Source organism: Myotis yumanensis, unplaced genomic scaffold (assembly GCF_028538775.1).
Source record: "Myotis yumanensis isolate MYYU_CA2020_CCGP unplaced genomic scaffold, mMyoYum1.0.hap1 SCAF_3, whole genome shotgun sequence".
In the NCBI taxonomy this organism is placed as follows: domain Eukaryota; kingdom Metazoa; phylum Chordata; class Mammalia; order Chiroptera; family Vespertilionidae; genus Myotis; species Myotis yumanensis.
In genome coordinates, this window is record NW_027223754.1 from 116,128,251 (window position 1) to 116,196,858 (window position 68,608).

General features: G+C 42.9%; 2 protein-coding genes and 2 non-coding genes across 5 annotated transcripts; all 4 read right to left on the minus strand.

Moving 5' to 3' along the window:
- Window positions 1–35,880: 35,880 nt before the first annotated feature.
- RASL11A (RAS like family 11 member A) lies at window positions 35,881–45,936 on the minus strand. Its single transcript, XM_070409427.1, has 4 exons — window positions 37,974–45,936; window positions 37,526–37,582; window positions 37,341–37,420; window positions 35,881–36,408 (listed from the first exon to the last, which is right to left on the minus strand). Exons 1-4 carry the CDS (start codon window positions 38,095–38,097, stop codon window positions 35,941–35,943), a joined length of 729 nt encoding a protein of 242 aa, XP_070265528.1. The 5' UTR covers window positions 38,098–45,936; the 3' UTR covers window positions 35,881–35,940.
- An 84-nt stretch (window positions 45,937–46,020) lies between these two features.
- RPL21 (ribosomal protein L21) lies at window positions 46,021–50,806 on the minus strand. Of its 2 annotated transcripts, none has more exons than XM_070409429.1 (6): window positions 50,787–50,806; window positions 48,542–48,620; window positions 47,744–47,805; window positions 47,119–47,231; window positions 46,579–46,729; window positions 46,021–46,379 (listed from the first exon to the last, which is right to left on the minus strand). In XM_070409429.1, the coding sequence occupies exons 2-6, from the start codon at window positions 48,606–48,608 to the stop codon at window positions 46,290–46,292; spliced, it is 483 nt and encodes a 160-aa protein (XP_070265530.1). In that variant the 5' UTR covers window positions 48,609–48,620; window positions 50,787–50,806; the 3' UTR covers window positions 46,021–46,289. The 2 variants fall into 2 exon arrangements, with proteins under 2 accessions (XP_070265530.1, XP_070265529.1); XM_070409428.1 differs by lacking the exon at window positions 50,787–50,806 and adding an exon at window positions 50,744–50,767.
- Window positions 46,964–47,085, minus strand: LOC139007901 (small nucleolar RNA SNORA27). The gene has a single exon (XR_011471032.1). It is a non-coding gene; the product is annotated as a small nucleolar RNA SNORA27 (small nucleolar RNA).
- Window positions 47,340–47,410, minus strand: LOC139007845 (small nucleolar RNA SNORD102). Its single transcript, XR_011470990.1, has one exon. It is a non-coding gene; the product is annotated as a small nucleolar RNA SNORD102 (small nucleolar RNA).
- Window positions 50,807–68,608: the final 17,802 nt, after the last annotated feature.

A 68,608-nucleotide genomic window follows, 5' to 3' on the forward strand; every position in this document is an offset into this window, starting at 1 on the left:
ATGAGTTCCAGCTACCTGCTTGCTAACAGCCTATTTTACGGATGAGTGTGTCAGCAAATGCCTCAGTAGACAAGACTAGTGCTGTTCCCCAATACTCCCACCCCCCCCCCCCCCCCCCCGCAACCTCTGGGCACAGGATAGGAGTGTATGTCTGAATGTGTTTGGGTGGGTGGGGCCATGTGATTAGTTCCAGCAATTGAGTAGTAAGTAGAAATTATGTATCTTGTGGGTATCTTCTGGGTGAGCATTTAATTGCTAGTATGAACTCTCAGAGATTTCTTTTTCCTTATGTAGCAATTGGCAACAGGCAAGATAGAAGCTGCTCTGACAGCCTGAGTGCCTGAGTGGCCTCAATAACTAGAGCTCCCTGTCAATTTGCAACAGACATGTAATAAGAGGAAGAAATGAACATTTGTTCAGGCTATTTGTTGTCACAGCAAAACCTAGCCTATCCTGACTGGTACAATGCTCCTGATGGCATCTACATTTTGGTTTCTCTTTTTAGACTAAATCAAAGCCAAAGCTTTAAGAAAACCAAAGGTAATTATGCCACAGATTAGCTTCTCAAAGATCTAGCATTCAGGATCTGAGCAAGCCAAGGGTCACACCAGAAAACCCAGGTCCAGTCAGATGGCCTTCAATTCTGTGAAATGAGAAAGAGCCCCCAAGACAAAGGGAGAAATCATCAAAAGCCCCTACATTGACCCATCAACCCAAGGTTCTCTAAGGCACTTGCAGCCACCAACTATCCACAGTGTGAATTCTAAGCTCCATCACAACTCAGGGATGCAAGCTGAGGTTCAGTGAGCTGAGCTTGTGCGCTTCTGCCAAATGAGGCCTCTCCCCATCCCCACAGACACTGTTCTTTAGAGAGGAGCAAGGGCAGGAGCACCAGGTATCTCATATAGCTGGCTCTTCTCACAGCCCAGAGCCTCAGTACATGAGAAAAAATAGACTGGGCCGTGGACTGCTGGTATAGGGACTTGGTATCAGGTTCCTGGGAATGAAAGATTGTCCTGAATGTAGCTGGATGATCTGCCGTCATTTTCTGGAGGCTAATTATAAGCCTGAAACCAGAACATCACCCATTTTGGAATCTCCTCAGAGAATAGCAAAATACTGACAAGATTAGCTTTCAGTGTAACTTTGGGCAAATGGTCCAACATGCCATGGCCTAGATTCCTCAGCCATAAAATAAGAATATCAAATGGCTGGTTGGAAATTGGGCCACAATAACATTCTGAAAGATGCTATATAAACAAGGAGCTTAGGAATCATGGTGTCTCAGGAGACTCACAAGGTCACTCTTCATTCCCCTACCTTCAGACAAGCACGTTTGTCTAGTCTGCACGGAGGAGGGCTGTTCTCATTGTACAGTGCTTCTGAGCAGACTTCCCACTGTTGTTAGTTTACTGTGATAGTCAACAGCTTGGTAAGAAATTCTTCCCCATATCGTCTTAGCTTCCACATCCAGCATCCCCTGGCAACCCCTTCCATTGTCCTTGGGCATCCCTGGTACCTCGTTGGACTCGCTGTGCTGGTGTCCCTCCTGTCGCTGCCAGAGGTAAGGGCCATGCCTCTGAGGTAGGAGGTCAACATCTCCACTGGTGAGAAGAGACAATCCCAAGATCTCTGACAGGAAAGAAGAATGAGGAAGGACAGAAGGCAACTCTGGTTCTCAGGTCTATGATCCCTCAGGTATAGACCTCCAAGGATCCAAACTTACTAAAAGCTATAAAAGGAGTTCTAAAAGGCCTCTGTCTCATGGAGGCAGTCAAGGCACTAGGCCAGGAGGTGTCCATGGGGAGGACCTCAGGACAAACAAGTGGCAGCTATATGTCAGAAGCCAGACTGTCAGGTGCATGTTGTGAAATGTGCTTTAATGTGCCCAAGGTTCCACTCCAGATGCCCCTAGGACAGTGATGGCGAACCTTTTGAGCTCGGCGTGCCAGCATTTTGAAGAACCCTAACTTAACTCTGGTGCCGTGTCACATATAGAAATTTTTTGACATTTGCAACCATAGTAAAACAAAGACTTATATTTTTGATATTTATTTTATATATTTAAATGCCATTTAACAAAGAAAAAAACAACCAAAAAAATGAGTTCGCGTGTCACCTCTGACACGGGTGTCATAGGTTCGCCATCACTGCCCTAGGATAAGCATCTCTCCACTCTTCACTCGGAAGGGGGCTTTCGATGGATATTTGGAGCAGCCCTAGATCACAACATTTCTTTTGTGAGAATATCAGCTGTTCTTCCTACTCATCTTGCTGTCCCAGAGGTTTCCTTGTCCTTCTCTAATCTCTTCATTCAATCAACAAATAGTCACTGAGCCCCTATAACATGCTGAGCATTGAGGATCTAGCTGTGAGCACAATCCACCTGGTGCCTGTCCTCAGGGAGTTTACATTCTGTAAAGATCCGATGCCCTGTTCCCGAGACTGGACTCCTACTAGCTCCTCGCTGCCCCCTCCCCAGGTTCTACTCTGCCCTCCTGTTGGGACACTAGCTTGCTTACCAGGATGAGGTTAAGGAGGTATGTGGTCCAGAGGGTAGCAAATGGTTAGGTAACTATGGACGCTGGGCTACTTCTGGGCCAGGAATTGCTCATTTCAAGGCTGGCCTGACTCAGAACACTCATATTAACAAGGGAAGACAACTGGGGTTCTATTAAACTGGCCAGATGCCCACTCACAGGCCTTCAGCAATGAGTCAGAGTTAATTCCCAGACTTAATGAAATAACAAGAGAGTAATAATGAAATAAGAAATAAAATGAAAATAATGAAATTCTCATCTTAATGAAGCCCTTGACACAATGGCCATGAATGGTCAAATAAGGGCTGGTCTTTCTGCACACCACTAAGCCCTCACCTACTGAAGCTACTGACGTGGGTAGGTCATGACCATCTTGCTGTCACTCTAACCCCTTAGCTTGGTATCATCCAGCAAAGACAGGGTGAGAGTCAAATAGGTGACATAGGATGAAACAAGGCAGTGATGCTTACCAGGCAGGTAATTGACAGGTTACCCACACAGCTGTTTGCCTCTCAGCCTTGTCTCCCTTCTATCCAACTTTTTTGATTTGTTATTGCTATTGTTTTTGTTAATCCTCACCCGAGGATATTTTTCCCATTGATTTTTAGAGAAAGTAGAAAGGGGACACATAAATTGGTTGTCTCCCACACGTACCCTGACCAGGGCCAGGGATCAGATCGTACCTGCAACCCAGATACGTGCCCTTGACCAGGAATCAAACCCGAGACCATTCTGTTGGCAGGCCAGCACTCTAATCACTGAGCACACCGGTCAGGGCTCTATCCACCTTTTGACCTTGCCACTGCTGCCCTGGGTGTTTTCTAGAAGGGAGGAAGAGGAAAATTTTACTTTCTATGGGCACTCCTATGAAGTGTTTAGAAAAAGATGAAATTTAAAACTTGCCTACATGAGGGTTTGGAATGGACTCTTGATGCTAACGAGCCATGTTTTCCCAGCTGTTGCCTTTGGCCACAGCCCTCTGTGAGTGTAGCATGGGGCAGAGGGGACAGTGAACTGGCAGAAGCCTTGGGGAGTCCCAGCTCAATTAGGAATATCTACACTAATAAAAGAGAAACATGGTAATTAGCGTACGACCGCTACCCTTCCCATTGGCTAATCAGCATATCCTTATGCAAATTAACTGTCAACCAAGATGGCGGCCGGCAGCCATGCACTGAAGCAAACAGGGAGGCTTGCCCGGCCTCTCAGCTGCAACTCTAAGCAACTATGTTGCAAATATAGAAGCTAAACAAAACTCCAGAAACGGCTTTCAGTCAGCCAGGCTTCAGCCAGCCGGACCGCAACATTGTATCAAATACAGAAGGGAAACAAAAGCCAGAAACCTGCTTTCAGCAGCGAGACCTCAGAGCTAAAGCTGGCCCAGACTAAAAAAGAAAAAAAGTTGGGAGCTTCAGTCCCTGCCAGCCGGAAAACGGCCCTCAGCCCCTCAGCCAGCCTGGCCAGGCACCCCAGTGGGGACCCCCACCCTGATCCAGGACACCCTTCAGGGCAAACCAGCCGGCCCCCACCCGTGCACCAGGCCTCTATTCTATATAGTAAAAGGGTAATATGCCTCCCAGCACCGGGATCAGCGTGACAGGGGGCAGCGCCCAAACCCCCTGATCGCCCTGCGGCTCTGTGTGTGACAGGGTGTGGCGCCCCACCCCCCCCAACCCCCCCACGGGCCCTGCTCTGTGTGTGACAGGGTAGAGCCATAACCTCCCCATCAGCCCTGCCCCAAGTGTGACAGTGGCGGCGCCCCAACCCCCTGATTGGCCCTGCTCTGTGGGTGATAGAGGGTGGCGCCCAACCCCCCTCCACGAGCCTTGCTCTGTGTGTGACAGGGTAGAGCCATAACCTCCCCATTGGCCCTGCCCTGAGTGTGACAGGGTGCAGCTCCCCAACCCTTTGATCCGCCCTGTTCTGTGTGTGACAGGGGGCGGTGCTCCAACTCCCCTATGGGCCCTACTCTGTGAGTGACAGGGGGGAGCTTCTCAACCCCCCGATGGGCCCTGCTCTGTGCATGACAGGGGGGAGCTTCTCAACCCCCTGATGGGCCCTGCTCTGTGCATGACAGGGGGGAGCTCCCCAACCCCCTGATCGACCCTGCTCTGTGTGTGACAGGGTACGGAGCCCCAACCCCCCTGAAGGGCCCTGCTCTGTGCGTGACAGGGGGTGGCGCCGCAACCTCCCCATCGACCCTGCCTTGAGTGTGACAGGGGGCGGTGCCCCAACCCCCTAATCGGCCCTACCCTGAGCGTGACTGAGGGTGGCATCACAACCTTACGATCCGCCCTGCTCTGTGCATGACAGGGCGGCGCCCCAACTCCCCAATCGGCCCTGCTCTGAGCCTGACCAGGGGCTGCACCTAGGGATTGGGCGTGCCCTCTGCCACCTGGGAGCAGGCCTAAGCCTGCAGGTCATTATCTCCCAAGGGGTCCCAGACTGTGAGAGGGCACAGGCCGGGCTGGGGGACACCCCCCCCACCCTGCCCAGTGCACAAATTGTGCACCGGGCCTCTAGTGTATTATATAATGTCCATTTGGTGTATCCCCAGAAATATCCCCTAAGACGTCATGACACAATTACTTACTAGAAGAGGAAAAGTACTGGGGTAAACAAAGTGTCTGAAGAGGAATCCTGATAGTTTTTCTTTCCTCTATTTGTTTCTTAGGGGGAGAAAATCTAAAAAAAGAAGCCATTACTAAACCCGGAACAGCCATGTTTCAGAACACCCACATCCTGCACACCAAGCCTGATTGGCTAGTGATGGTATTAAACTCCTGCTAGCTAGTGCTGGACGAAATGCCAGGCTCAAATATCAGAGGATTTCTCTCGGAACCTCTTGAATCACATCTGCTGTTGTGTTTGCTGTTACCTGGAGGGTAGCTCAGCGTTTCTTCAGGTCCTAAACCAATCCCGCCCCCACTCTGCTCGAGGCAGCTGATGGCATGTGTGCTAGGGCACGCTGTGGTTTGTATTTCAGGTTCAATGAACACCTAATCGAAGGCGTACACAATTGCATTCCACCCTGGAAAATCTACCTGCTGGTTTTACCACAAGCCCAGAGTTCTCAAAAACAGGTGACGCTTTGCACAATAGCAGTGGCGATGTCATGACAACAAGTCTCCTGACTTGAATATCACTTAAACATCGCTTGCTCACAGCTCTGTGACGGCGGAGAGACCATTGTTGCTTCCCCCCCACCTTCAGCTTAGTCACCCCAGTGATTCCTAATGCGTAACTACCCTCATCTCAAAGAAAATAGCGAAGGAGCCTGGCATGTATTGTGGTGGTGTTCGCCTCTCTTCTGGCTTCTTTTCTCTTCAGTCTAATGAGTTGCTACAATTCTTTTCCTCCCACTCAAAATGTTCACACTCATGTTCCTTTCATAGTTTCCGGCAGAAACCATATTTACTTTCTAAAACAACATTTCTCCTTTTTTTTTTTTTTTTTTTTTTGCCCTAAAGCCTGAGCATTTAATGAAGTCAGAAGTGGTTCTAGATTTAGAAACAGATTTCTGGTTTTCATGAACACCAAAGGCTGTTTTTCACTAAAACTTAAGGAGATTCTGAGACATAGTTTTAATTTTGCTTTTTTTTAACTATTGGTGTTTTTCTGTTACATCCATTAAAACAGGAGTAACCAGAGGCAGCTGAGTCGGTACAGGGGTGAAGCAAAGTAAACCAGAGAACAGCTGTGCCAAATAGCCATTAGCACCGAAGAGCCACTAAAAAGTGTAGCCACGGACATTATTAATTTTTTTAAAAAAATCACACTAGGTAACCTGCTCTCGCTTTTGTAGGTATATAGGTCCATGTATATGTACATGTGTTTAAAATGCAGGGGGAGAGGATGGGGCCTTGCACAGGGAGCCGTTGACAGTGTAGCTGGTACAGGAAGGACAGTCAGTTCCACTTTACTTCTATGTCACTGTATCTATTACATATGTGTACACATACATCCATAAGTAAGTATGTATATAAAAGATAAGAGTAATTTCAAATTGTGTAACTCTTCTAGAAAGTTCATATGGTAGTAGTATCACTCAGAGAGGCTGAGAATGGCTCTTCCTCATTAGCTTATGGACTCCAAGGGCTTGTCTTCCCTTGCTGCGATGATTCTCAACCTGGGATGCACATTAGACTCACTGGGGAACTCTCACATTTCAATGCTGCGGCCACGTGTTGGACCAGGGAAGTCAGATCTCTTCGGGGAGGCTGGCTCCCACAATGTCAAGGACCACTGCTCTAGTCTCTAAACCCCTCCATGGGAGGGTCTGTGTCTGGTTTGTCTTTTTGCCCTCAAAGCTCTTAAGTTGGTGACTTTCGTTAATACAGTGAAACCTCCTTTCTCGAACTTAATTTGTTCCAGGGGGCTGTTCGAGAAGTGATTTGTTCAAAAACTGAATCAGCCCTGGCTGGTTTGGCTCAATGGATAGAGCGTCAGCCTGCGGACTGAAGGGTCCCCGGTTCGATTCCAGTCAAGGGCACATGCCTGGGTTTCGGGCTCGATCCCCATTAGGGGCCATGCAGGAGGCAGCCAATCAATGATCCTCTCTCATCATTGATGTTTCTCTCTCTCTCCCTTCCTCTCTAATATCAATAACATATATTTTTTTAAAAAACTGAATCAGTTTTTCCCATTATAAATAATGTAAGTTAAATTTCGTTCCAGACTCCCAAATGATTCCTGGTTTTAACCTTTCTTCTACACAGAGGGAGAAAAAAAAAAACGAAATTGAATGTGTCAGAACTGTCCAAAAAAGTACACAGATTCACAGTACCCAACAGACAGTATCAGCCTCCTGCTGATGTCTTTGGGGCCAGTTGACTCTTGGACATGCATCTTTTTGTGTACACACACACACTGAGTTCGTCCTCTACCCCTGAGAATTCCTTAGTGTTGAGGAAAGTGAAATCCCTCAACCAGTTGTGCCCTTGTTGATGTTCACACGAAGTCTGTAAAATGAATTCTCAATCACCACCGAGCAGAAGGCCACCCTGAGACTTTTCCCAATAGAGACTGGCCTTTCTTTGGAACTCATTAACAACCCCTAGTGAAAAGAGAACTTTGAAAATTTGAAGTTTTTCAAATATATTTTGGATTAGATTTCTTTTGTTTTTTTTTATTTTTATTTTTTGCTGATGGTGTCAAAGGCTTCTTCTTCCCTGGGAACAGCTGGTATTACTGATTCCAGTGACCTTATTTAAAATTTTGTAGCTTTAAATGTTCGACCAGGCCTGTTAAAAGGAGTGCAGGGGGTCCATTTTTATCAGGCGGCAAAGCTGAAATTACCAATGCTTGATGTGGCCCTCTGAGCAGCCCATGTGGTTATCATAATCATCTAGCGGTCAATTTCTTGATGACAAGATTTCAGAGGCAGAATATCTGTTATATGAGTAAATTATAATCCTATATAATAAAGGGCTAATATGCAAATTGTCCCCTCAGGAGTTTGACTGGGGGACCGAGTTTGAGTGAGGGAGTGAGGGAAGAAGGAGGCAGGAGGCCAGGAAGTGGGGAACCTGGTTGGCCCTGATCACTGGCCAGGCCTGGGGACCTTACCCATGCACGAATTTCATGCACTGGGCCTCTAGTTTCATAATAAAGATCTCTGTGATTATTAATAAGATGCTTTAAAAATAATCTGCAAGCCCTAGCCGGTTAGCTAACTAGTTAGAGAGTAAGCCCACAGACTGAAGGGTCATGGGTTCAATTCCGGTCAAGGGCATGTACCTCCATAGCAGGCTTGATCGATCCCCAGCCCTGATCGAGGTGCATGAGGGAGGCATCCAATCAAATATTTAATTAACTCACCCCAATGCCTTGGCAGGGCAAGACCAAATTATTTCTTGGACCTTATATGGGCCAGACGTTCCCCACCCCTGCTTTAGACCCAACTTTTAGTGCACAGGAAATTCAATAGCTATGGTATAAAGGAAACAGTCAGACATGCTGGACATTCTACAGAACAAACTAGCCCAATCTCTTCAGAAAATCAATGTAATAATGGAAAGCAGATCAAGGGCAGCCTGGCCAGGAGCAGAGGGGGGGCCTGCAGAGGGGCACAAAGAAGCTTTTCAGGGTGACAGAAATATTTATCTCGATTGGGGTGATGGTTACATAGGTATATATATTTGTCAAAATTTGTGAACAGTACAGTTAAAATGACTACATTTTAATATATTTAAATTGCATCTCAATACAGGTGATTTTTAAAACAAAATACCAGTGTCACACAAAAAAAGTGTCACACACACACACACACACACACACACACACAACTGGTTCATATTTAAATAGACTAAAGAGCTAGTATAACCAGAAATGATGAGAGAAACTTGGTGAGATCTGGGCTTGAAAAAAAATGAGCAACTAAAAAAGACATCTTGGGGATAACTGGGAGAATTTAAACATGGACTGGATATTAGATCATATTGAGGAATTTTTAAAATTTTCTTATGGTTATGTAGAATAATGTTCTTATTGTAAGAAGATGCCTGCTAAAATATTTGAGAAGGAAGTGTCATGATGTCTGTAACTTAATTCGTATACTCTGTTCCCCCTTTTCCCAGTAGGTAACATTGTTTTAAGTATATATAAGCACTAATGGCTATGTATAATAAGAACTTATTAAAATAACTTCTTTGCCTTGAAAAAAAGTATGAATATGGAGAAAGATAAAGCAGCCTGGCTGGTGTGACTCAGTGGTTGAGCATAGACCTATCAACCAGGAGGTCATGATTCGATTCCTGATCAGGGCACATGCCTGGGTTGTGGGCTCAACCCCTAGTAGGGGGTGTGCAGGAGGCAGCTGATCAATGATTCTCTCTCATCATTGACGTTTCTCTCTCTCTCTTTCTCTCTCCTTCTCCCTTCCTCTCTGAAATCAATAAAATACATTTTAAAAAAAGAAAGATAAAGCAAATATAGCAAAAAGTTAACAACAGTTGAATCTAGATAGAGAAAGAACAAATATTCTGTACTTTTGACATTTTTAATAATGAAAATAATTGAAATTAGTGAATGCTGATTAAGTGGTGAGATGCGTCCTATGGTTTGGAGTCAGTCTTCAGAAATTTTGGCCTCTTCGTGAGATATTTTTTATATTAAGGAACCACCCCTTTTCAGTGTATGATACTGGATATATGTCATTAAACATTTAAGTCCCGTAGAATGTACAACAGCAAGAGTGAACCCTAATATAAAGTATAGGTTTTGGTTGATAACGACCCTGTGATGTAGGTTCACCAGTTGTCACAAAAGCACCACTCTGCGCCGGACATTTGTAGTGGGAGGCTGTGTGTGTCGGGGGCAGGGAGCTTATGGGAATTCTGTGTACTTCCTGCTCAACTTTGCCATGAACTTATAACTGCTCTAAAAAGTTCTTTTGTTTAAATTACCAAAGATAAACAGTATCTTTAGCCCAAAATTGGCTTGGAGACTTGTCCTAAATTGGTGTTATCATGTCATCATGCAAACCTCCAAAAGGCACTGTAAAATGCAGCTTGATGTGAGTGACAAATGGCAAAAGACAGAACCTCCTGCCCAGTCTGTGTTTAATGGCAAATGACAACCTGGAGTGGTAAGAAGGGAAATAATTTTCTTAAGGAAAAATCTCGGGTGGGGTGGCTGACTTGACGGTTAGAGTTATTGCTATGTGGTCTTGCAATTCAGTTCTCATTCATTACAAAATTCCTTTCCATTTTGTCTCTTTTTCTCTCTGCAGGATGTTTAAAAGTGTTCCAGTAGCAACGAAGAATTCCTTAAATAATTCAAACGGGATCCACTGACGCCACTTTGCGATTTCATTCCACAGTCACGTGAGTCTGTCTTCAGTGCTTCTGGAAGGACACCATTCAGGGACAAGGCTTAGGCTCAGTAAGTTCCGGAGAGGAACACCCACATGCCCGGAGTTATCAGGGAGATAAAATGCAGAGAGGCCCTAGTATTGGCCATCGATGTAGAGATTTGAATTTTGACTCTAGTACTCACTTCCCTGGCATTTTCCCAAACTAGTCCTTTGAGTAAATGGTTAGTAACGCCAGGCAAATGGTAGGTGCTAGTAAGATGCTGCCCAGGCTGGGGTGACCTCACAAGATTCAGTAAACCTTGGTAACCAAGAGCCAAAAGAGGAGAATCCTTTCTATCTGAAGTCATTTTTTAAAAGAAACAATGTAATCTTGTGGTCAATCATCAATATTTTGTATATGTTCTTTCAAGCTATTTTTTATTTTAAGCTAATAGAACAAAACTCTCACAAATAATTTAATATATATTTCAACTACTATCTAGATTTTCTTTGCCTAGACCTGGCTTCCCCAGATGGATGAATAGAACTCACCTTTCTGGCTCGCCCAGAATCTCCCAGAGGCCATTGCTTGTCCCCTGCTCTTGGTAATTTCCTGACTAGGTGATCACACTGTAGCCAAAATGACCATCTGGGAATACACAGATGATCGTGTCACAGGCACATAGAAGCAGGTGAGTGGCTTCCCATTGTGTTCTGACAGCAGAGCCCTGTGAGAAGGAGGTGGGGATGGGTGTTTGGTGAGCCAGCTAAGAGCATCTGCCTCAACAGGACAGAAGGCAGAGATAGACACAAGTCTCTTGGCTTAGTATTGCAAAAGCTTAGTGCATTGAAACCCTTTAGAAGATTCTATACAGAGGTAGAATGTTATATATGAAGCATATATGTTGCATATTTACAATGGGGAGAGGATTGGGAAATAAAAAGATCTTTGTGGAAGTTGGAATGTAGTGAGAACTGGGCTTCCCTTGCTCCTAGAGAAAGAGTCCCTCCAGCTAGGACGAGGGGGAGCAGGAGTAGTGCTGCTGGGAAGTGGCCGGACCCCTGAGGGGAAATGCCAAGAGGCCCAAGCCTCTTCCGGAAGGCGGCATTCCCCAGCTGGGCCAGACACCGCAGAGGCCTGGCCGGCCAGCTGTCCTCAGTGATGACCATCTCAGCAGTAACCAACGAGGACAGGCCATCAGTGACCAGACGGCCCTACCCACGACTCCCTTTCACCTCCCGTGCTTGTTGGCAAAACAACACAATGCCTGGCACAGGGTTGGTATTCATTAGGTTCTGCTTTAAATGAAGGAGCAAGAAAGAAACATTTTGCAACAATGACTTTTTACAATAGTCACTTTCTATCAAATTATCTTCAATTTCTTTCTCTCATCTGATACTAATAAATATGAACTGTTCCACTGACCAACCTTGCTGGTTTTCAGATCCTGGGCTATGGCTGCAACAGTCTTAGGTATGACTGAGAAGGATGATTGCAGAGTGTAAAGAAGACCTGGACTTAGGGGGTCTCTGAGAACTTCCCGTTGCAGTGACAGAAATGAAGCCCGGGAGAATGTTAAAATCTCAGGCCAGGGTGAATAACTTATATTGTGGGTAGTGCTTTGGCCTGACCTCCGTGTAAAGGCGGCTCATATTAAGGTTACAGAGGAGATATCCCAGAGGAGTGTTTTTGGGGGAGACGGAAAGAAACTCCCCATGGTGTAAATTAGGAAGCGGAGGTAAGCAATGAAGGTAGACTCGGGGAGAAAGACTAGAGGGAGGGTGTCCCCACCAACTAGTCAGGCTCTGGAGAGAGAAGGACAGTCTAACCCACGTGGTGGACCTGGTCCCGGGGCCAAAGCCGGGCTGGATAGGATTTCCAGCCTGGTGCTAGGTCTTTTTTGTCTGAGACGACGGGCAAATCAGAAATCCGGAGGGGTGATCCCATTGTCACTTACCAGAGATGAAACGAGCCGGTGCTGAGTGCAGGGTCTGTAATGGGAAGGAGAGGTCCTGATCTGGCTGGTTCAGGAGGGCCTGTAAGGGAGGGAGGCCTAATCGAGGCTGACAATCATGTCACCTGAGTGACATGAGGATTCAGAGGTAAGCCCAGGTCAAGCTGCAGCTGCCTACTGCTCTCTGAGTAGCAAATGGGGTGACTGAAGCCAGGGCCATGGCTCCCCATTCCTGTGGAACCCTCCCGGGTTTTGGCACCAAATGCTAGGGTCGCCAAAGGAGGAATGCACAATGCCAAAGGAGCAAAGAATTATGAATTGGAGAATCGAAGATGGCGGCATAGGTAAACACCGAAGACTGCTGCCGCAAACAACCACTTCAAAAATACAACTAAAAGACGGAACGGACATCAACTAGAACCACAGGAAGGCTGGCTGAGGAGAGACTCTTCAACTAGAAGGAAAAACAACAGCATTCCGAGGCTCAGAGGAGGCGCGGTGTGGAAAATTTAAAGGTACGGTGGTGCACGCGCAAAGCGGGCTGGTGGCTGAGGGCGCGGTTGTTGTTTTCAATCAGGAGGGAGTCTCAGGCTCTGGGCTACAGATCCGGGCGAGTCTCTAGGGACTCAGACTCAAACGGGAGAGGCGGGACTGTCTGGCTACGGTCCCTCCGAGGTTTGCAGCCGTTGCTGGGACAGAGAGGCGGAGCCTCTGGGGACGGACTGAGAGCAGCCATAGCTGCTCCCTCCACCCGCCCTGTTGAGCCCGCCCCGCCCAAGCCCTGCGCAGAGCCATTTGCCGGATCGCCTCAGGCAAAGGCTAGATTAGCACCTCCCCAGAGGACAGAAGTTTTCCCACAGCTGATTCTCACAGCCAGTCTGCCTGGTGGTCAAATCCCTCTAGTATTAACTACAACAATTAAGGCTTAACTAGAACAAGACTGCGCACAAAGACCACAAGGGGGTGCACCAAGAAAGCATAAAAGATGCGGAGACAAAAAAGCATGACAGAAATGGAGGATATGGAGCTAAAAATCGCAATTTTGAGGGCTTGCAATAAACTTGAGCAGAGCCTCACGAAAACTAATGAGACCCTCGATGCTATGATAAAGAAACTAGAAAGTAAGCATACACGGACTGAAATAAAGAATATTATACCCAATAGCAGACCAGAGGAGCACAAGAATCAAACCAAAGATTTGAAATACGAAGAAGCAAAAACCACCCAACTGGAAAAGCAAAATGAAAAAAGAATCCGAAAGTGTGAAGATAGTGTAAGGAGCCTCTGGGACAGCTTCAAGCGGACTAATATCAGAGTCATTGGAGTGCCAGAAGATGAGAGACAGCAAGATATTGAAAACCTATTTGAAGAAATAATGGCAGAAAACTTCCCCCACCTGGTGAAAGAAATGGACTTACAGGTCCAAGAAGTGCAGAGAACCCCAAACAAAAGGAATCCAAAGAGGACCACACCAAGACACATCATCATTAAAATGCCAAGAGCAAAAGACAAAGAGAGAATCTTAAAAGCAGCAAGAGAAAGAGACTCAATTACCTATAAGGGAATACCCATACGACTGTCAGCTGATTTCTCAACAGAAACTTTGCAGGCCAGAAGGGAATAGCAAGAAATATTCCAAGTGATGAATACCAAGAACCTACAACCAAGATTACTTTATCCAGCAAAGCTATCATTCAGAATTGAAGGTCAGATAAAGAGCTTCACAGATAAGGAAAAGCTAAAGGAGTTCATCACCACTAAACCAGTATTATACGAAATACTGAAAGGTATCCTTTAAGAAGAGGAAGAGGAAAAAGGTAAAGATACAAATGTGAACGACAAACATGCATCTATCAACAAGTGAATCTAAGAATCAAGTGAATAAATAATCTGATGTACAGAATGAACTGGTGATTATAATGAATCAGGGTCATAGAAAGGGAATGGACTGACTATTCTTGGGGGGGAAAGGGGAATGGGAGATGTGGGAAGAGACTGGACAAAAATCGTGCACCTATGGATGAGGACAGTGGGTGGGGAGTGAGGGCGGAGGGTGGGGCGGGAACTGGAAGGAGGGGAGTTAAGGGGGGCGTGGAAAAAAGAGGAACAAATGTAATCTGAACAATAAAGATTTAATAAAAAAAAAAAAGATCCTTGCTCCCCCCCCCCAAAAAAAAAAAAAAGAATTATGAATTTATTAGGTCATCTAGAAACCCAAATGGGCTGAGCCCCCAAATGGCACCAGCACCCAAGGACAGAGAGTCAGAGATTTTAAAGGACTCAAGGCGGGCTTTTTCTAGATGGAGAATTCTCTGGGCAGGTCCTGAGGGGAAAGATAATAGCCTTAGCAAGTGGAATGTGGTCTTAGCAAGTGCTAAGCAAAAGGGAATGTCTGTTGCGAAGTGGTCTAAAGGTCAGTTCCCAGGGGAGGGGTGTCCATTCAATTATTTGATCAGACGTAACAGTGTGGGCAGTGTTCCTCTCAGCCACCTGCCGAGGTGAACAATCACCACACTCCTTCCACCACTTCCGGTCACTCTAGGCTGGGGAAGACCCAGCAATGCCCCTGAGAAACTGTAGGCTTCTTTAAAGGCCAAACCTAAGCTCTCAAGAATGGAGGCGCCTTCCTGAGGTAGAGACAGCCAGTTACCGCCCAATGCCCGTTCTTTTTTTTCCCTTCAAAATAAAACTGCAACATCACTAGGGCTGTCAATGCACCCAGAGTAAAGGCTACATTTCCCAGCTTCCTACACTGCTATGTGTGGCCGTGTGACTAATGGGATAGAAATGCAAGTGCTGGGTAGGCCTTCTGGAAAGGTTAGTGAATGAAAGCTCGGTCACTGGGGAGGCCCTTCCTGCTGCCTGGAGCTTAGGGGGCTGGAGCGCCAGCAGTTGTCCTGGACCTCAAGGAGGCCTTGAGGATGAGAACTACACACTCGCTAAAACGACAGAAAGATGCCAGGTTCCTGGGTCTCCGGTGGCCATGGAACTACCATTTCAGCCCAAGGTAGTCTATCCTAGACTTAAAAAAAAAATAGACTTCCTTCTCACCGACTTTTCTGAATATGAGTTATATCCACTCTGCCTTCCAGTGTGTTGTATTTACTAAGTTTATTCTCCCTTTGTAAAGGGCACCAAATCTGTTAATGCTGGCTCTGCATGCACACTGAGAAGAGGACATTTCAAAGGACTTGTTTGTGGTGTCGACCTTAAAAATAAAACAATTATCTTTCACCAGCAAAAATTGGTTTATTGGGAATAGCAGAAGACTGCAATTCAGGACAAGCATGATATAGCAAAAACTACAGGAAAGTCCAGCAAACAAAGGAGAGGAACATTTCTTTATAGAGAAAGAGGAGGAAGTTGGGAGGGAGCGCTCTGAGGGAAAGTTCACTGAAGGAAAGCGAGAGAGGTCGGTGGCGGCAATGACTCCTCACTAGTTGAGTTTTGACAGTCCCCATTGGCCGCCTTGGTGCTGGCCAAGGAGAAACCGCCCTTCCTCCCGCTGGGGTAGTAAGACAGTCGGGAATGCAAGGTATGCCACTCCGTGTTGGAGCCTGTAACTGAGGCTTTTCCTGCTGGAGTCTGTAATTAATGTTGAGTGACAGTGTGTGAGAACTTCTCCTTCCGGCCTCCTGACTCCGTTTTAAGTGAAGTGTCTTTATTCAGTTTCACAGGATATAATTATAGACTAAAAGCTGATGAAAGATTCACCTTAAATCCTTTTGATCCCTGGGATAAAAGGGAGAGATAAAGAGCGAGGCTTTCATATAAACCTAAATGACACAGACAAGACGCTCTCTCCCCAATGACCCTGTATAGGATGCAGCTCAGCAGTCCACATGGTGATGAAAACTGGGGCGGGGCGGCGGGGTGGGGGGGGGGGGGTTTGATATCATACCAGCAGTCTATGGTGGAAAGTGCCAGGAGATGAGGAAGGTGGGGAAGCATTCTCTCCCTCTCTCTCTCTCTCTCTCTCTCACACACACACACACACACACACACTTTTGGGTTCCTGCTTCTGTAGTGTGCTAATGGCTTTGGTACCTGTCAGCAGTTTGTGTTACCCTTCACATGATTGTCAGCTCCGCACAGAAACCTTTCTCTTCGGAAATGCTCGGCATTCTCTGTAACTAGATATCACTTAGGAGCGAGGAGCTTTAACACTGGTTACAATCTCTTTTTCTTTCAAGCAATGTTTGTTGTACATTTCGGGTAATACTTTTATTTACCTGTTTTTGCTACTATTTCCCCAGTCATGATTAGCACCATTGAAATTCTTCCTTTGTGCAACTATATAGCCCAAAGAGGGAATTACACTTCACACTTAGAACTAAGGCACCCAGTGTTCCTCTCTGGAAGAAAGATACTGTGTAATAAATTTCCACCTAGTTAAACACACACACACACACACACACACACACACACACACACACACAACAGCTGCTACTCTTCCCCCCAGAGATTAATACTTGTAAAAGCCTTATATTGGAGATTCTTTTAAAGGATTCACCATCCAATAAGGTGGCAACTCAGAACTAGAAACGATGCATGGGTGGCATGGAGTGTGGTCTCCATTTGAGGCCCAGGACAAATTAACCTGCACAACCTCCGTGACAGAGCTGGACACCCCCACTTCTCCCATCTGCAACGCATGAGCCACCAGCTGCTCCCTCCTGCTTCTTTCATGAGAAGTTGGGATCTTTTCGGTAAGCACATTCCTAGGTCCAAACGAGTGTCCAAACTTCTTGAAAAAGACTGATGTAAATCAACCTTCTCAAGAAAGACCTACTGGCCATCTCCTCAGCAGTTTGCAATTTGAAACCACTATTGTAATTATTACTTTTTCACAATTGTTTTGCTACTATAACTTCTTTGACCATAAATAGCAATAACTCCCCAGTAGAAACTCCCAAGTACTTCAGCATCACAAAAGAAAACCACACGAAGCAGGAGTTTTTCTCATGGAAAGCCTTTAAATTCCATTAAAAGCGGTCACTCAAAAAGAAACCCCTTTTAGTAACGAAATGCCAGTTTCAAGCTTCTTCGAAAAGTTAATTTTTTTAAATTTATTTTATTTTTTTTATCACCATTTATCCCCTCTATGCCTTCTTCCACCTCCACCTCCTCCCTGCAGTCACCACACTGTTGTCCATGTCCATGAGTTCTCTTTTTTTTCTTTTTTGCTCAATCACCCTCAACCCCCACCCCCACCCCCACCACCACCAGAGCTGCCTACCTGCTCTCTATGAGTCTGTCTCCATTTTGCTTGGCAGTTCAGTTTGTTCATTAAATTGTACATATGAGTAAAATCACATGGTACTTGTCTTTCTCTCACTGGTTATTTCACTTAGCAAAATGTTCTCCAGGTCCATCCAGGCTGTCACAAAGGGTAAGATTTTCTTCCTTTTTATGGCAGAGCAGTATTCCATTGAGTAAGTGCACCACAGTTTTGTTATCCACTCATCTACTTATGGACACTTGGGCTGCTTCCATAGCTTGGCTATTGTAAATAACGCTGCAATGAACATAGGGGTGCATATATTCTTTCAAATTAGTGTTTCGGGTTTCTTCAGATAAATTTCCAGAAGTGAAATCACTGGTTCATAAGGCAGCTCTATTTTTAGTTTTTTGAGGAAACTCCATACTGCCTTCCATAGTGGCTGCACCAGTCTGCATTCCCACCAGCAGTGCACGAGGGTTCCTTTTTCTCCACATCCTCGCCAGCACTTGTTGTTTGTTGACTTATTGATGACAGCCATTCTGACAGGTGTGACGTGATATCTCATTGTGGTTTTAATTTGTATTTCTCTGATTATTAGTGATGTTGAGCATTTTTTCATATGTGTATAGGCCATCTGCATGTCCACTTTGGACAAGTGTCTATTCAGGTCTTTGTCCATTTTTTAATTGGACTGTTCATTTTTTGGTGTTGAGTTTTATATGTTTTTTATACATTTTGGCTATTAACCCCTTATCAGATGTATCATTGATGAATATGTTCTCCCATTCAGTGGGTTGTATTTTCATTTTGTTGATCATTTCCTGTGCTGAGCCAAAACTCTCTAGTTTGATGTAGTCCCGCTTGTTTATTTTGTTTTCCTGAAAAGTTAATGTTAAATACAAAGCAACATCTGGGCTAGCAGAGGTTTCTCATTCAAAAAATTTCCAAAAACACACTATACCAAGATGTAACAACAGCAACTCCATGTGCCAAACATGTCAATCATTTCACTCCTGAGGATTCACTTATGTTCTAGTTTCAACCTAAGAATCCCTCTTTAAAACCACCTTTAGAAAAAAAATATGCCATTTCCAAGTTCGAGGTTCATTTCAATCTGCCACTTGGACGGGTAGAAAAGGTTATACGGGCAGACACACGGACAGCAATGCCACAAGAATGCACGCCCTGTGAAGGCAGCGCTGCTGTCACTTTTGTAACTTCAGTCAGATGTCAGTCTTTTCTTTTACATCTTCTGTGTTGTGATGGCTAATGCTATGTGTCAATTTGGCTGGGCTATGGTGCCCAGTTGTTTGGTCAAACACCAGTCTGGATGTTGCTGTGAAAGTATTTTTTAAGGGTGATTGACATTTAAATCAGTAGACTTTGAGTAAAGCAGAGGATCTTCCATCATGTGCGTGGGCCTCATGCAATCAGTTGAAGGCCTTCAGAGAAAAACTGAGGTTCTCCAAAGAAGGAATTTTTCTCAAGGCTACCATATGAAAGTCCTGCCTGAGTTCCCAGCCTTCTGACTCAAGACTACAACATCAACTCTTACCTGAATCTCTAGATTGCTGGCTTGCCCTACAAATGTTGAATTTGAACATGTTTGTCTCCACAATCACATGAGCCAATTCCTTAAAATAAATACCTCTCTGTCACACTTACATGCTTTCTCTCTCTCTCTCTCTCTCTCACACATGCATGCATGCATTATATAATTATATGTATATATATTATATATGTATATATTATATATGTATATATTATATATATATATCTCCTATTGATTGTGTTTCTCTGGAAAACCCTAATACATGTGCTGTGTGTCATACTTAAAAAGCCTTCTCATCCTAACTGGTGTTGCTAAGCAGTTAGAGCATCAGCCTGTGCACCAAAGGGTTGCGGGTTTGATTCCTGGTCAAGGTCATGTACCTAGGTTGCAGTTTCCATCCCCTGGTCAGGGCATGTGCGGGAAGCAACCAATTAATGTGTCCCTTTCACATTGATGTTTCCCTCTCTCTCTCTTCCCCCCCTCCCTCTCTCCCTTCCACTCTCTCTAAAAATCAACAGAAAAAATATCTCAGGTGAGGATTAACAACAACAACAAAAGACTTTCTTCATTCTAAGATTATTAAAACAATTTTCTCTCATATATTCTTTTCACACTTTTTATGGCTTATTTTGTAATGTTTAATATTTTATCTGTTTTTTGTTTTGGTGTGAGGTTGAATAGGATATAATTTAATTTTATTTCCAGATAAGGAAACACCAGTTTGATTTGTGATATAATAAGACTGATTTTATTACACAGTTTGTAAACTGTCTCTGAGAGCCACAATAAAAGAAAAGTTCAAAAACACCTTAGAGAATGCTGACATCTTTGGGAAAAGTGTATTATTTCTTGGGAACCACTTTGAAGGCCACAGCTCACTCCGATTTAAGAGTCCTAGAGTGTTTACTTCAAAAAGGAAGCCAGTAGAGTTGATACTCTAATATCAATTATATTACCAAATTAAATTATTTGAGGTGCTCCTGGCACAGGCATCGATCTGGAGCTAAGGCAGGCACTTTGCCACTAGTCCTTTTTTGTAATTTTCCTTTAATTTTTATTTTTTTCAATTACAGTTTATATTCAATATTATCTTGTATTAGTTTCAGGTATACAGCATATATTAGATAATCATATATAGTTAGATAATCATATATTTTACAAAGTGTTCTTCCTAACATTTCCAGTACCCACCTGGCACCATATTATTGACTATATTCCCTCTGCTGTACTTCACATCCCTTGACTATTCTGTAACTACGAAGCTGTACTTCTCAGTCCCTTCACCTTTTTCACCCAGCTTCCCAAGCCCTCTCCCCTTTGGCAACCGTCAGTCTATTCTCTGTATCTATGAGTCTGTTTCCATTTTGTTTATTCATTTACATTGTTCTTTAGATTCCACATATAAGTGAAATCATATGGTATTTGTCTTTCTCTGGTGACTTATTTCATCAGCATAATATTCTCTAGATTCTTCCATGCTGTTGCAAACGGTAAGATTTTGTTCTTTCCTGTGGCCAAGTAGTATTCCATCATATAGGCACCACTGCTTTTCTTATTCACTCTTCTATTGATAGGTACTTGGGTTGCTTCCATAGCTTGGCTATTGTAAATAATGCTGCAGTGAATATAGGGGTGCATATATTCTTTCAAATTACTGTTTTGGGTTTCTTCAGGCATATATCCAGAAGTGGAATTGCTGGGTCATACTTTTTAACTTTTTGAGAAAGCTCCATCCAGTTTTTCATAGTGGCTGCACAAATCTGCATTCCCACCAACAGTGCACAAGGGCACCCTTTACTCCACATCCTCACTAATGCTTGTGTTTGTGGGATTTATTGATGGCCATTATGAAGGGTGTGAGGTGATATCTCATGGTGGTTTTAATTTGCATTTCTCTGATGATTAGTGACGTTGAGCATCTTTTCATAATGTCTATTGGCCGCCTGTCACCAGCCTCTAATTTCACTGTGTGCTCCATTACTTTCTTATTGCACCGGGACAGTGACACTTGGCTCCAACCAGCTTGGAACTAATGCACAATGTTTCATCCTGCCCTTTATTGAATCCTAACATGCACATGAAATGTCCCTTGGCAAAGGAGGAATTGTAATCCAATTGGAAGATTACCTACTAGGTCAGATCCCCCATGGTGCTAATTCAGGAGGTATAACTATTCCTTCAGTGAATTTAGTTTGTTTGAAAGGCTGTTTGAACATTATGAACACTTGAACATTTTGGAACTGCTTTCCTAGCAGAGTAAGAGGAGGAACCCAATTCTCACAGAAAAACACATTCACCGTGTTTGCAATAAGATCCTTGGTTTGAATTCAGTCAAAATTTAGCCTCAGCTGGGGGGTGTGTTTGTGTGTGTCTGTGTGTGTGTCTGTGTGTGTGTGTGTGTGTGTGTTTTCACTAAACTACTTGACATTGTCAAATGAATCCATATTCCAGAGGGGAAGACTCAAATAAAAATCAAGCATGGCCAGAATGCAACACATTTGAAATAACTGGAAACTAGAGTTTCCCTTGAGGTGCAGTACGGGAAGGGGAGAAGATGAAAACAGAGTGGATAAAGATGGGAGGAAGTGAAGATTTCACCTTATGCCTTTTCATACTTTTAAAAAATTTCTGACCCATATAAAAATACATATCTGCAAATATAAAAGTTGAAAAGTGTGCCAGGTAAAGTGTTCATGTGTTTAAAATTTATTAATATTGAACACTGCCATCGTAAAAAGGGCACTTTCCTGGAGAAAGAATCTGAGTGAGCGATTCCTGTGAAGGAAGAGGCAGAGCTATTACCTAGATTGTTCATTGGTTTCAGTCTCTCATTCTGTGAATCAGGACTGTCCCTACAACAAGAATAAGAACTTAGTGGCAGTTCTCAGGGGGGGAAGGAGGCAACCAATCGATGTCTCTCACTCACATTGATGTCTCTCTCTCTCTCTCTCTCTCTCTCTCTCTCTCTCTCTCTCTCCCTCCCTCTCTCTCTCTCCCCCCTTTTCTAAACTCAATAAAAATACATAAATAAAACAGTATGTGCAGAATAATGCAAATATTACAAAAACTAGAATGTGGGGGTACTTTTGTGCTAATGGAAGCTGAACACAATTGTATTAGGCAGGTGAACTGATAATTTTGCTTTTCAAAAACAAATTCACTGGAGAAAACATCTCTAGAAGGAGATACAAGGAACAGGTTTTTGGCTTCAAGAAAGTGGGTCCAGGTGGCTAGAGAGTCAGACTTAGGAGAGAGACTTACCTTTCAATTTGTACCATAAAGGAAAATGATTTCAAAATAAATGGGAGGAGGAATTATGTATCCTAGCAAACAACAACAAACAAACAAATGTTACTGAAGAATGGCTGAACTACGCTGACAAGTGATACTGTTGACCACACCCTACATCTTGGCCTTCTTGACTTCCAGGACTGGCTCGTCTCCCACCTCTGATGTTCCTTTTTGGGCCTGTAATGGCCCTCTCTTCACCTACAGCTCTGTCATCGACCCTGACTTCATCCTTGGCTGTCCTCCCACTGCACACCTCATTTTGGACAAATGCATTCACTCTCAAGTCTCTCCCCGAATTTCAAAATATATGCCCAAATGCCCCAACATCTCAGCTCATGTGACCTTCAGGCTTCTCAGTCTCAACGTGCCCACCTGTGAATGTATCTAAAAGCCAAGGGAAGACTTTTTGAGCCACATGGAGGAAGCTTTCCCTGTCTGGGGCTGTGCTGGACCAGACTTAAATGACTTGGAAGACAAGATATCATGGGTTAGAGTAAGATAGGAATCTATGTGTTGTATTTACCACTGTATCACCCACAGCTTACATAGCACCTAACACCTATCTATTTGTTGAGAGGAAGAAAGAGAAGGAGGAAGGGAGAAAGATAAAGAGGATGGGGGAGCAGGGGATAAGGAGAACAAGGAAAGAAACGATCTTCATTCAAAACCCAAATAAATATATGATTTTGGGCAAATAACTCAGCTTCCCTTCCTCTAAGCCTCCATGTCCTCATCTGTAAAAGGAGGCACCAACTCATGGTTGTTTGAAAATTGAATGAGATAATACATGTAAAATGCTCATGATAGGGCCTTGAGCCATAAATGCTATTGTTATTACCATAGATGAGGGTCATATAGGTGGTGAGGACCAAGGGTTTGAAACATGCCTGTTTAACTTGACATCCAAGCTCTTTCTCTCCTGTTCTCTGCCCAGTGGCCATTTGCTTAAAGGGCCTGGCATACTGCAGGTTCCCACCTGCCTCCTAAGAGCCCTGTCTCCAGCCACACAGGGCCCTGTCCCTTCTGGTGAGTGCAATTCTGTTCTGAGAACAACTGGAGATCCATCAACAACTGTTTCTGGGAGCTTGATAAAACCTCACCAACACATCAACAGTCTGACACACAAAAATGCAAAGCAGACAGAACCATGAAGATGCACTCAGCCTGTTCTAAGCCTCGAGGAAATGAGCCTGAATCACCGTGCTTGTCAGCTGAGTCTTTCGGCAGCATTGGAAGATCTTGTTCTCAGTAGCAGACCAGATGGCTCAGGGAGTAAGAGGAAGCAGGAAGCTCAGGCCACTGCTCTCGCTGTTGCTGACCAAGTGCTCACTGTGTTGGGAACACTAAGCCAAGTCACACCAGATGGAGAGACACCAGAACAACCGATCCTGGTGGGAGGGAAGGCAACTGAAGAATTCTAGTGTCTGATTCTATTAATGAGCACTCACTCCTTCCCTGAGGTCCTGTAATACTCTCTTCCTCTCCGAGAAGTAGAGAGGGGTGGCAAGTAGCAACCTTCATGGCCTGCATATGTCCCTGACCACAGCAAAGGATCTTTACAAGACAGTGTATATTTAAAAAAAAAAAAGACACAGTATAGCTTGGCAATTAGGAGTCTGAAGTCAGACAGTATAGGTGTGAATTCTGTTTGCCTCTTATCAACTGTGCAACTTTGGGCAAGTTATTTAACTTCTCCGGGCCTCAGTCTCCTCATCTTGTAACCAAGATGAGGAACAGCCTTAGAATGAAGTTAAATCCAAGGACAGAATGAAGAAATGGAAGGACCTTCAGGACTTGCTATTATGTGAGACTATAAGTGTTTCTATTGACAAAGGTAGCTGGAATCAAGTTTTTAGCCAAATGCATGCTAACTGATACAAGAGCTGGAATAAATTGTAGAGCCCATCTAACCCAGCTTCCTCATTTGCAGGTGAGGAAACAGAGGTCAGTCAGGTTGGTGATTTGCCCACAGAAATGCAGTGCCTGAGTAGCAGTGCTCGGCCCCCTCACTGCTCTGCAGGAGCTATGACACGAATCCTAAATGGAGCTCCCTGTCCAGCGAGACTGGAGTCAGGACTGATGCCCAGCTAAGGACTGTGTCGGTTGGCCCACCCAGGAAGGAGGTGAATTGTGCCACACAACCGAGGTAGTACAAGAAAATTAGTGATAATCTACTTACTGTTAATGCTTTTCAGTTAACCAAGGAGAATTTACCAGGTACCTACTATAAGCCTCATCCTCTAGGACAGCGGTTCTCAACCTGTGGGTCGCGACCCCTTTGGCGGTCGAACAAGCCTTTCACAGGGGTCGCCTAAGACCACCCTGCATATCAGATATTTACAGTACGATTCATAACAGTAGCAACATTACAGTTATGAAGTAGCAACGAAAATAATTTAATGGTTGGGTCACAACATGAGGAACTGTATTTAAAGGGCCAGAAGGTTGAGAACCACTGCTCTAGGAGGTGCTAAGAGTATTCCAAAAATGTGTAGGCATGGATTTTGATCTCCACCAGTGTACACTTAGGTTTGTATGACCCTCCACAGCTAACAGGGTCCTTTCATACTCCTGAGGTCTTCCAGATTTTGACCTCAAGGTATGGGAAGAGAGAGTGCCTGTCTGTCATTCTTACTGAGGAGATAGCACATATGCAACTCTCCACAATAAACCCATAGAAGTGGCACTAGTCTACCCAGGCCACCATAACCAAGTACCACATGGGGGACTTAAGCGACAGAAATTTTCTCATAGCCCTAGAGGCTGGAAGTCTGAGATCAAGGTATTAGTAGGGTTAGTTTCTTCTGAGCCCTCTCCTCTTGGCTTGTAGATGGCTGTTTCCCCCTGTGTCTTCACATGGTCTTCCCTCTGTATTTGTTTATGTCCAAGTTTCCTCTTCTTATAAGGCCATTAATCAGATTGGATTAGGGCCCAACTATATGACCTAATTTAACTTAGCTACCTCTCTAAAGGCCCTATGTCCAAGTTCTCACATTCTAAGGTACTGGGGGTTAAGACTTAAATATTTGAGTTTGAGGGGGGACACAATTCAGCTCCATAACAGAGGGCATTATTTTCGGAGAACACATCCGCATTACTATATGTATCCAATATGAGCTAAGGAAACAGCACATCATGGGCATAACCCTCCATAGCAGTGTGGTGGCTGGGGTAGGGAACTGGCATGTGGAGGCAGGAGGTGGCCGTGGTTGCCAGTGATATTGACCATGCAAGATAGGTCTTACTGGATCTGAGAAGCTTGGTTTTGCCCTCTGCCATAGTCATGCTACACTTGGGCTTTCAACACTCTTCAGGAAGAACTTACCCAAACAACCTCTACACTTAATGCGTCCATTTAAAGAATATTTACAACAAACACGAGACTTCTGGTTCCCCAAAAAAACTCAGCATCAGCAAGACTACAAGCTTGTCTGCATACATCAGAAGAGTCAAAGACAAATGGCCTTGTGCAGCACATCTCAGTCTCCAGCTACCTAGCACAGACAGAATAAAAACAGGTAAAATTCAAATTAATTTAGTCTGACCTCTGACATCCTATGGACTGGATGTCCCCCAAGACCATTTGTGCTCATATATTCTGACTCTAGTTAGTGTCACAAAAAGCAACAGGAGCAATGAATGCTTCCTTGTTGCTTTCACTCATTCACTCACGCAACAAGTATTAATCAAGTACCTACTATCTGCTGGGTGCTCAGGATGGAAGGGTGAAGAGGTGAGAGGAGGCTTCGTGAAGAAAGTGGCATTTGTGTTTACCCTTGCTGACAGGCTAAGCTCTTGATGAGCAGAAGGAATTCCAGGTGGAAGGAAGACATGAATAAAGGCCAGGAAACAGGAGAAACTAACCATATTTACTAGTAGGAATAACGAATAGATAAGGTCTGGTAGGAACCTAGAGAGGACTGTGCCAGGGAAACATGAGCTGCCAGTCTAACGGGCGGGTAAGATTTTATTGTGCCTGAGAGGGAGCACTTCCCCTGGCCATTTGCCCTTCACCTCCTACAGGCTTGACGTCAACCTGCAAAGATCAAGGAGAAGGGGCGGAAGAACCAGAGGAAGGCAGATCATTCTTTCCAGGAAAGGACGGAGAGAGGAAGGAAGTGATGACAATGTGCTTTGACTATAAACACCACAGGTATTCTTCAGCTGGAATGCACTACAACTCTGGATTCTGATCGTTCTAGTGGGCGTTCCGATTTGCATGTCAGTATGGGAAAGTGGCTTGATTGTCTATTTTTGAGCATCTAAATCTGTCACTAGTTGAGTGAATTTGTTTATGTACTATTCACAGGATGAGTATTATTGTTCATGCAGGTACTTCTTTTCAAAGCAGGATGGTGGGAGTCAAGAGAAGCTGATGCTGGGGCCTTGACTAGCCTCTGAGACCAGAGTTAGTGCCTATGGCAAGACTCCCCCACCCCGTGGTGCCCCTAAAATAAAGTCCCCAGTGAACATGTTGGCTTCCTAAAGTATACTGGGTGTAGGGACAATAAAGAGAGGGATCTGTGCCCTGCTAAACTGTGCCTTCTGCAGGAAGTTTGAGAAGACTGATGGGGACTTGGCAGCCAGTCTAAACTGTTCAACACAGCTGGGCCGTTTAAAAAGCAAGGGCCTTCCTGTCCAAAATTGTCAGTCTGTATACTCCTTGCTTACTCATAGGACTCCAAGTTTTCAGTGCACTCAAGGAACAGTAAAAGGAACTTTGTAAAGTATCATTTCCCTTCTGGAGCATGAAAAAATGGTGTGGTCTGCTTGTGCCGAAGGAGTGGGTAAGGTACTACCTCATTAGGAAGGTCAGGTGATGCTGTTCGGGTGGGTTGCACTCCTTGAATCCTGACTTATCTTCTGAGTTGAGGGCTCCTTTGTATCTCCTTAATTCTACTTCCTCTTCTACCCAGCCCTCTGTTGGGGCTTCTTTTCCTCTAGTTCTCCTGCGCTAAGAAGGCTGGGTCACCTTCAACACCTCAATTTCCTCTTATTAAATCTCCAAGCCACCTCGTTTCTGTGGGCTCTGCTTGTGAGCTATTCCTCCTGCACCCACCACCTCCTGTCCATACCCTGACATTGCTCTGTCCAGGGGACTCCTGAGATGGCCACAGCCTCCTGGTCTCCAGCTCCTACTGCAGCTGCTGCCTGTGCTCCCTCAGGCCCCTCTGAGGGCTCCTGTGGCCTGTACAACGGAGCCTCCCCTTCCTGTCAGGACATCAGGCTCTTCACAATCCGCTTGTGGCAGACTCCCCTCCCCTCCCCCTGGAACCCTCCTGCTTGAACCCCACACACCAGCCCAACCGAAGGACCTGCTTCTTGGAGAAGGCTGTCACCTCTGCACCAGGAACTCTGTGCTCCAGCCCCTCCCCAGGCTGGAAGCTCTGCCTGCCTCTGCCCTTGACAAGCTCCTCAGTTGAGCTGCCTGCCTCTCTGATGCTTACCTTAACCCCTCCTGTCAGGAAGACCGAATCCCTTCACCCACCCCCGACTCTGCTCCCAGTGCACTTTGCTGTCCCTTTCTCCTGGCTTCTGTCCGTGTTTGCCTAGTACTCTGTGATGTGGGTCTTAGCTTCTTGACTAAAATGCCAGTTCCTTAGGGACAACTGTTTATTTAAGCAACCAGCGGAACAGCTGGCTTGTAGTTTTACAACAGCCTCTGGGTGAAACAGTAGTTGAGAGCACAGGATCTGCAGCCAAGGCCTGGCCTGGGTCTCAGCTCTGCCTCTCCCAACTGTGTGACCTGGGACAAGTCTCTCAGCTGCTGTGTGCCTCACTTTACACATCTCTAACATGAGGCTAATAATACTACATGCCTCACAGGGTGATTGCAGGCTAAAATGAGTTAATCCACAAAAAAACTCTTCGGAATAGTGTCCATCCAGCACATGCCACGTACTCAATGGATTTTAGGTAATATTATTCTTGGGCCCCCCCCTGGCACTGCTGTTCCAGAGTCTCTGGAAGTGGGCCCAGGACTCTGCTTTTTAAACTGGTTCCCCTCTCCTCCTCCCCCCCAGGTGATTCTGCTGCACGCTAGGTATTGTGGACCACTAATGTCATCTGAATCTCTTGTCTTATCAATGAGGAGCTTGAGGACCAGGGAGGTGAAATGACAGCCAAGTTCAAAAAGAACTTGCATAATCCACCTTTAATCATTCACAAACTTGAACAAGCTCAAACAGCACCAACTGAGTTTGATTTTCAGATACCTTTCGCCCCAGGGGTCTTTGTCTCATGGGCAGCCTAGAGGAAGGGGACCAGAGCCCACTTCCTGTCTGTGAAGTCCAGTTTGTGCCACTACACCCACTTCCTTTCATATCAGCAGTGAGAGGACCCACCCTATGAATTGCTATTTCTTTTATTTCATCCGTTCTAAGCTCCTCGAGTTCACAAATAAGGATGGCCCCAACCCTCAGATTGTTGTTGTGTCCCACCACGTCCCCCAGGGCAGAGGATCTCGCTGTGATTTGTGCTGGTCAAATATCCTTCTGGGTGTGTCATTCTTCTGCATGCGATTAACATTCATGTCAGTTAACTGAGCAAATAAAGCAGATTGCCCTCCCACATGCGGGTGAGGGGCTGCATAGGGCAGAAAGGCAGGCCACCCCGCCGGCCGGCCGGCGAGGGCCCTCCGCCAGCCTGCCTGGAGCGGGACTCGGTCTCTTCCTGCCCTTGGAGTCCAGCTCGCACTTCAGCTCTCCTGAGCCTCCAGCATGCCAGCTTTTGAACTGGAATTGTGCCATCGGCCTCCTGTGTTTCCAATTTGTAGACTGCAGATACTGGGACTTCTCAGCCTCCATAATCACATGAGCTAATTCCTCATAATAAATCTCTTTGTATATAAGTACATCCTGTTGGTTCCATTTTTCTGGAAAACTGAAAAATACATGCATATTTGGTAATTATAGTATCTCGTTAGTTTTATTATTATGCTACAAATGATGTGACTAGCACATAGTTCCTGGAGACAGCCCCTCAAACATGGTGTCAGCATCCTCATATTTTCCCCATCTGGGAAAATATGTCCTATAAAGTGCGTGCATACACACACACACACACACACACACACACACTGCCATCCTGGACCAGACTGAGTTGGGATGGGAAGGCACTTTTAGCTCCCAAATGTGTATTGTGAATTTCTGCTTCCCATTGTGGTAAATCATTCACTGCCTTAGCCCCCTCACCACACTGACTTTCAACAATTCCCTGCCCCCCAAACCCTGCAAGGTGTTAACCTCCTGCCTCCAGGAGAAAAGAACAGGCTTGAAAGGGGTGAAGTGGGATGGGGCCTGGGTGCAGGCTGCTTCTCAGGATGCTGGTCAGAGAAGAGACTGAGGAGAGATTTGGCCAGGGGGAGGGTGTCCCTAGGCATGCTGACTTTGATAATGCCCGCCACCCCCCACCCCCTATGCCAGTGATGGCAAACCTTTTGAGCTCGGCATGTCAGCATTTGGAAAAACCCTAACTTAACTCTGGTGCTGTGTCACATATAGAAATTTTTTGATATTTGCAACCATAGTAAAACAAAGACTTATATTTTTGATATTTATTTTATATATTTAAATGCCATTTAACAAAGAAAAATCAACCAAAAAAATGAGTTCGCGTGTCAGAGGTTCGCCATCACGTACTGCCTCCACCTCACCATGACTTTCAAAGTGGTGGGAAAGACCCCGAACTGGAGTAGCACATGGCTCTATCAGGGGTTCTGAGGAGACTGGATGAAACTCAGTGAGGTCAACCCACCCCACACCCAGCCTCACCAGCAACAGCACTGGGAGAAACGCAGGGCCCCCCCCCCCGCCCCCCCCACCCCCCCCCTCCCCCCCCCCCCCCCCCCCCCCCCCCGCCGACTATGTGTGGTATTCCTGCTCTCCTTGCACGTCTGACTCCCCCTGGGTCAACAGGAAGCATGGGGTGAGCTCAGACTATGATCTCACTCAAAAGCTCTACACATGAGGCGTCGGGGGAGCTCCTTAAACACGATTCCTCCTCCACGGCTCAAACACAGAGCAGCAGAGCCTTCATGTTTACAAGTTTCTGAAAAGATGCAGGCCTGCACAGACCTGCCCAGGGGAACAGCCCTGCGCTGAAGGCATTCCTGTCCCTTCCCGGAGCCAGGCCTCCTGGTTTCCTGGCTTATGTGACTTTAGGCCATCTTTGAGCCTTAGTGTCCTAAGTTTTCATCTGTGTCAGGCTCTGCCAATAATTCCGCCCAGTGGTATTTATCTCCATTTTAAGGTAAGGAAACTTACAGTGCGCTGTGGCCAAGGTCACATGTCCTTCAAGAGCAAAATGGGGTCTAACCTTGATCTCACCCAGAACCCGTGGGATGTTGCCTCCTTAGAGCTGGTGGGTAACTGTTCATCAGCAGGAGCTCCCGAAACATCTCTATTTCTCCAGAGTTATACATCCATGTATTTCCAGGCAAAATCTTTTTTACACAAGTAAGCCTTATAGTTAACAATGTTCTAATTTAAATAGAGAATGCCAGTAAGAAATGGCAGGAAATTACAAATTTAACTCATTAATCCTCAATGAATATAAGCATACTCAAAGGAAATGATGCTTTACAATTTATAAAGTAAGAAACATCTTTTTCTTAATAAGGGTAGTTTCACACTCCGTAGGGCATTTGCCTCCACTCCCTGCTCTGCTCTGCTCTGCACCCTCCTCTGATTTTGTCAACACCCTCAGATTTGGATCAAAGTCTTAGTTCACTTTTCACTCCACAGAGTCCCGCTGGCAAGGCCAGGCCTCCAGAACTCCCAGCGGCCTGAGCTCCTAGACAAGGAATGCTATCTCAGCCACAGCATTAAGCACAAGGCAGGCTCTCAATACATGTGAGTTGAAATCATGCAAATCACTATGGTGGACACCTGCTTGTTCAAGTAGCCCTGCTTGTTCAAGGGCCATCTCTGACCATTTGACAGTGGAAACCCAGAATATAGATATATATACCCTACACATGTGAGCTATACAGAAGTGACGTTATGGACTCCTTAATTTCTCTAATGGCTCAGTATAGCAAATAGTTCTGAGGATCCTGTTTTGTACCGGACACTCTAACAGGTGCTGTGGAGCCAAGAAGAATGAGACCCATCCCACCTTAATGGAGCTCATTTTCTACTGGGTAGAGGGAAGTACATGAGGGTGAATTACATTTCTTTCTAGGATACACAAATTTCCACTCTGTATGCTGAAAACTGTTCTGCTATTGCAAACTAATCATTGCTTACATCAGTTAATACTTCTTAGCATCCTAGCTAAATTAATGGTGTTTGGAAAATAATCATTTTGGAGTTAGCTTGTTTGTTTTTATATTACATCTTTCTTATTGAGTGCCAAAGCAGTTTGAGACAAACTAAGTCTTTCAAAATGTTTCACCTTTTGGCCCGATTGGTGTGGTTCAGTGGTTGAGTGTCAACCCATAAACCAGGAGGTCACAGTTCAACTCCTGGTCAGGGCGCATAACCAGGTTGCAGGCTCAATCCCCAGTGTGGGGCATGCAGGAGGCAGCCCATTGATGAGTCTCTCTCATCATTGATGTTTCTGTCTGTCTCTCTCTCTCTCTCCTTCTCCCTTCTTCACTCTCTGAAATCAGATATATATATATATATATATATATATATATATATATATATATATATATATATATGTGTGTGTGTGTGTATATATATATATTACCTTTTAGAGACAGATGAAATGGTAAGAACAAATTATTAATCGTACAACTATCTTTGCATCATAAATTTGAATTAGTAACTTTACATAATGAGTTGAAACTACAACACATACATGGCGGAGGGGAAGCTATTGAAGCCCCCAATTCTTTATCTTGTCTTTCCTATTTGCTGTTTTGTTCACTGCCACCTTCCACAACTATTTATATTAATCCATTTCTCCATATGGATATTAATAAACTTTAGATCTTCCGTTGAACCCTTCACCTCAATACAAGCAAAACATATTTATTTTCTTAGAATATTTATTTCTGTTAGAATTAATGTATTTTTCCATGATTCAAGTCCACTTTTCATGAGTCGCATGTGAAATAAGAATGTTTGCAGGATATATAATTTAGCCTTTGGATCCTGTCCATTTCTCCAGGACCAGGCTGATAGGCATGTTATTAGATCATTCTGCAGTTTTAGACCAAGCCTTGACTAAAGGAGGAGACATGACCAATGGAAACCTGCGGAGTTCAAAAACACAGGCTCTGGTTGGCAAGGGGGAGCGAACAGGAAGAGGAGCAGGGACGCTGTAGCCCCACCTCCCTCCTGAGGGTGACAAGTGATTGGCACTCTGATGAGGACACTCAGAGCTAAGGCATAACTTCCAGGGGGAAATGTGTACACTCTGGCCTCTCCACACCCACCCAAGTTTTCAGTGTTCTGCCCAATGTTTCAGGAGTTCTGCTCCCCTCAGGAACATAATGACACCCAGTGCTCCCACAACCCTGTCCTCCTCATTCCTGAGGGGAAGGAAGGTGGGCTCCAGGCTCAGCTTCCCCGATAAGGGCCTCCTCTGTGCCCAATTAAACCCAGATCCTCTTCCCTACCCACAAATCTGACAAATTCCCGCACTAACTGCCACCCGATAACTCCCTGCTACCCTCTTTCATCTCCGGGGCTATGATCCCAGGTCCTTTCCAGATGTTCCCAAGCACCTGATTCCCTAAGAGACCGCCAGGAAAGAGACAGCAGGCATCAGGGAGCCAGGTCCTGTGCTAGGCTAGTTCTGGGACAAGAAAATAAAGGAAGCTACGGGGCCCTAGAGGTCAGATATTTGTGATGCTGAGGACAGGAAAAATACTGGGTAGGGTGCTTTCTGCCTGACCCCCAGCTTCCTGGGCCCTGGAGGCTGTGACTCCCTTTGGAACTAACCTGTGACTCATCTTTGACCCCTCTGGTCCACAGTGTGCTCACTTGGAGAGCACAAGGATACTTCCTGTTCTCACTTAGAACTGGATCATAGGCTGCATTGGGACATCTCTTGTATTTCCTTTAGCTGTAAAGTTATGGTTTAACTTTTTCCCATGGGATGTTTGGTTTTAGCTTCCTGAATGTAGAGAGGGGGCCCCCTGGCACTGGGTGGCAATCTGGGCATGCTGTGAGCATAACCATGATTAGGAGGATCAGTTGTTCTTGTGTCCATGCTTACGTATGGTAGGAAGCAGTAATGGAGATGATAGAAAGAACTCCTTTTGTTCTGAGGTTATGCAAATGAGCAAGGAGAATTGAGTCCTTTTTTTAGGGTAATGGAATCTAAAACAATATTTTTAAAAAATATCTTTTTATTGTTTTCAGAGAAGAAGGGGAGGGATAGAGCGATAGAAACATCAATGATGAGAGAGAATCATTAATCAGTTGCTTCCTGCACACCCCCCACTGGAGACAGAGCCTGCAAACCCAGGCATGTGCCCAGATAGGGAATGAAACCGTGACCTCCTGGTTCATAGGTCAACCCTCAACCACTGAGCCACACTAGCCGGGCTAAAACAATATTTCTTCTTAAATAGTTGGACATTCCTTTATATATAAATTATCTAATTTTCTAAATCATTCATGCCATTTTGCATAGGTAGATGCCCCTCAAGTACAGGGAAGTTGTTGTTACTGTCAGAGGTCTGGACAGAGGTGTCCTTGGAAGGAAGGGCAATGGTTTGCAATGGCCAGAAGCTGCATATGTGTCACTTTCTGTCAATGCTAATAAAGAACCTTTAACTACTCAGAATGTCTCTGTCCTTGTCCTGCAAAAGTGACAAGTTATGTCATTGTAATCTCCCATTATTGTCCCTTGGCACCAATAAATAATACATTGTCATTTATTCATCAAATTTTTACTGAAAATCTACCACTTCACGTGCAAGCACTGGACTAGAAGCTTGGAATACAGTCATGAAATGCAGTTGCTATCCTTGAGCAGTGCTCCTGCCAAAGAAGGTGATAAATAGCTACATGACATGGTTGGGTTATAACACAAATGCAATGAAAATAGGAGACTCAGAGAAGGCACCCAGAGGCTGAAAGTAGCATGTGACTTGGGTCTTGGAAGATGAGTTGGCCATATTGGAGATGGAGAAGACGGAAAAATATTCAAGGCAGAGGGAATAGTTCACGCCAAGGCAAAGAGGTGTGGAAGAGCCTCGTGTATACTGAGAAAGGCAGATGGGTCTATTGGAATGGAGGTGTGTGTGTGTGTGTTGACAAAAGGTGATGATGAGGTTGGAGAGGTGGTGAATAACCTTGATGCCATGTCTCATTTATATTTTATCCACTAAATAAGGGAAAACCAGCTGTTTTTCAATCATGGAAATAAAATGATTAGGGTTGGCTTTAGTAAGGTTGTTCTGGTATAAAGAAAGAATTAGACAGATGGCATTCCATAAGCCAAGAAACCAGAGTCTTGTCTGGACCCTTGCCTACACTGGTAAAGGCCTGAATTAAGGTAGACAGAGTGACTGATGATTTAGAGCAGTGGTTCTCAACCTTCTAATGCCGAGACCTTTTAATACAGTTCCTCATGTTGTGGTGACCCCCAACCATAAAATTATTTTCATTGCTACTTCATAACTGTAATTTTACTACTGTTATGAATCGTAATGTAAATATCTGATATGCAGGATGTATTTTCATTGTTACAAATTGAACATAATTAAAGCATAGTGATTAATCACAAAAACAATATGTAATTATATATGTGTTTTCTGATGGTCTTAGGTGACCCCTGTGAAAGGGTCATTCGACCCCCAAAGGGGTCACGACCCACAGGTTGAGAACCGCTGATTTAGAGAAAAATAAAAAATTGACAGATCAGATACCCTGTTGAATGTGAGGGTCAGGGAAACAGAGAGGAAAGAAGTTTTAAGCAACTCCTGGATGGTAGAGTGCACTTACTGACATAAGAAATACTGTAAAATGTTTTTTTTGTTTTTGTCAGTTGTTATTTGCAGCATAAAATTATTATTTATTGGTACAAGTGGAAGTTTACTCTCCCACCCTTATTTAAAAAACAAAACACCATTTGCACTGATGTAATTTTTAACATTATTGCACAGTGGAAATCAAATGATGTCAATTACATGCCTGTGGCAAAGTGCCCTAATTAAAGACATCCTGCAGTTATTCAAATCTCTTTCCTCCTCCACATATTTTTCTTTCTTCCACAACACATTCCCTCCACTTAAACCCCTCCCAACAGAGAGACACCAATCAGAGTTCAGACTGAGGGCAAGCATGGAGCAGTTCTGGGCTCTGGTGCAAGTATGATTTCTATAAAAAGACATTTAAGAAACAAGGAGAAATGTTGCCATTTTGCCTTTAATGGAAGGGTGGCTAGCAGTTACAGTAAAAAAAAAAAGTTTTATTTAAAAAAACAACTCTTCAACTTCTAGGCAATCACTGAATTTTCAGAAATACACATACAATTGCAAACCAATAGTTTGTATAAAAATAAACTCTGAATGTGTGATTATAAAGGAGACCCCCCCCCCCCCCCCCCCCCCCCCCCCGCCCAGTCTTTTCAGCTGCACAAATGCACAATAAAATGGAGGCAGTCTGTCTGAGGTGAGTTTACCCCAGTGAGGAGGGGGCTTTGACTTTGGGAGACAGAGCCTGCTTGAAGCGCCTCTTCAGGTCTTGCATATTGGGAGAGCGCGGCCGAGGAATGATGGAGGCCCTTCTCCTCTCCCCACTGAGGCCGTGCAGCTTGCTCACTTCTTTGCAGAGATGCTGAAACACATCACAGACATCTTCATAGTTTTCACTGGTGGAGATTTCAAGGAACAGGCTGCCCAGCTCGTTGGCTAGTTGAACACCATCATCGGTCTGCACCTGCCGGGCATGCAGAAGGTCCCCCTTGTTGCCCACGATGATGATAGGGGCCTTTGAGTCAGGGTGGACCTTCCGGATGTGCTGGTAAAGGGGGCGGATTGACTGGTAGCTGTCGTAGTCTGTGATGGAATAGACCAGCAGAAAGCCCTCTGCCCACTGCACGCATTTGGACAGGGAGTCAACCACCTGCATGAGGTTATCTTGGACCTGAGAAGATCAAAGGGAGTCTGATCAAGGAAGCCCTCAGTGGGAGAGGACTCAAAATATCATCAAAGTAAACTTTGAGCAATGGTTGAAAAAGAAATCACTAAATATAGTTTTCAGATTCTGCCCTGCTTCTGCAGAAGGAGGTTTTTGATGTAGAAAGAGCAAATTCTCAGGCAAGTTCCCTGCCTGGCTTATTTTATTAGCTGTTACCAATGCGCTGTTTTTAACCTCCTTGCTGGGCAAGGTAGTTTGTGGTGAACCTAGGCTGACTGAAGAGTGACTTCAATGAGAACTTTCAAATCAGAACGTCATAATTTTTAAGGAACCAACTCAGAAAAAAGCAAAACTTTGAAAATAAGCCAAGATAAACATCTATTCCCAAAACCCATAAAAATATTTTTAGCATGTCCTTCTTGAGAATGTTCCAGAAACAAATTCTTTCGTTCAGTTCTTCCACGAGACCTTTCCTCCCTAGAAGGGAGAGCAATTAACTTAATCAAGTTACATTCCTGAGCAGGCGCCAAGAGTGTCTGACTGCAATTAGTGACTTGCGGGAACAGCTAGAAACAGAAGCACTTCCGCAGTCCCTGCTGCGGGAGAAGATCCTCTCCAGGGCCCGCCAGTCAGTTTTGTTAATGGTTCCGCGGCCAGCCCTGAAAGAGGTGGTGAGACCCATGCCAGTAGCCTTGCCTTCGCAGCTTGTAAAGAGAAGTCAAGCCACTCTTCCCCTCTCAGAGGTGGCGCATTGGAGGAAGCTGCCTCCAACCTTCCAGTCCTCGCCCCCTTGGAGGGTTCCTAACAGCCCACTGACCGGCCCCTCCTGGGACAGCCCACTACTCCATCTAAATGCACATCAGGCCCGTTGAGAGTCTTGCTCATGCTCCCGAGCGCCCTCGGTGTGGGTGTCGGAAGGGAAGTCCGCCAGTCCTTACCTGGATCCCCCCGGGGGTGTCCTGGATCTGCAGGGACAGATGGTCTCCCTCGACACACACAAGCCGTGAGTACAACTTGCCTGGAGAATGAAGGAGGTTCTGCTTTTACATTCTTACACTCTCAGCAGGACAAAGAAAATCGAAGCATGCAGCCACAAAAGCTGGGGGCACATAATTATTCTAACCTGTATTCGGTTCATAATCGCCAATGAATCTCTTGGTCAGGAAGCGCACAATCATTGCTGAAAGTGAAATAGGAAAATCAGGTGAAGGGCTCGGACAGGACCGTCAAACACGACACTCTCCGGGAGAAGGAGGGAGGAACGGGCTGCGGACTCTGCAAACCCGGGTGGCCGTCGTGGTCCCCGTGCCTTTGGTGGCGGGGACGACTGCAGGTACTCGACCTGCTGCACCTGCCCTCGTCCTCCAACGGTGCCAAACCCAGCGACAGCCCACGAAAGGTTGTAAAGGTTACTCGGGAAGCAGCGGGGAAGCCAGGAGGGAGGGGATGTCCGCTTCCTCCCTGTGCCCGGTCCTCCTCCCCGGGCTGTGAGCCCCCGCTCTTCCCCATACCCCGTTGTTCGGACCCGGCCGGGGGTGGGCTCCGCCCCGTGAGGTTCCCTAGGCACTCACCGCTCTTGCCCACGCGGCCGGCGCCCAGCACCGCCAGTTTGATGTCCCGGGGCAGGAGGTAGTCGGAGGAGGACTCGGGGATGGGCGCGAGCAGAAAGTGCCCGGACATGCTGGGCGGCCGCATGGAGCGCGTCCGGCCGTCAGAGCACAAGCCTACCCAGCGAGGACTCGGCCGCAGCGGGGTGGCTGGCGAGCGGGCAGCGCAAGGACTCGGGGTACTGGGGCCAGGCGGACCTCCGAGCTGTCACCGCCGGCGGCTTTTAAAGGACTCCGCGCGCACCAGGGAGCAGCGGCCGCCTCAGGCTCCTCCTCTTCCTCACCCTCCCATCGGTGGCGGACAGGGCGGGAGCAGCGAGCGCTGGAGACCAACGCAGCCGGCTTGCGCACTCCTCGCCGCCTGACGCTCTCTGCCCGGGACCTGCGCGTTTCAAGGCTCCCAGACGCTGGAAATGCAGGCACTATCCCGAGAGTGCAGGGAGCCTCTCGCCGGGCTATGCCTGAACCCTCCTCCACCCTGCAGAGGCGACCCTGAGTCAATAGATGAGTGAACCTGAGATCAGAGGAGCTGGGGGACGAAAGGAAGAGGGAAAACTGCAATCAGTAGGATCTTTCTGCAACAGTGGGAGGGAAATTCCTGCCAAATGTTGCCTTTTATTTTCAAAAGGTGATGAGGGGTGACAATATTAGGGGAAAGGGGATGGGCAGAGCTCACTGTTGGTAGCAGTACAAGGGAACTGTAGTCACTTTGACCAGGCTCCAGATCTATGAAGGCCCTGGAGGCAGTAGTTGTTTGCACCTCAGCTGGCACGAGTTGCATTGACTCATCAGCGAACACTATAAGCATTCCATGGGCTAGGACCAGGGGTGGGCAAACTTTTTGACTCGAGGGCCACAATGGGTTCTTAAACTGGACCGGGGGGCCGGAACAAAAGCATGGATGGAGTGTTTGTGTGAACTAATATAAATTCAAAGTAAACATCATTACATAAAAGGGTACGGTCTTTTTTTTTAGTTTTATTCATTTCAAACGGGCGGATCCGGCCCGGCCCATGGCTGGGCTAGGACAGTGGTCGGCAAACTGGGGCTGGCGAGCCACATGCGGCTCTTTGGCCCCTTGAATGTGGCTCTTCCTAAGCCTTAGGAGTACCCGAATTAATAACAATGTACCTACCTATATAGTTTAAGTTTAAAAAATTTAGCTCTCAAAAGAAATTTCAATCGTTGTACTGTTGATATTTGGCTCTGTTGACTAATGAGTTTGCCGACCACTGGCTGGAAGCTCTGGCTCAGGACCTATGCACTTGAGTCATGCACGTGCTTCACTATTCATTCCAGTACTGACTTCCAGGTGTAAAGTGGAGTTTAGGGTGAGGTGGAGAGTGGAAGGAAAAGAACATAAAAGAGAAATATGGCCTGATTATGGGTTTCTGGGCCCACCCTGTCAAGACAGAGCCGTGGGAGTTTATCCTTGCAGGATGTAAGACCTTATGCTTCTGGCCTCCTGCATTTCAGCCTCTTATGTCCAATTGCCTATTAGACACCCTTACTCACCCCTCCTTCTATCCTGGTTGTATTAGCTTTTGCTGCATTAAAAAAAAAACTGGCTTAAAACAATGACCCCTCATATTTGCTCACATGTCTGAAGACCAATGGGGTGGTTATCCTACACTACGCCAGGCTCAGCTGATCTTGGTTGGCTCTTTCAGGCATCAGCAGAGAGCTGACAGGGCTTGAGGAACTGGCATCATCCTGCAGCTGGCTGGCAGTCAGCTGTGATGAGGGAGGGACAATAATTGAGTCACATGTCTCTGCTTATCAAGCAGGCTGGCCAGGGCTTGTTCTCATGGTGGCTGAAAAGGGTTCCAAGAGAGGGATTAGAAGTGGAAAAGGCCCATTGAGACCTAGGCTCAGAGGGGAACCCATCACCTCTGCTTTTTGCTGGCCAAAGCAAGTCACAATGCCAGCTCAAATTCAAGAGATAGGGAGAAAGACTCCACTCCTTGGTGGAGGGAGGTGCAAAGACACATTTGAAAAGACTGGGATGCAAGGAAGGGTAAACAATGGATCCATTTTTTGCAGTTGACCACACTAATGAATGTGCCTCCATCACCCAGTAGCCCATCCTTGACTCTCACTTCCACATCAATTGCCAACTTCCATAATTTCTACTGCCTCCATTTCTTGGTGTCTCCTCCTCTCCACCCCTACTGCTCTCTTCATTTTTCAATTGAAGAATCCTGAATAATCTTGAAGGAACTGATTGAGAGTACTTCACTTGTTCCTCCGTTGGGGAAGCTTCCTCTGACCACTGCTAAGTGTCACTATTTTCTGGTGGAATATTTGCTTCATGTCTGTCTCCAGGAGGGCAGGGACTCTAACTTGTGTCTTTAGTACCAAGCACACGGTGGTAACCTGGGATTTACAAGCTCTTGAATAAATGTTTGTTCACTGATTGACTTTCTGAACAAATGGTGTCTTCACTGTATGAACTGGAAAAGACAGAAATCATTATCCCAGTGCCTTAGTTTTGAGAGTAACCTGTTCGCAGGAGCTAGTGTTCCAGGAAATGTCCTGGGATGAACTGCCGTATTTCAGTTGTACTAACTTTTGGCTGTTCACAAGGCAATCCCCTTCTGTTAAACTTCAGTTTAACTGGAAAGACTTGAAGCAGAGCACCTTCTTCCCTGACTGGGGAAAAGGCACCCATAAAGAGAGTTACTATTTACAGAACAATTTTGAAACTATTAGCTCCCAGGGGTCCTTGAGCAGTTCAGTGATAGGTGTCTGATTTGTTGTCTCTCCGATTCTCTTGGCCTTTCCTTCTTGGACACAAAATGGCTCCTGCTTCCCCAAACATTAAGTCCTCATTCAAGCAGGGAGGGAGGGCCTCTCTTTGTCTTTTCTTATTGTGAAATAATCCTCAGAAGAATCCGGCAGACTTTCTCGTATCCCAATGACCAGAACTAAGAAGCTGGAAGTTCATACAAGTATCTAGCAAAAAAGACTGGAATTGCTGACTAACTTAAACAATCATAGTTCTTCCCCAGGGGCTAGCCCAGTGGTGGGCAAACTTTTTGACTCCAGGGCCACAATGGGTTCTTAAACTGGACAGGAGGGCCGGAACAAAAGCATGGATGGAGTGTTTGTGTGAACTAATGAGGATACAGTCTTTTTTTTTTTTTAGTTTTATTCATTTCAAACAGGCCGGATCCGGCCCGCTGGCCGTAGTTTGCCCACGGCTGGGCTACTAGACAGTTGCTACCTGTTAAAATTCAAGGAATAGACAGGGGATCTATGTTGAGCAGCTGTCAATGTGATCTGCTACAAATACTTCACATTCTTGGAGTCTAAATGCAGACCTTTCTAGGGAAAAGCCATTTCTTGGCTGAATCTTGGGCTTATCTCTTCACTTCATTCCGTTACACACTCCCAGTCAGGAATAAAATCATTTAAGTTTAAGGTCACTCGATAAGGAAGAGTCCTAAGACTGTTCTCTGCACAGGTGATAATTGCATTCCATTTTGCATTTACCTGGCAACTTTGCTAGATGAGCTCAAAATGTTATTCCACTTTCCTCGGAAAGCTCTTTGCATTTGCAAGTAATAATCCATGACTTTTTAATGCAGATAATATATTAGTGAACTGTGAAATTATAGCCTTGTGTAAATTGTTCTGCTTGTTTTTCATTTGGATTTTTGTCTAGCTATGTAAATTGTGTGACTAACATAATAGGCATGCTGAAGTGGCTTTAGAAAGGTAATAGAAATGTGTAGGCAGACACGGATACACAAGTCCATGGGTGTTTAGAATGAGTGTGAAGGACAGAATTTGGAATATGCAAACATCACTAGGCTTAGAAAGTTATTAACCCTTTACCAGCTAAATAAGCTTGATTTCTAGATCTCAGGCAAAACTTTGCCAAGGACTGTCCTTTACTAGTTCAAGTACATCCCTTCCCCCTAGCCCTGGTTGGGTGGCTAAGTTGGTTGAAGCATAATCTTATACACACAAAAGGTTGTGGGTTTGATTCCTGATCAGGGCACAAACCTAGGTTTCAGGTTTGATCTCCTTTCAGGGTGCTTAAGGGAGGCAACAATGTTTCTCTCCTTTTCTCAACATATTCTCAGGTGAGGGTTAAAAAAAAAAAAAAGTCCCTCTAACCACCATCCATAGAATTCAGTATCAATTACCTTTCCTGTATAGCCTAAATCAGGGATCTTCAAACTTTTTAAACAGGGGGCCAGTTCACTGTCCCTCAGACCGTTGGAGGGCCGGATTATAGTTTAAAAAAAAACTATGAACAAATTCCTATGCACACTGCACAGATCTTATTTTGAAGTAAAAAAACAAAACAGGAACAAATACAATATTTGTATTTGCATGTGGCCAGCGGGCCATAGTTTGAGGACCCCTGGCCTAAATCCTTGAATATTACTATGCTTACAGGAGACTCAGAGACTATCTTTTGGTACTTTCCCCGGAATAGGAATTATGCTTCTGTCTTGTACCAACTTCCTACTTTATTTCAACTGTCAAAATAATTGAAAATCTACTCTGTAAGGCTGTTAAGTACTGGTACAAAACACAAGAACAGCTAAGTTTCTATTATAAAACATTTACTGAAAGGACAATAAAGTACATAAGATACCCCTGTCTGCCATCACAGACATCCCCATAAAGTTTATTATCATTCATAAATTAGTTGAATTAACAAAAAATTCTAAATCTTAATTCTTCCTTAATCTTAATTAACCCTATGAAATTGGTGAAATATCTTCTAAATTGAGGTTCAGACAAGCTTAGTAATTTATCCAATGTCAGAGTCATTTAGTAGTAGACAATCCAACCCCTGATTTCAAATCTTGGTGCTGAAATCCAACATGGAAAGCACTCTGGTCATGTAAATGGAATGACAAAGCAGGTTGAACTTAATCTGAACCTACTCTCTCAGGAGCAAAATATCCAATCACATCTTCACTTAAGCTAAGCCATCACCTCACTTGGTAGAGACAGTAAAGAGTACCCTTTTGCCATTTCTTTTCCAATCCAAATGATTTCCATAAATTCTATTCTTGCTAGGAAAGTGGGTATGAAAGCATTTCCCTACACATTTCCCAGCCTTTTGCATTTGGGGCTTTGTGAGATGGCCTGTCAATTGCTCCTCATTCCACACTGTAGCTGTTTGAAAAGCATTACAATGCAGAAACTTGGCTGGATGCTTATCCATTCCCTTATACACTTTCCACCTCAACAGGAACAGCTACAGATGCTGCCTCATTGTTATTATTCATAACCAAGCAATTTGTCTAACAGATTAGGTGTTTTGCATGAACATCAATTTTTTTTTCCCCTTTAAGTGGGGCTGAGTTGAAGAAATGCTATAAACATGCATATTTCAAATAAATTCAACTTAAAATTCTCATGCTAAAAAAATGAAAAGCCTGCCTTGTTTATATCTTAGCAATTCTTATTGCTATTTAGCAATGTTTTATATTTTAGCATTTTTTCCATCCCAGTCCAGAGAAAATGCTAATGTACATTAGTGGGAATATATTAGAGATAGGAAATCAAGTTGATATATTTAGCCACAATTTTTAGAGGACTTCAAAGAGTGTGCTATATTTTATTCAACCCTTGGAATTGGGTTCAACTTAAAAACAGGTCTTAAAAGATACCTGGCAAGATCAGAATTAAAAGTTCAAGTAGCCATGCAACTTCCTTTACAGTCTCGACTCTTAGAACAGGGTGAAAAGTTCTATAGTTAGAATACTTTTCTTCATTCTCAACAAGTGTAAGAAAAGGGAATTGTATAGTACAGGATTTATAAATTTACAATCTGTAATGATTACTCATTTAAAAGAACCTGAATTTCAAGGCAAGGTACATAATCCTAGCACACACATACATTACTCAAAACTCAGGGATTTTAACTTAATTCATCTAATAAAACTTTGTAAACTAATCTCTTTATTTGCAGGACATTCAGATGTAGCTGCCCAAGAGTTGTAAATATCAACCTTTAGAGAGTGAGCTCTGAAATCTGAGTGTCAAGTGTATTAGGGATGACTATAACAGAAGTCAGTGGTTCTCAAACTTGAATATGCATCTTAATCACCCAGAGCTTAAGTGCTGAGCCCCAACCCCAGAATTTGACTCAAGTTGTTCTGGTACAGGTCTGCATGTTTATGCAGCCAGTTGAGGACCCATACTTTGTGAACCACTGGCTTAGAACTCTACTCGTAACGAAATTATAGACAGATGTGAAACATTAAGAATCCAGAGAGGGAAGTGAGACATGTTTAAGAACTGGGAAGAAGTATGGCAGAAACCTCTGGAATTCTGGAAGAGGAGAAAAAAAAAATTGGCAAATATTTAGGGATAAAGTCAAATTAAAAAGCCTCATTTAATTAGCAAGTGTTTGATAAACTTTTGAGTAATAGTTTCATTGGAGTGGTGGAAGCAGCCATATTTGCAGTGGGACTAGGAAATTAAGATACCAGAGAAAGGCACAGGAAAAACTGCTCATTTTATTTGCTGCTTTTCAAAAGTCTGTATGCTAAAGTTAAGCAGCAAATGGAAAGGGTCAGACACCAGAGATCAGAAATAATCAGTGAAAACGTAAGGCAGAAACAAGAGGCCTATTAGTACCAACTCTTCCCTCTGCTGTCCTACACTCTTTGATACCTTATTTTGCCTTGAAATAGTTTGACAAGATATTCAGGAAATGCAATTTTAAAATACGCAAAGTGAGACACATTAGAGTTAAAAATTATTTTAACTGGACACAGTAGCGCCATCAAAGATTGGAAAACAGGTCTAGCTGATTTGGCTCAGTGGGTAAGAGCATCAGCCTACAGACTGAAAGGTTCTGGGTTTGATCCCGGTTAAGGACACATGCCTGAATTGCAGGCTTGATCCCCAGTAGGGGGCATGCAGGAAGTAACCAATCCATGATTCTCTCTCATTATTGATGTTTCTCTCTCTCCCTCTCTGAAATCAATACATTTTTTAAAAAAAGATTGGAAAACATTAAACAGGAATGCCAATTGAAGCAATTCATAATGTTCCTGGTTGCTTTCTGTGATAGTGAATTGTTGACCAATATAAGCATGTTTAAACACAACTTTCTATCCATAGATGTAAACCTGTTTAGGGCAAATACCCATTTGACTTATCGTTAGGTATTCAATGAAATTCAAAACCAGGTTTGCTGGATTCCAAAGTAGACCCATTACCATCACACTTCACTGGAGAAAACTGAAGGCCACTAATGTTGGGCTTACTACCCATTTATAGCACTAACTTAAGTTACACAAATGAATAGGTTCTTGTCATTGAGTCTATTAGTAGGGAAGAGAATACTCAGAGGAACGTCAAGGTTTCCATGTCAAATAAACTGATACTATTGCTACAGGGATCACAGAATACTGAAGGCAGCTAGGATAGGATGTCATCAATTCTTTTTTGGATGTTTAACTTAAATGTGCTCCAACTACACAAAGTAGCTTTAAAATGTTCCCCTTAATATGAAGCAATATAACACCAGAGATTAAGACCAGGTAACGGAGCCAGCCTGCCTAGGTTTGAATCCACAGCCTTGGGCAAATTGTGCCTCAGCTTTCTTTTATGGAAATTGAGTAAAACATGTAAAGTGCTTAGAATGCAACACATTAACTGCTGCATAAATGTTTAGCTTCGGTTGAAATAAAAAAAGGGATTCTAGTTCCAAATTATCAGACACTATTTTTTCTGAGCCAAGTTTCATGAAAAGTGGAAGCAACTCAGAACTAGTATGTAACTCACAATGAAGAGGGTAATTTGAAACCATCTATTTCTAAGTAGCAGGCTTCAAAGGCAAGTTTCTAATCCTTAAGATAGGATACTTAGATAATTATCTAAGTAATCAATTTTCCTTGAGCTTAACTATAATGCAACAGATGCAGCCTCCTAACCAATGGAGTACATTCTTTGTTGCAAAGTAAACCACCTCACATCTTTCAGCAAAAACCCCCACTACATTCAAATAGTAAAGACATCACCCAATGAATTAGGACACAAAAGTTTTTTTTCGTTTATTGATTGGCTGCCTCCTGCACGCCCCCTACTGGGAATTGAGCCCACAACCCAGGCATGTGCCCTTGACTGGAATCGAAACTGGGACCCTTAGGTTCGCAGGTTGTCTATCCACTGAGCCAAACCAGTTAGGGTGACACAAAGTTTTCAATTATTCTTTGGGGGGAAGGGATGCCACACTTCTACTCAATTAAGAGAAACATTTTTATCAGCACAGAAGTCTTTTTTATTTTTTCCCACTTATCATGCCATGAATTCATAGGGAATGGGTTCCAGCAGCTCAGGCTCCTTTCCATTGGTTCTCACAAAGTGTGCTTCTCTGGGTGGAGCAGGCTATTAAAAACAAATGAAAACAAGGCAATGGAATAATTATGTTAAGAACTGTAACTCAATTTCAAAGTTCTCTCAGAACCAATGAGGTAACATCTACTCAATGCTTTACCTTTACTAACTTTCATATAAAAGAAAATTATCACTGAGCAAATTTCACAGTTGTCATGATCAACCAAAAAACCCTTTGTCAAGCACTCACCTGACGCTTCAGTTGAACCCAGGTACCTTTCTCTTTGGCTTCCTTCTTTTTCTGATCATTTTCCTTCACACGTTTCAAGAAGCTATCTCGGCTCTTAGAGTGCTTAATATGCTCAATACGTACATTAATTCTCTTGGCAAGAATCTTGCCCCTGGAGAAAACAGAAATTCTTATAAATGCTTCATAAAAAATATAACCAAATTAAAAAAAACTCTTTTGGCAGTTTCATTTATGAAATAAACCATGAACCCTTTACCCACAGATAGGATAAGTTAACAGACCCCAAAACACTAAATAACTTAACCAAAACCAGATCGCTAATAAAATTTGTAACTTTTTATATTTTGGAAACTAGAACTGCCTAATACCAAATCCTGTAAGTCTACTTTGTTTCCTCTGACAGGATACAAAACACCCCGTTTGCCTGAGTTTTAAAAGGACATTTCCTTTGCCCCACTTGAATGACCAATAAGACATAAGTCCAATTGACAAAGTGAAAAGGGAGTGTGAGGGAATACGAATCAAAGAATTATTACTTACTTAACTTGCTTGTTCACAATAATGCCCACTGCATGCTGGGTGACATTGTAGACTCTTCCAGTTTTGCCATGGTAACATTTGTGGGGCATTCCTTTTTGAACAGTGCCCATTCCCTGTTAAGAAAGGAGATAAACGTCACCTCAGTAAGTGCCTCCTCCTTTTAAACCCTGACTTTTATTAAAGTAACTAAAAGATTTTTCTCTTTTAAATGGCAACTCAAGAGCTTTCAGAGCCGGTGAAATGCATTTTTCACGTTGCTTTGAGCAATCAAAAAGACAATCATCATTAAGCTCCAGAGTGCCAGAATACATTCAAATATGGCTCTCAAAGAACATAGCTTTCGCTGGTTTTACTAGTAACCCCCATCGATAATTAAACTCTGCACTAAGGTATCCCTTTTCACCTCAATAAATTCTCATGATTATATCTCCTATATTTTTCTACTTGCTGTTAACAAATAAAAAAAACTGGCTTTAAAAGTAAAATTAAATTAGCTGTTCAAAGGCAATGGATTTTCCCCCATTTAGGAAGATAAAAAGAGCCAACAGGTGTACTATACACTAGTATTTGTTCTTATGTTAGACTAAATCCAACTTTTCTTTTAATGGTATTTCCCCAATTTTACCTTGATGTCCACAATATCACCTTTCTTGTAGATTCGCATGTATGTGGCCAAAGGAACAACTCCTAAAAATAGTGATATCAAGAGTAAAAAGTCAAGTCAAAAAAATGTAACCTCACTAGTTTTCAACACACTCCCACCTTTGACCGTGTAAATTTTATTTTAAACATATATATTTTTTTATTGATTTTAGAGAAGAAGAGACAGAAACATTGATGGGAGAGAAACTTCCAATGGCTGCCTCCTGCACCCCATTACTGGGGATCAAGCCTGCAACCTGGGCATGTGCTCTGACTAGGTATTGAACCAGCGACCACTTGATGCATGGAAAGATGCTCAATCCACTGAGCCACTCCAGCCGGGCAGTTATGTACATTTTTATTTTAAAATATATTTTTATTGATTTCACTGATCAGCTGCCTTCTGTACACCCCCTACTGGGGATCGAGCCTGCAACCTGGGCATGTGCCCTTGACCGGAATTGAACCTGGGACCCTTTAGTCCACAGGCCAAGGCTCTTATCCACTTAGCAAAACCCACTAGAGCAGTGGTCACCAACCGGTGGTCCGTGATGTCTGAAAGGTTGGCGACCGCTGCTCTAGGGCATATATACATTTTTAAATCTTGCTAGCGGACAATGTGAGAACTGCTATATAAAATTCATGCTTTTTATTACAAAATTAAGTTAGGTAGGTGGTTAATTGCTACTAGAATACATTATATTATCTGCATCTCAAGTGTGTTAACATAGCACAAATGTGTACCACCATGGTTGATTTCAAAGAGGACAAATCTACTTACCATGTTTTCTAAAAGGCCTAGAGAACATATAGCGGGTGCCTCTCCTCTTTCCCTTTGTGTTAGTCATTTTGGCGAATTACTGAAACCAGAAAGTACAAAATAGTCAAATATAACTGCAAAACTGTTACTAGGCCCTTTAACCAAAAACCCCGTAATTTTAAATGGTTGCATCTCAGTAGCAATGCCAGAATTGGAAAATGTCGAAAAAGCTGGCTCACGAACAAGTATTTCTTACAAAGGTAAAAACCATCATTTTAGCAAGTAAGATCTTTGCCAAACCTGCCTAAGTTCTGTAACATTAAAACTCCTTAAGTAGAACTGGATTTTAGAAACCAAAGCAGTACTTTGCCTGTTAAAAAAATGTAAAAACACAACATGACCTCTACCACACTATTACCTGTAGAACCCAGCCTAGAATGCCAAGGGCATTGGAATTGTTAACTACAAGATACTGTTCACACAATTGCTTACTAGGTAATGTATGTAAGGGAGAAAAATCGATTTTATAACCACTGACCTAATTTTGACAAAGGTTCTGCCACCTCTTTCTGGGAGACCTACATTTACTCCCAGGTTCTCACTTTTAACATGGGGCTAATACTATTTTGACAAGGAATTGAGGTAATGGCTACAAAGCACTCAGCAATTCCCAACACATGCAAAGTGCTTACTAGTAAATGGTAGTTAGCTAATCAGTCTAAGAATTCTTCTATAGGCATTTAGAATGGAACCTTTCACTTTATTTCCCAAAAGATGTCAATTGTTTCAGGTCATCTAAGGACAGAATTACCATTGCTGACAATGACTGCAGGCAAACTATGCCCAAGTCTGGTTTCACTTGTTGACAGAGTCCTAACATAAACTGGTCTCTTGACACTCCTCAACCCTAAAGATAAATGACTCCACCAGAGGACCCTTTCGTGGGGCAAGGAGACCCAAAATAGTTAACCTGACCACCAAAGCCAAACAAACCAGTGTTACAACAAACGCACCCTTTAACTTTAAAAAGCAACTAGGTATAAGTGACAGGTACCCGGTTTTCATTTTCAAAATGTTAAATTCATCAACAAGGAAAGATGCTCAAAGTGGCAGAATCAGTCATGGGAGTAATATCTGATTCAAGCCCATGCTGCTGGCACCAGACTCATCTTCCCGCATAAGAAATCCATTTTACGTCACGGCCCAATACACCCAAGTTCCAAAACTGGAACCCACTACGGGGTGCAACCTGCAGTTTGCTCACCTCTGGTAGCGGGCAGCTACTACCTACAAACCAGACAAAAAGAAATTATTTGGGTCGCGACCCCTTTGGCGGTCGAACGACCCTTTCACAGGGGTCGCCTGAGACCATCCTGCATATCAGATATTTACATTACGATTCATCACAGTAGCAACATTACAGTTATGAAGAAGCAACGAAAATAATTTTATGGTTGGGTCACAACATGAGGAACTGTATTTAAAGGGCCATAAGGTTGAGAACCACTGATTAGCGGGTTCTCAGTAACCTTTCCCTCAAACTTCTAAATCAGTTATTCGGGAGTCCATTCAACACAAGATGCCCCAGCATTAACAAAACAGTCTGAAACAAAATGTTTTCCTTTCGTCCAACTGCGACCCGGGGCCAAAATTAAAAAACGGAAAATCATGTCATGCACCAAAGACGAATGGTCTGGGATTCACGATCCAGGTCGACACAGTTCGAACCTATTTCGTCCTCCGGCCACGAGGCTTTCACACACAACCAGGCCTCACCGGAGTTAAACCCGTTCCTACTATCCCGCAGCCCCAAACCGACAGCGTTACAAGTGTAAGTAATAGATGAGGGGGAAACACCGCATTGAAAAGTTTAAAAGCCATCACACCACGCGGCCGGCCCCCACAAAGCCTGTCCGAGAAGGCCCAGGACGGCGGAGCGAAGCCGTGGGGACAAAGCTTTTTAGTTTCTTTCCAGACCGACCCGAGTCGCTCAGGCAGGTGATGCGGCCTCGTTGTTCCGGAGCCCGAGGCCGACCCCTCCTAGGCCGCGGCACCCCAGACTGGCCCTCCGCGCCCAACCCCAGCCCGGCACGGCTGGCCACACGCCGCTACCGGGCCGGAGAGACACAGCTCCGACACCCAGGCCAGAGGGACCCAGACAGTCTGCACGGTCTCTCCGGGGCCCCAGTACGCGGCCTCCGAGGCCTCTGGGTTAGGACTCACGTCTGTGGGACCACGGTCGCCGGGAGCCACGCGCAAGGCCTACCTGGAAGATGGCGGTTCCGGCCGAAAGGAAGGAGGCGGGGCCGCAGCGCGCGTCTTACAAGGGCCCGAGGGCTGCCCGCGGCGCTGCCAGAAAGAAACGCCAGCCGAGAGCGTCTCTTCTGGGATTAGGGGATCGTCTCCAAGAATAAGAAGAGCCTGTCAGGATATTTTCCTTTCTTATAAAAAAGAAGCAATTGACCAACGTGAGCTGATACTTGGATCTTGCCAGACAGCCCGGAAGGGGGCTTTCCAGGGCGTCAGACACACGCCGCCTCCCGAGAGGGCCTGCGGCCGCCCTACGTCAGAAGCGACGCCGGAAGCGGACGGCACGAGAGGTTCCTGCACCGGAGCTGTAGCAGTGCTTTTAACTCAGTGGTTCTCAACCTTCTGGCCATTTAAATACAGTTCCTCATGTTGTGACCCAACCATAAAATTATTTTCATTGCTACTTCATCACTGTAATGTTGCTACTGTGATGAATCGTAATGTAAATATCTGATAGGCAGGATGGTCTTAGGTGACCACTGTGAAAGGCTCGTTCGACCGCCAAAGGGGTCGTGACCCACAGGTTGAGAACCGCTGTAACTGCTGTTTGTAGAAGTGATTTTACGTGAGCACAAAAGTCATATTTTCCAGTTTGTCTCTCAAAAGTTGTTTTCGCCAAATGCGTCAGAACATACCGCTGGTATGTGCATACATGATACAACCACTTTGGAAAGCAGTTTGGCAAAATCTAGTGGCACTGAAAATATTCAAGTAGTAAATCCCAGCATTCTGTCCAACGTCTGTATCTTACAGAAACTTTGATGTGTAGACAATGATGTGCATAACAGCACTGTGAGTAGAAGCAAACACATTATGGGATAGTCATATGATGGAATATTATACGCCAATAAGTTAAGAATGAACCCAGAAATAGGACCAGGCAAAAGAGGATGATGTAGATTATATGTAGTATGACAATTTATATGTACACAATTTTAAAATAAAACAATACTATATATTGTGTAGGTACATATACTTCTGTAGTGAAAGTCAGGGAATACAAAGACATAACAAAAGATTTGAAAAACGATGGGGGACTATAACAGAAGAGGTATAAAGGAGGCTTTAACTGTTCACCATTTTAAAGCTGGATATTGAGTGTACAGAAGGCCATTTTTTCTTAACAGAGTTTATTTTTCAGAGTAGATTTAGATTTATAAAAATTGGAGATAGTACAGAAAATTCTCATCTCAGCACCTAGTTTCCTCTGTTATTACCATCTCAACATTAGTATGACACATTTGTAAAAACTAATGAACCAGTATTGTACATTATTGTTAACTAAAGTTCATAGTTTGTTCAGACTTTCTTAACTTTTATAATACCCTCTTTCTATTCCAGGATCCCATCTAGGATACCACATTCCAGGTAGTTATCATGTCTCCTTATGTTATGGCAGTTCCTCAGATTTTCTGTGTCTTTTATAACCTTGACAGTTTTGGAAGACTACTGGTCAGGTATTTTGTAGGAAGTCCTAATAATAGAATTTGTCTTGTTTTTTCATAACTGTATGTTTTTTTTAAATTTATTTTTCCATTATAGTTGACATATGTTAGTTTCAGGTGTGCAATATAGTGATTAGATCTATATGCCTTATGAAGTGAGCACCACAATAAGTCTTGTACCCATCAAATACCATACAAAGTTATTACAATATTATCTACTATACTCCCTATGCTGTACTTTACATGCTCATGATTATTTTAGTAACTAGCAATTCGTACTCCTTAATCCCTTTCACCTTTTTAATTCATTCCCCCAACTCCCCTCTCATTTGGTGACCATCAGTTTGTTCTTTGTATCTGAGTTTGTTTCTGCTTTGTTTATTTATTTTGGGGTTTTTTTGGCTTTACATAGAAATAAAAATCATGGTATTTGCCTTTCTCCGTTTGTCTTCAGTTAGCGTATGTTACAAAATAAAGAATAGGAAGAGATTATTTGAAATGTAAGGTAGACCAATAAATTTTACTATATCAGTGAGAAACTTCACTGATAGCATTTCAGATTTCACATTCCAACTACTCTTTTAAAAAATCTGCCACTTATTGAGTGTTGAGGTAGTTTCAACTAAGAATAACCACAATTACCTGAAAAAGGTATTAAAATACTCTTTCCTTTTATAACACATCTGTATGAGTCTGGATATTCTTCATATACTTCAACCAAATAACATATGCACTAGATTTGATGCAGAAGCAGATTTGAGTGTCCAGCTGCCTTCAACTAAGCTAAACATTAAGGATATTGCAAAAATGTAAAACAATGCTACACTTCTCACCATTTGGGGAGAGATATAATTCTTTGTCATAAAAAGCTGTTACTGCCCTGACTGGTTTGGCTCAGTGGATAGAGCATCGGCCTTCGGACTGAAGGGTCCCAGGTTCGATTCTGGTCAAGGGCATGTACCTGGGATGCAGGTTCATCTCTGGCCCTGGTCAGAGCACATGCAGAAAGCATCCAATCAATGTGTCTCTCTCACATCGATGTTTTTTTTCTTTCTCTCTCACCCCCACAACACTTCCCTTCCTTCCACTCTTTTTAAAAATCAATGGAAAAATATCTTTGGGTGAAGATTAAAAAGAAAAAAGAATATAGAACACTTGAACAATACTATCAACCAACTAGACAAAACTGACATCTATGGAACATTCAAACAACAATATCAGAATAGGTATCTTCTCATGTGCACATGAAACATTCTCCAGGATATACCATATACCAGGTCACAAAACAAGTCTCAGAAAATTTAAAATAATTGGATTTATACAGAGTATGTTCTCAGAACACGATAGAAACCACAAACATGGAAATTAAATAACACATAAGTTATCAATGGATCATAGAAGAAATCTTAATAGAAATTAGAAAATACTTTGAGATGATTGAAGATGAAATATACTAATATTTATGGGATGCAGTGAAAGCAGTGCTTACAGGGAAATTTATAACTGTAAATTCTTTATTGAGGTATAATTGACACATAATACTAGTTTCAAGTGTACAACAATGATTTGATATTGCAGAATGATCACCACAATAAGTCACATTAACAACCATCACCATATACTAAAAAATTTTTTTCTTGTGATGAAAACTTTTTAAGATCTACTTCTTAGCAACTTTCAAATATAATTAACTATAGTCACCATGCTGTACATTAAATCCCCATGACTTCTTTTATAATTAGAAGTTTGTACATTTTTCTCTCTTTACCCATTTTGCCCATCCCTACCCCCTGCCTGTAAATCTCATATTAGAAAAAAACCCTCAAGTAATTTAACTTTTTTATGTAATTTTTTTCTTTATTGATTAAGGTATTACATATGTGTCCTTATCCTCCCAACAAGTAATTTAACTTTACATTGTTAAAATGTAGAAAAAGAAGTGCAAACAACACCCAAAGTAAGCAGAAGGAAATAAATAATAAAGAAAAGATATGAAACAAATTAAATAGAAAGCAGAAAAACAACAGAGGAAATAAATGAAGCCAAAAGTTGGTTTTTTGAAAAGATCAACATAATTAGCAAACTTAGTTACACTGACCAAGAAATAAAAATGAAAACTCAGTTATTAAAATTAGGAATGAAAGAGGGGGTATCACTACTGACTGCAGAAGTTACAAGGATTATAAAGGAATGCCAACAAATTAGAACTTACATTAAATGAACAAATTGCTAGGAAGCTACAGACTACTGAAACTGACTCAAGAAGAAATAGAGTGGATCCAAGATGGCGACAGAGTAGATGAAAGTTACACTCACCTCCTCCCAGGACCAAACTGGAATTACAACTAAAATATAGAACAATCAACCTGACTAACCAATTGAAGACTACTGAACAGAAGTCTTATAACCAAGGATTTACAGTAGAAGCCACATAGAGACCGTTAGGAAGGACAGAGACGCTAAAAGGACTGGCCCCACAACCACATGCTGCTGCTGTGAATCCAGAAGGATATCTCAGCTGCAGAGGTTCCCCTTGAGGAGTGTGGGCTCTCAACACAGTGCTGTTAAGAGCACCAGAGCAAGGAAGAGGAGCCCACATAACCACTGGCTGTGAAAATCAGCAGGGATTTTGTCCACCTGGGAGAGACAGGAGTCTGCTAGAAACTCAGGTGCCCTCTTAGAGGGCCAGTGCACAAAACTTTGTTTGCAGTCACTCACATGGGCTCTGGCAGAGGGAGGGTGGCTTGGAGCTGACTAAAATCATGCAAGGAGGTACTGAGTTGTGTGGCTCTGGGGAGAGAGCCTAAGGGACAGCTGCCAGGGTCCCTATGCTGAGTTCCTCTTCCACATAGGATGCCATCTCTTTTGGGTCAAGCACTCCCCTCCATATGGTATCAATATGGAATGCAATAGCCTCAACATCTGACTCCCTGTCGCCTGCCCTGAGGAGCTCACACTCTGCAGAGTAGTCAAGTGCCTGGGCAATGGTGAGATGTCCAGGAAGACTCAGGGGATGTCAGAGACTGAGTCATGTGGCTCTGGGCAGAGGCCATTTTGTCCCCTTCCTGTGAGCCTGACTGGTGCTCCCTCTACTACCCTAAGGATATCCACTAGCCCCACCCTCCCAACTCCCCAGTGGCCCTATCCTGCCGAGCTTGGGCTCTTGAGGCAGCATCTGGGACAGACTGAGTTGTGTGGCGCAAGGGCAAGGACCATTTTTCCCTCACATGTCCGAACAATGCAGAGCTCTACCTCCAAATCTTGGTCTATTTGGGCCTGGTAAACATTGCTGGCCTCACCCTGATGACTCCCTGAGACCCTGCCGCCACTACAAAGGACTGTGGGCTTATGGGGAGTGGCAGCTGGCCTTGGTATATCCTGGGACTTTTCCTGAGTGGTCTCAGACCCAGCACTGGCACAAAGTTTGAATCTGCATTAATCTGGTGAACACTCCTTGCTCCTACCTGGTGACTCACTGAAGACCTATCTCATGCAACTCGAGTACCACCAGAGGGTCTTTCTTTCTTTTAAAAAAATATTTTTATTGATTTCAGAGAGAAAGGGAGAGGGAGAGGGAGATAGAAGCCTCAATGATGAGAGAGAATCATTGATTAGCTGCCTCCTGCACACCCCCTTCTGGGGATCGAGCTGGCAACCCAGGCATGTGCCCTTGACCAGAATAGAACCCAGGACCCTTCAGTAGGCAGGCCGATGCTCCACTGAGCCAAACCAGCTAGGGCAAGGATCTTTCATGACTGAATCTAACAGGCAGCCAGCAGATGGAGACAGGAAGATGAAGATCTCAGTGTGCCTTAGGCCTTTTGCTAACCTACTCCCCAGGCTCAGTGATGGGGGAAGCCAGCCTTGGTGCATAGCTTGGTCCTTCGCATGCAGTCAGGCCCAGCAGAGGCAACCACAAATTATGGATCGCTTTGTAGTTCCAAACAGGTTGCCCGGAGCCAGTCACAGGCACTGTCTGACATTGACCTGCACTGGTGACCCTCTCAAGAGGCCCCAGAATGAACGCACACCAGACAAAATCAGAACAGGATCCAATTGGCTCCACAAGCAGTACATCTAAAGGGAGAGCTTGGCAAGCACCAGATTCTGCTGAAGCAAATTGTGCTTTGTGTGTGGTCACCACTCACACAGCAGCCTGTACACTGTGGTTGAGGTCTATCCTTACAGTCAACCAACCTGAAGATCGACTCCCATGCACAGACAACTCAACAGCAATTAAAACTCAACTACAACAGGAGGGTTTATATAAGCCACACAAGGGACAGTCCGGGAGCATCCAGCTCAGGAAATCAGAGAGCATATCACTGGGTCTCACAGGACACCTACTATATAAGGACACCCTACCAAGACTGAGAGACATAGCAAATCTACTTAATACACAGAAACAAACACGGAATTGAACCAAAAATAAGGAGTCAGAAAGACATGCCCTAAGTGGAAGAACAGGAGAAATCTCAAAAAAAGGAACTAAATGAAATAAAGGCAAGCAATCTACCAGATATAAAGTTCAAACCAATGGTTATAGGATGATCAATTAACTTAGAACATCAACAGAATGAAAAAAGGCATAGAAACCATAAAAAAAAGTAAAAAATGAAGAATATAGTATCTGAAATGAAGAATACACTAGAAGAATCAATAGTAGGTTACATGAATCAAAAGACTGAATTAGTAATTTGGGATACAAAGTAGCAGAAAACACCCAATCAAAGTAGTAAAAAGAAAGAAAGTAAGTATAGTTTAAGGGACCTCTGAGACACCATTAAGTGTAACAATGTCCACATCATAGGGGTTCCAGAAGGAGAAGAGAGAGAGCAAGGGATCAAGAACCTATCTGAATAAATAATGACTGAAAACTTCCCTAACCTGGTGAAGGAAAAGACATACAAGTCCAGGAAGCACAGAGAGTCCCAAATAAGATGAACCCAAAGAGGCCCACACCAAGATACATCATAATTAAAATGGCAAAGGTTAAGCAGCCATGGACAAACTACGGCCCGTGGGCTGGATCCGGCCTGTTTGAAATGAATAAAACTAAAAAAAAAAAAAAAAAGACCGTACCCTTTTATGTAATGATGTTTACTTTGAATTTATATTAGTTCACACAAACACTCCATCCATGCTTTTGTTCCGGCCCTCCGGTCCAGTTTAAGAACCCATTGTGGCCCTCGAGTCAAAAAGTTTGCCCACCCCTGAGTTAGAGACAAAGAGAGAATCTTAAAAGCAGCAAGAGAAAGACAGTTAGAAATCTACAAAGGAGCTCCCATAAGATTGTCAGAAGATTTCTCAACAGAAACTTTGCAGGCCAGAATAGATTGGCAAGAAATATTCAAAGTGATAAAAAGCAAAGTATTTTCAACCAAAACTACTATACCTAGCAAGGCTATCACTTAAAATTGAAAGAGAAATAAAGAGCTTCCCAGACAAGAAAAAGCTAAAGGAGTTAATTTCCACCAGACCAGTATTACAAAAAATGTGAAAGGGCCCTAGCTGGTTTTGCTCAGTGGATAGAGCATTGGCCTGCAGACTGAAGGATCCTGGGTTCTATTCCAGTCAGGGGCACATGCCTAGATTGCGGGCTTGATCCCAGTAGGGGGTGTGTAGGAGGCAGCCGATCGATGATTCTCTCTCATCATTGATGTTTCTCTCTCTCTCTCTCTCTCCCTCTCTCTCCTTTCCTCTCTGAAATCAATAAAAAAAATATATTTTTAAAAATGTGGAAAGGACTTCTTTACAAAAAAGAAGAAAGAGCCCTAACTGTTTTTGCTCAGTGGATAGAGCATCAGCATGTGACCAAAGGGTCCAGAGTTCAATTTCAGTCAAGAGCAGGTACCTTGGTTGCAGGCTCCTCCCCTGCCAGGCCCTGGTCAGGGTGCATTCAGGAGGCAACCAATCGATGTGTCTCTCTAACACTGATATTTGTCTTTCCCCCTCTCTTCCACTGTCTCTAAAAATCAATGAAAAAATATCTTCAGGTAAAGATTTTAAAAAAGAAAAAACAAGAGAAACATAGCTATTAAGAGTAAAGTGTTAATAAATACCATGATGGCATGAAACTATAAATCAATTAAAAGAAAAAATCTGAAAACACATAAACACGTTTATTACTAAACAATAAATGGGTTAACAATGAGATCAAGAAAAAAATTAAAGTTGAGGGAGATTTCCTGTCAAGATAGCGGTGTAGGTAAATGTGTTACTTGCATCCTCCCACTTCAAAATTACAACTAAACTACAGAACAACTATCATTCAGAATTGCCTCAAATCTAGCTGAACAGAAGTCCTACAACTAAGAATACGTAGAAGAAGCCTATCGGACTGGTAAAACGGGTGGAGACTCAGAATAGGCTGGTCCCACACCTGTGTGTGAAGGATAAAAATCAGGAGGGATATCTTGGTTGTGGAGGCGCCCCCCTGAGGAGGAAGGACTCTTAGCCCCACACCAGGAACCCCAGCCCAGGGTTCTAGTGCCAGAAAGAGAAGTCCCGACAACTTTTGGCTGTAAAAACCAGCAGGGATTGTGGCTAAGTAAGACAAAGGGCAGCCAGTGTTCCAGGTGTTCCTCTTAAAGAGCCCAGGCATTGACTTACTCAGACTCATTCCCTCTGAGACCCATCATAGGGGCAGCAGCTTGAAGGGCACTAGGGACAGATAAAGAGGAATTGAATTGTCTGACATCAAGGCAAGGGCTGGAGGGGTGTTCTCCCAGACAGAAGTGCTGGCAGAGTCATTGTTTCTTTGCAGGGCCTTTTCTCCACAGAGCAAGTGGGTAGGAGCCTTGTCTGAGTCTCTATAAAACTATCACTGTTTGCCCTGCTTTGGTGATTCCCTGAGACCCTGCCCCACCCAACTTGTGGACCCACCCAAGCTTTTTCCATAGGCTTTTCCATAGGAATGGCCTATCTTGTCTCATGCCTCAGACTTTCCTAAAATTTCTCAATAACACCAAAGAAAATAACATACTTTAGAATAAGTGTAGCAAAAGCATAAGACTTCTACACTTAAACTACAAAATATTGCTGAAAGAAATTAAAGAAGGTGTAAATAAATGGAAGAACATTATATGTGCATAGATTGAAAGACTTAGTATTGTTAGATAGCAAAAATAAAACAAAACAAAAAAACACACAACCCATCCCCCAAAAGTCAATGGTCTACATATTCAATGCAAAATTTATTAAAATCTCTGTTGGCTTTTTTTTTTGGGAGGGGGGCAGATATTAACAAGCTAAATTCTTATGGAAATACAAAGGACCCAGAGTAGTCACAACAATTTTGAAAAATAATAAAGTCTGAGAACCTACACTTTCTGATTTTAAAACTTAATACAAAATTACAGTAATCAGGACAGGCGTAAGGATAGAATACAGATCAAAGGAGAATTAAGAAGCCCACTACCAAGTCCTGGCTGGTGTGGCTCATTTGACTGAGCATTGCTCTATGCACCAAGAGGTTGCTGGGTTAATTCCTGCCCGGGTTGCAGGCTCATTCCTCAGTAGGGGGCGTGTAGGAGGCAGCTGATTGGTGTTTCTCACTCACATGGATGTTTCTCTCTTATATTCTCTCTTACTCTTTCTCTCTCTCCCCCACCCCTTCTCTTTTCCTCTCTCTAAAATCAATTAAAAACATGTTCTTTAAAAAAAAGAAGCAGCCCACCAATAAACTTTTACATTTATGGTCAATTGATTTTTGGAAAATGTACCAAGAAAATTCAATGGAGAAGAAGAAATCCTCAAAACTGGTTCTGGGACAGTTGGACATGCACATATGCAAAAAAGAAAAAAAAAAAAGAAAGAAAGAAGAAAAAGAATTCAGACCTCAATCTCACACCATACCCCAAAAATATTAACTCAAAATGGATCACTGACTTAAATGTAAGAGCTAAAACTGTAAATTTTAGGACAAAACAAGGTCTTTGTAATCTTTGGTTAGGCAATGATTTCTTAGAAATAATACAGAAAGCACAGTAGTAAAAGAAAGTATAATAAATAAGACTTTTAAAAATTAAAACTTTTGCTTTCCAAAACACTTTCCAGAAAGAGAAAAAAACCCTGCAGAATAGGAGAAATATTTATAAATGTTGTATTCAGTAAGGGACTTCTATCTAGAATATAAAAAACTCAACTACTCAAACAGATCCAATTTATTTCAAGGGCAAATTTTTTTTCTTTATTGAAGTAAAATTTACACTGCACATGTTAAAGTGTACAATTAACACATTTCAGCATATCTGAATTCATCATCAAAATAAAGATAGTGAGCACATTTATTAGCCCAAAAGTTCCCTTGTGCCTGTTGGTAGTACCTTTATCCTGTGCCCAAGCAACCACAGATCTGCTATCACTATAAATTAGTTTGCAATTCTTAGAATGTATGATCCCTAGAATAATACACTATGAATTCTTTTTTAAAACATCTGGCTTCTTTTGGGATAATCCTTTTGAAAGTCACCCATGTTGTTGCATATATTACTAGTCTGTTCCTTTTGATTGTTAAATAGTATTTCATTGGATAGCTACATCAGAGTTTGTTTATCCATTTCTCTGTTGGTTGACATTTGGGTTACACCTAGTTTCTGGCTGTTAGAAATAAAGCTGCTTATGAACCTCTCTGTACAAATCCTTGTATGGACACATGCTTTCATATGTCTTGATATGAGTATCTAGGAATAGAAAGGCTAGATCACATGGTGGGCTATATATTTAACTATTTAAGAGACTGAGAACTGTTTTCCAAAGTGGTTGTATCATTTAGAATTTCCACAAACAGTAGATGAAGATTCCAGTTGCTCCAGATCCTTGTCAGCATGTGTTAGGGTCAGTATTTAATTTGTCATCATAATAGACTAGAGGCCCAGTTCATGGATTTGTGCACCGATTTGGGGCCCTCAACCTAGACTGCACCCTCTCGCAATCCAGGACCTCTCGGGGGATATCGGACTGCCAGTTTCGGCCCAGCAGTCCTATGGGGATCGGGCCAAAACCAGCAGTCCGACATCCCCCAAGGGATGTAGCAGTGCACAAAGCGGCAGGCGGTAGGGGAGGAGCTCGAGTCGGCTCGGCGCTTGGCACTCTGCGCTCGGTGCTCCTAACCGCTCAGCACTCACACCTAACGGCTCAGCCCTAACTGCTCACCCCTTACCACTAGCCCTTTATTGTTTGCTGCTTGCTCCTCACTGCTCGCCACTCACTCTTTAGCTCCTTAGCGCTTGCCAGCTGTGAGCCTGGCTTCTGGCTGAGCGGTGCTCCTGCTGTGAGAGCACACTGACCACCAGGGGGAAGCTCCTGCGTTGAGCATCTGCCCCCTGGTGGTTAGTGCATATCATAGCAACCAGTTGTTCTGGTTATTCTGTTGTAACGGTCTCTTAGGCTTTAATATATACAGTAGGTCCTCGAATTACATCAGAGATCCGTTCCTACAGCGAGACATAACGTGATTTTTGCCGTAAGTATGAATTCACTTACATAAGCACCTACGTCACTCACATGGAGCACATACACAGCAGTAATGAAGTGAAACGGTAAAAAAAATGTAAAAGAAAGATAACAATTCTTGACCTTTACTTGTGGTAAATAAATAATAAAAAACAAAAAAAGCACATATATACATACGTCAAAATGACGGAATTTTTTTTTTATAAATAAATGGGAGATAGAGACGTAATCATGAAATGATGTACGTCGAGTCCAACGTAACCCAAGGACTGTCTGTATAGATATGTAGTAATATCTCATCTTTTCATGTGCTTATTTGTCATATTGTATCTTCTTTAGTAAAATGTCTATTCAAAGGGCAAATGGTTTGAATACATATTTCTAAAAAGTGATACACAGGTGGTCAATTAGCGTATGAAAAGATGTTTAATATTAATAGTGACTAAGGAAATGCAAATCAAGACCACAATGGGATATTGCTTTGCATGCACTCTAGTGGTTATAATAAAAAAAAAGACAGATATTGCCCGGTCAGCATGGCTTAGTGGTTGAGTGTCAACCTATGAACCAGGAGATCATGGTTCAATTCCCAGTCAGGGCACATGCCTGGGTTGTGAGCTCAATCCCTAGTGGGCGTGCCAAAGACAGCTGATCAATTGTTCTCTCTCATCATGGATGTTTCATCTCTCTCCCTCTCCCTTCTTCTCTGAAATCAATAAAAATAAAAAATAGATATTAACAAGGGTTGGCAAGGATGTGGAGGTAATAGAACCCTCAAGACACTGCTGATGAGAATGTAAAATAGTGCAACCAGTTTGGAAAATAATTTGGCAGTTCCTCAAAAAGTTCAATCTGCCCTGACTGGTTTGGCTCAGTGGATGGAGCATCAACCTGCGGACTCAAGGGTCCTGGGTTCGATTCCAGTCAAGGACATGTACCTTGGTTGCAGGCACATCCCCAGTGGGGTTGTGCAGGAGGCAGCTGGTCGATGTTTCTAACTCTATCCCTCTCCCTTCCTCTCTGTAAAAATATCAATAAAATATATATTAAAAAAAAAAAAAAGTTCAATCTATGTAGCTATGACACGCACTGACCACCAGGAGCAGAAACCACAGGCATGGAAACATGGAACAGAGAGATGAATCTCAGAGGGAAGGGGGTGAGGGAAGGGTGGGAAGAGATTAACCAAAGATCTTATATGCATACTAGAGGCCAGGTGCATGGATTCGTGCACCGGTGGGGTCCCTCGGCCTGGCCTGCAGGGATCAGGCCGAAACCAGCTCTCCAATATCCCCCAAAGGGTCCTAGATTGCAAGAGGTGTCTAGTATAAAATAACCATATGACCTAGCAATTCTACACCTAGGTATTTGCCAAGGAGAAATAAAATCATATGTTCGTATAAAGATTTTTATGTTGAATATTCAGAATAGCAATCTTCACAGTAGCAAAAAAATAGAAACCACTCAAATGTCCATCAGTTGCTGAATGGGTAAACAAATGTATACCCATATAACAGGGTACTATTTGACAGGGGAGAGGAATGAAGTATTGATACAGGCTACGATATGAATGAACTTCAAAAACATTATGCTCAGTGAAAGAAGCTAGACACAAAAAAACACATATTGTATGAATCTATTTAAATGAAAAGTCCAGAATAGGCAAACCTATAGAGAGATAGGAAGTAGATCTGTGGTTGCCTAAAGCTGAGGGGAAAGAAGAATTGAGCACAAAGTTTATGTTGAGGATGATGGAAAGGGTAAAAATTAGATTGTACTAATGGCTGCACAACTCTGTGAATATAGTAAAAACCACTAAAATGGGTTAATTTTGTAGAATGTAAGTTATACCTCAAAAAAGCTATTCAAAACAAATACTAGCTCTTGCCCAGGAAAGTCTTTGCCCTGAGTGACTGTGAGATAATACTGAGGTAGAATAGGCCCACTGAAACCATGGAGACTGACTGAACGTTATGATAGTAGGATAATGGGTATCAGCATTGCCTTTCCCCACCCCTTAAATAATTTAATTAATTCTTAGGAAAAGCTTTGGAAAGGGATTATAGAATTTTTAGCAGTACCTGTCTTATCCACATTCATTTTTTCTTTTCTTTTTTTTTTCTTTTTTATTTTCTTCTTGTCCACATTTCAAAGGGAAAAAAATTTCAGTTAGAACTTTAAGTGGATGGCATTTTATTTTAGCGATCAAAGAATTGTGTCTTTAGCCTATTTCAAAAAATTAAGGAATTTCACTTATCATAATGTTTTCAAGGTCTATCTATGTTGCAACAACAGTAAGAATTTCAATTCTTTTTATGCCTAAAATTCCATTCCATTTTGTTTATTCATTCATCAGTTGATGGACATTTGGGGTATTTTTATCTTTTGGCTAAAGTGAATAATGATGCAGTGAACACTGTCATACTAGTATCTGTTAAAGTTCCTATTTTCAGTTATTTTGGGAATTCCATGTAGGAGGGGAATTACTGGGGCATTTGTTAAATCTTTAAGTTTTTGAGGAACCATCAAATTGTTTTCCACAGGTGTTGCATCATTTTACATTCTCAACAGCAATGTACAAGTGTTCCAATTTTCTATATCTTTGCCAACAATTTTTTTTTCCATTTCGGTTTTCATTTCCCCCAAAACTAATGATGTTGAAGATCTTTTCATGTGTTTACTGGCCATTGGTATATCTTACTTGGAAAAATATCTAATTAAGTCCTTTGCTTATTTTAAATTTGGTTTGTCTTTTGTTACATGGTAAAGATTTTTTATATACTCTGGATACCAGATCCTCATCACATATATGATTTACAAATATTTTCTAACATTCAATTGGATTGTCTTTTCACTTTCTTAATAGTGCCCTTAGATATACAAAAGTATTAATTTGGATAAAGTCATTTTATCTGTTTTTTCTCTTTTTTGCTTATGCCTTTGGTTTTATATCTAGGAATCCATTGCCAAATCCAAGATCATGAGAATTTATCTCTGTTTTCTAACAGTTTTATAGTGTTAGCTACATTTAGAACATTTAGGACTCTGATATATTTAGGGATAATTTTTATATATAGTATGAGGTAAGGATCCAAATTCATTCCTTTGCATATGAATATCCAATGTTCCCAGCATCATTTGTTGAAAAGATGATTCTCTTCTTATTAAATGTGTGCCGGGCCAGCTCAGCCAAGGGTTGGGGTGTGTGTGTGTGTGTGTGTGTGTGTGTGTGTGTGTGTGTGAAGGATTTAGAAAAGACAAACAGAGAATAATCTGGGTCTAGGTGGATTTCCTGTGCCTGGCTGAGGCCACAGAAAAAGACCCAACCAGCAAGCTGAGCCCTTATTTTATAGCCAGAGGTAAACAAGGTAGTGGTTTCCATAGTTACAATGTTCTTGTGAGTTTCACTTGTTTTGGCAGCACTTGCTGCTTCTCCCTCAGCCCATTGGCTACCCAGATAAGATCTAGGGAGCATCATAAGGTCAAGCCTAATTATGCTAAGAGGGCTGTGCCCTCTAAACTGGGACTTGTTTGTGGCTTTGCCAGCAGGTCAGTCCGAGGCTTAACCCTATAGCGGCTCCCTACAAAATGATCTTAGCATCCCTTTAAGCATTCAGTTGACTGTAGATATATGTGTTTATTTTTGTACCATCAGTTCTTTTCCATTGATTTATATGTTTATCCTTACACCAGTATCATACTGTTTTTGATCACTGTGACTTTGTGGTAAGTTGAAATAGGAAGATGGGAGCTCTCCTACTTTGGCCTTGTTTTTTCAAGATTTCTTTCATTATTTAGAGTCCCTATACATAAATTGTAGGATTGGGAAAAAGACAGTTGGAATTTGATAAGGATTGCACTGACTTTATCACTTGGGAGATTATTGTCATTAACAATATTAAGTCTTCCAATCTATGCACATAAGACATCTTTCCATTTATTTAGGTCTTCTTTTACTTTTTTCAACAATGTTTTGTAATTTTGTAGTGTACAAGTCTTGAACTTCCTTGGTTAAATTTAATCCTAAATATCTTACTCTTTTTGATGGTTTTATAAATGGATTTATTTCATTACTTTTCTGATTCTTCATTATTAATGTATAGAAATACATCTAATTTTTTTGTATGTTGACATTGTATCTTGTAACTTTTCTGAAGTCATTTATTAGCTCTAAACTTTTCTTGTGGATTCTTTAGTAGATACAATATAAAAGATTATATTGACTATGAGTAGTACTAATTTCTCTTTTTCTATTTGGATGCCTTTTTTTCTTTCCTTATTCCTCTGGCTAGGACCTCCAGAACATTGTTGAGAAGAAAGTAGTGAAAGTGGGCATTTTTGTCTTGCTCCTGATCATATGGGGAAAGCTTTTAGACTTTAACCATTAAGTATGTTAGCTATGAATTTTCAAACATGCTGTTTAACACAATGAGGAAGTTGTCTTCTATTCTTAGTTTTAAGTACTTTTATCATGAAAGGGTGTTGAATTGTGTTAAATGATTTTTCTTTGTCAACTGAGATAATCATGTGGGTCTTTTCTTCTTTTCATTATATTAATGTGCTGTTTTTTTAAAAAATATATTTTATTGATTTTCCACAGAGAGGAAGGGAGAGAGATAGAGAGCCAGAAACATCGATGAGAGAGAAACATCGATCAGCTGCCTCCTGCACATCCCCTACTGGGGACGTGCCTGCAACCCAGGTACATGCCCTTGACCGGAATTGAACCTGGGACCCTTCAGTCCTCAGGCCAACGCTCTATCCACTGAACCAAACCGGTTTCGGCAATGTGCTGTATTTTATTGATTGATCTTTGAATGATGAGCTACTTTTGCAATCCTGGGGAAAATCCAAGGTTCCATTTGGGTTCTGTTTGCTAGTATTTTATGGAGAATTTTTGTGTCTATATTCATAAAAGGTATTGGGCTGTAGTTTCATTTCCTTATCATGTCTTTGTCTGGCTTTGGTATTTGGGCAATTCTGGCCTCATAGAAGGTTTTAGAAAGTGTTCCCTTAAACGTGATTTTTTGGGGGTGGGTGGCGTGGGGAGACTTTAAGAAAGAATGGTGTCAAGTTTTCTTTAAATATTTCATACAATTCACCAGTGAAACTTTCTATTCCTGGCCTTTTCTTGGCAATTTTGGAACACTGTTTGAATCTCTTCAATTGTTACAGATTTATTAAGATTTTCTATTTCTCTTTGAGTCAGTTTTGGTACTTGGAATATTTCAAGGAATTTGTGCATTTCATGTAGGTTCTCTACTTTGTTGGATTTTAATTGTTCATAGTATTTTTTTAGAAGCTGATTTTCATTTCTGTAATGTCAGTAGTAATGCCCCCACTTTTATTTCTCAATTTAGTAATTTGAACCTACTTTCTTTCTGTCTGCCTTCTAGCTAAAGGTTTATCAGTTTTGTTGATTTCTTAAAGAACCAATGTTTGGTTTCCTTGATTTTTTAAAAATTGTTTTTTCTGTTCTCAATTTTGTTTATCTCCACTCTAGTTATTATTTCCTTCCTTCTTCTAGCTTTGGATTTAGTTTGCTCTCATTTCTCTAGTTTATTAAGGTGTATGGTTATTGATTTGAGATTTTTTTTCTTAATATAGTCATTTACAGCTATAAGTTTTCCTCTGCACACTGGTGAGCTGCATCCCATAGATTTTGGTATGTTGTGTTTTCATTTTCACTCAACTCAAAGTGTAGTGTTTTCTAATTTATCTTGTGATTTCTTCATTGACCCAATTGCTGTTTAAGAATGTGTTGGTTAGCCCTGGCCTGGTGGCTCAGTTGGAGCATCGTCTTGTGCACTAAAGGTTTGTGGGTTCAATTCTCCATCAGGGCGCATGCTTCAGTTTCAGGTTTGATTACCAGTCGGGGCGCATGGGAAAGTCAACTGATCAGTGTTTCTCTCTCCCTCTCCCTTCCTCCCTCCCTTCTTCCCTCCCTCACTCCCCTCCTCCCTTCCTTCTCTAAAATCAATAAACATATTCTCGGGTAGAAATTTTTAAAAAAGAATGTGTTGTTTAGTTTTCATATATTTTTAATTTTCCAAATTTTCTTCTGTTAATTGATTTCTAGTTTCATTCTATTATGACCAGATAAGAAGATACTTTGTTTGATTTCAGTCTTTTTTCAATTGATTAAGATTTGTTTTGTGGTTTAATATATTGTTTATTCTGGAGAATGTTCCATGTGCACTTAAGAAGAATGTGTATTCTGTAATTGTAATCCCTAGGATAATCACTATGTATATGTCAGTTAGTTCTAGTGTTGTTCAAGTCCTCTATATCTTTGGTGATCTTTTTTCTAGTTGGTCTATTCATCATTGAAAATGGTGGATTGAAATCTTTAACTATAATTGCAGCATTGTCTATTTCTCCATTTAATTGTGTCTATTTTTGCTTCATATATCTTAGAGTTCTTCTATTGGATTTTTAAAATTAGGTACTTCATATATTTTGTAATTATTTTATTAGGTTTTATAGTCAGAGCTCCTTATATATTTTGAAGGTTTTTTATTTGTGGCTCCTTTATTAGATATAATTACTATAACTTCCTGATGGTTTTATTCTTTTTGTCAATAATGTATATAGTGTTTTTCTTTGTCTGTTGTAACAATATTTTTCTTAAAGTCTATTTTCGCTAATATTAGTATAGCCACCCAGATTTCTTTTGTTTAATATTTACAATAGAAACATTTTCCATTTTTCACTTTCAACCTATTTGTGTATTTGGCACTAAAATGAATCTTTTATAGACAGTATATAGTTGGATCATGTTTTTAAATCTATTATGGTAATTTCTACTTCTAATGAGTTAGAAATAATCAAGTATGTCATTTTGTTCTAAAAATATTCATCTAAGGAATCAATAATA

Excerpts from the sequence above, each read along its gene's own strand:
- RPL21 (XM_070409429.1), bottom strand. The coding sequence starts at position 48,608 with ATGACTAACACAAAGGGAAAGAGGAGAGGCACCCGCTATATGTTCTCT. Across the intron at positions 47,806-48,541 it reads TAGGCCTTTTAGAAAACATG|GAGTTGTTCCTTTGGCCACA; the intron begins GTAAGTAGATTT and ends CACTATTTTTAG. Across the intron at positions 46,380-46,578 it reads GGGTTCAACTGAAGCGTCAG|CCTGCTCCACCCAGAGAAGC; the intron begins GTGAGTGCTTGA and ends TGTTTTTAATAG.
- RASL11A (XM_070409427.1), bottom strand. The coding sequence starts at position 38,097 with ATGCGGCCGCCCAGCATGTCCGGGCACTTTCTGCTCGCGCCCATCCCC. Across the intron at positions 37,583-37,973 it reads CGGCCGCGTGGGCAAGAGCG|CAATGATTGTGCGCTTCCTG; the intron begins GTGAGTGCCTAG and ends TTTCACTTTCAG. Across the intron at positions 37,421-37,525 it reads CGATTATGAACCGAATACAG|GCAAGTTGTACTCACGGCTT; the intron begins GTTAGAATAATT and ends TTCATTCTCCAG.